Source organism: Erinaceus europaeus, chromosome 9, assembly GCF_950295315.1.
Source record: "Erinaceus europaeus chromosome 9, mEriEur2.1, whole genome shotgun sequence".
NCBI lineage: Eukaryota > Metazoa > Chordata > Mammalia > Eulipotyphla > Erinaceidae > Erinaceus > Erinaceus europaeus.
In genome coordinates this window covers 110,128,896-110,200,984 of record NC_080170.1, presented here as the reverse complement: position 1 = coordinate 110,200,984, position 72,089 = coordinate 110,128,896, and the positions used below count along the sequence as shown (strand labels likewise).

General features: G+C 41.2%; 1 long non-coding RNA gene across 1 annotated transcript; it reads left to right on the top strand.

Moving 5' to 3' along the window:
• The first annotated feature begins 18,362 nt into the window (after positions 1-18,362).
• Positions 18,363-51,074, top strand: LOC132540253 (uncharacterized). The gene is made up of 3 exons (XR_009551459.1): positions 18,363-18,463; positions 46,734-46,859; positions 50,860-51,074. It is a non-coding gene; the product is annotated as an uncharacterized LOC132540253 (long non-coding RNA).
• The last annotated feature ends 21,015 nt before the right edge of the window (positions 51,075-72,089 follow it).

Genomic DNA, 72,089 nt, shown 5'->3' with positions numbered 1-72,089 from the left:
ATGGTATGAACTGTGAACCATATGGCTTTGGATGATCGTGGGTTCTATAATGAGATCACTTTTGTGCTTTTTGGTTACTGCTCTTGTCAAAGTTGCCACACTGCTTGATTGGCCATCCCCCACCCCCACTAAAAACTGGGCTTGTCTCTCTTGTGTGCTCTTCACTATTCCAGTCTTGGCCCCATGGGGGCGCTGCAGAGCAAAGAGAAATCCGCTCCCTCTGGCAGTAGAACCTACCAGCATGGGGGCTGGGAAAGAAGTCACCCTTCTTTCCTTGCACTTCAGTCTCCTTTTATTATCTCCTCAGGAAACCCTTGGAAGGAGAAGCCACTTGGGAAGTTTACAGATAATTAACCCCACCACCAGGGACCTAGTCCAGTAAAAGACACGTTATTTGTGGGGCCAAGTACCCCCCCCCAGCCCCATTGATACTACTGTGGGTTGCAGTGGTTATACCAAATCAAAGTGTGTACATTGAAAGAAATTGAACAACACAAAGGGAAACTGTTCAAAGGCAAGTATTATACTGAAAATAGTCTAAAGAGACTTTGGGGTAAGTCCCTTTCTTCAGAATGTATGTTGAGGAAAAGTGTACCCCCCCCCACCTCTATCTCTTTTCAGTCCCTAGGAAAGTAACTTTATCAAATTCTATACCAACTGAGTTTCTTCCAGAATGTCTTTCCTTTTCACTCTTGATCCCCACCCCTCCCTCCTTAAACAGTTGGCATCACTACATAAGGCGTCCTTCACTCTAGCAGTGCTATCTTAAGAATTAAAGAAAGGATTTGCACGAATATATTCAAAGTCCTCTTAAATCATCCTTAAGAAGCTTTAAAAAGAAACTCTTGTCTGAGGTCTTGTGTATGATTCCTGTAGATGGGATGGGGGTGGGAAGCTAAGGATCAATTTGGGTAGTTAGTTATTGGCTACTGATCATTATACAGACCATGCCAGCCCCTTCACCTGACGGTGTACAGGGCACAGTAATATGCTTCTGATTGCAGCTGCTCAGTAAATATATACTTTCTTGCAAAGTCAAACAGTCTGGTAAAATATACATCTATTTAAGGAAAGAAAGAGATTTTGCATCCAGTTAGTTCCCTTTACAAAATCATTGCCAAAAAGGAACTGGTCCTTAGACGTTTTTTTTTGTTTGTTTGTTTTGTTTTTCAAAGGGGACTCCAAACAGGAAATTGGTTTCACTTCTCAGGAACTCCTGTCCCCTTGTAGGTCTTTAAGCTATCACATCACAGAATTACTGATTTTAGACTCAGCAGGAACTTGCAGACCAATCATTCAACTCCTCTAGCCTTCTTTCTTTAAAGAGAACAGGCTGGCCCAGACCAGTGACCTTAGAAACATGACTCAAAGTGGGGGGATTTAGTCCGATAGTCCTGCATCATTTGGCACATTCGGGGTGATCTGCTTGTAAGTGTTTGGAGATAGGCATCTTACATTCTGGCAGAATTCTGAAACTGGACTATATGAGTTTGACACTAGTTCTAGAAATAAAGTCTTAAGTCGAATATTGAGTTTTGATAGTCCTTTGGGTTTGTGTATGCTTCTCACCTGTTTATGAGCATCTGCCTTTCTGATAAAGGTGAGGTATGTCTTCTAGAATTGTACCAACTTGTTTTCTTTCAAGATGTTCATGTCAATCCATGGTAAAGAAGAGGAGAAAGGGGAGGGGGCCTTGTCATAATTTAGAGAAATTGAGCTGAAAGTTTTGAGACTTTGCAAAAAAGAAAAAAAAAAGATGATTTCCAACCACTACCTTCTGGAAAAGAAGTGTCAACGTTTAGTTTTGATCCATATGCTGCCTGCTTTCAGCCTGTATTATTCCAAGACTTTTTTTTTTTCTTTTGAAACCTTTTCAGCCTAGCTCAGAGTTTTCTCTGCAAACACTGATTTCCCCCCCACACTTTTCTCACTTATTTAAAATGGAAATAAATATCAGGAGCTTAAAATAGAGAAGTAATGTGGAGGGGGGGCAAATTATTTGTTTATTGCGTTCAATCGCTATTTTGTACATCAGGGTTTTCACTTCCTATGACACCTTAGCATGAGGGAAAGCAGCAGCTGGACTATAAGGGAGATGAAGGAAGGACCGCACTTGAGTATTTGTAAACTCAGGGTGCCTCCCTCCACCCTCCCCCTCACCGCCCCCCCCCCCAGCGGGTGCTGTATGTCTTTACTACCTAAGGCTAGAAGTGGAAAAACTTGATTTGCATGTTGTGCCTGCACGTTTTTTTTTTCTTCCTTTCTTTCTTCTCCACACCGCCCTCTGTACACCTGACTGTGCATAAGACTATCTGAAGCTGGTTGGATGGCCCAGAGAGAGCGGAAGAATGTGCCCAGGGAGGGAGTGCTCGGTACTTTTCCATTCACATCTCCACAGTGGCTTTTCTTGTTTATTTCAACCTCCACCCGCAGAAACCTTTCAGCTGCCTGAAATACGAGTCATTAAACTGTTCCCTGAGGTCAGACATCAGATGCTCAGTGCATGTTTCAGACATGTCAGTGTCTCTGTGACGTATGTGTGTATATACATACATAGGAGTAGCTCCACAGTAGAGAAAACAAATAATAATAATAATAATAATACCCCACTATCTGTTGCCAGAAAACCCTTCATTTCTAATTACATTTCTGCCTGGATTTCTGTATAGAATCTAGAGCAGAACCACCTCTCAGGACAAGGTTTCCTCAAATGTGGAAAGGAATAATAACCCCAATGGTTCACATGATATCTCTCTGCTTGGAATCTTATACTTTTGCATCTGATACATGCTGGCATGACTTGAAGGGGTAGAAGTAGAAAGGAGCTGTGTGTCTATGTGTACCTGGGGGCCAGGGGAGGAGTTAAAATGTAAACCTCTCAGTAAAGAAGGCAGTCCCAGAATCTTCACCTCTATCAATTTTTAACCAATTGAAGACCAAAGTCTGGGATTATGTTGAGTGGGTCCAAAAGCCAACTGAAAAATTTTAAAGTTAATAGGAGGAAGTTTCTAAAACTTTGTACCTTTGATAGCATTAATAATCAGAAGCCCCAGTGTCCAAATAACTTTACAGTTGTGTCTCAATCTCTGTTTTCTACAAAAAGAAATGTTACAGGTTCAATCCCCTACACCACCATAAATCAGAGTTGATCAGTGCTCTGGTAAAAATAAAAAAAATAAAATAAAAATAAAATAAAATATATAAAAAAAAACATTAAGGGACAGGCAGTGCTTCTTACCCTGTAGTGGAAAAGCTTTACAAGCAGTGAAGCAATGCTATAGGTGTCTGTCTTTCCCTGTCTCTCTCCCCTTTCCCTCTCAATTCTCTATGCCTATAAGAGAGAAAGACGAAAGAAAAGATAGAAGGAAAGGAAGGAAGGAAAGAAGAAAGAAGGAAAGAAAAGGATCAACAGAAGCAATGGGTTTGTCTTGTAGACATTGAACCTCAGCAATAATCTTAGTGGCAGTAAAAAAAATAATTTTGAAAAGGCTTAACAATGACTCTGATTTGATTGTCTAGATAAAATAATGCCTTTTACAGATGTGGCATCCTCAAGAATTAATAAAGTAGTCTCTCTTTTTAGAAATGGGCTCTCCTTACCACTATTCCCCCACTGTCTTGAACTCTTTATAATATTGATGCCCATGTACAAGGAAAGGTATTGGGATTTTTACATTCTCTCAGTGTAAAATTATTGAGAACTGAGAGAGTTCCTTGGTACTGAGTTTCTGTAATTGGCAGTCAAGGACCAGAACGACTGCCATAGTTTGCCACTCACACACTGAATCACTGACGTAACTGGATCCAGAACATTGTGCACTATTTCTGAATCCACTCTTGGTTTTCTATTTTTTTTTCATGCGTTAGTTAGGATAAGGATGGGCAATTCTGAAAAGGGTCATTCACTACGATCTCATCACCAGAGCGGGTCCCCAAATTGGACTTTAAACATGGATTTCCACTAAGGCTTTGTATCATTCTTAGCAGTACAATGACAGATGGGAAAGAAGATAGCCATTTTCAAGAAGTTTTGTTGTTTTTTATTGTAACACAGGTTGTCTCTGGGACTTGCTGCCTGCATGAGGAATCCAACACTGCTGATGGCCATTTTTTCTTGTTGGATAGGAAAGAGAGAGATGGAGAGAGGAGAGGAAGACAGAGAAGGGGAGAGAAAGAGAGACACCTGCAGAGCTGCTTCACCACTTGTGAAGCGACTCCCCTGTAGGTGGGGAGCCAGGGGCTCGAACCAGGATCCTTATGCCAGTTCTTGCACTTCGCACCTCCTGCACTTAACCTGCTGCACTACCTGCCCAACTCCCACCTTTTTTTTTTTTTTGTAATGGGGGAGTTTCTTAGTGGGTAGAGCATGCACTTTCATTCATGAGACCCCAGGGTTTGATCCCTGGTGTTGCATATACTGGTTCTCTTTATCAAAATAAATGAGTCTTTTGGAAAATTATATATATATATATATATATATATATATATATATATATATATATAATTTTTTTCCAGTGCTAAAAGCCTCCAAAAAAGTGAGGTCTTTCCTGAACTCTGAGAGGCCCTGTTTCCTATTCAACCATAGCCCAGAATTGAATCAGGGAACTTTCACTCATACTTTTAGTTTACTAAATTGAAAACAATTTGACTAGTTTCTGTATGCCACCATCTGGATAAAGAATTCTCAGGTGAACACTAAGAAGGCCCTATATGGTGGTAGATGACTCCCATAACTTGAGCAGTTCATCTAGTCAATAGTTTTGAGGTGATGAATCTCCATGGAAATGAGTCTCCAACCGATCTTCCCATAAGATTATAAAACTTGAGGATCCATCACTGATATTGGGGACCCTCAAGAGGTTCCAAGAGGTTCTGTCATTTCATTGTATAACTGAATACTATGGATGTCATCACAGTTGTAGCACCAAGTATCTAGGGGACTGGTAATCTTAGAACTCTGAGTTGGTTTTCAGTATTGGGACATGACCTCATAGTCTATCCGGCTTTCAGCCTACCAGTTCAAGTGTTGAGAAAGGTTCAGAGAGGAGAAAGACCACCCTAAAAATTAGTGATAGAGTTGATTCCTTCAAGGTTCACCCCAAATTGTTGGTATCTGTTTTGGTAAACAGAAGGCTGCTGTTAGATTAAGGTACATTATTTTAGAAATGCTTCCATTTCTAATCATGTGTCATTTAGCAATGCAGTCTATTTCCAGTGCTGCATATGAGTTTGAAGTATCTTCTTTCCCTTCACCTTTTCATGTTCCTATCAGTCTCTTTGCCAAGTGGTTAAGAGGTCTTTGATGAAATACTTACACTGGCTATGAAGGCTGACACTTAAATGATTCTTGGTGAATTAATGAGAGAATGCGTTTCATTGAGACTGAGTCCTTTCATACTAGTGTCAGCATGACTTTCAGTGATCATTTGGTTACATGCTTTGAAAATTATAAATACAATCATGCCCTTTAACCTAGTAATTATACTTCTAGGAATTTATTATTATCTTCAAGGCACACTTCAACATATAAGAGGAAAATGGATGAATGAGTATATGTGTCGCAGTATTCTACTCAACAGCAACAATTTGAACAACTTACATCAGGAATGAGTTGGGGGAAAATGTATTGATGGAGAACAGTTAAGTAAAGTATAATACATGTAATCTTTATAAATTAGACTAAAGTTTCCTCCATTGTGGTGGGGGCCAGGCTTGAACCTGGATTGAACACCTGGCAAAGTAGGCACAGTACAGAAAGAGAGAGAGAGAGGGAGATATATTATTTTGCTGGCCCTTGTTTAAAAAATATTAACAGAAAATAGACAAGACACAATAAGAGTACACAATTAGCAAAACTACAGTGGTTTTGTTAGGATAGTAGTACAGATACTTTTTTCCTTCTTCTTTGTCTCCCAAATTGTGTAATGTTTATATATTTTAATCGAATGTGTCTTGGCCAACCTGTCTCACAAAAGTACATAGCAAGCCACTTAATAACCTCAGGTGAATTCTTTCAAGTATAAGTAGTCCTCTACTTCACAGTTTCGAATGTTTGACCTGAGGTGGAAGCTGCCCATATTGAGAGCCTGTAGCAAAAGTGAGACCTGCCCACTTGTGAAGAGGAACTTTTACTCTGGGGGACACTTAGCTCTATACCAAGACAACAACACCCTTTCTGAGTACATTGACCATAATGAGACTGTGTAGATCCTATACATCTTTGATCTATCTCCATCCCCTTGGTCTTAGTGTTCTTATCTTGTTTGTTGGTATTTCATAGCATTTGCAAATGTCAAAGAGTTCCCTGGTGACTTAGCTCTATCTCTGTGTGCCTACCCTACAGCTCTCCTGTAAGACAGGTCTTCTCTGGCTCTTTTGGGGGCTAAAAGACATTTGTTTTTAATTATTATAGTCAACTAGTCAGTGTTGATTAAAAAAATAATTTATGCCAATACATTTTTCCCAGGGAGTCACAAAGGTGTTAAGATTTTAGGCAAGAGTATGTATGTCATTATTGGAGCCAATGTTTCTTAGAAAAAAGGCATAGGGATAGACATCAAACAAACAAACAAAACTAGGGGATGACTTTGGAAGAATTATGGTGCCTTTCATTGGGAATCTGGAGACAGAATTTTGGTGGTGAGAATGATATGGAACTATACCCCTATTATCTTATAATCTCGTAAATCACTATTATAAAAAATAGGAAAAAAGAAAAGGGAAAAGGAAAGAAAAGAAACTAGAAAGTGAGGGTAAAGATAATAGTTCCACTAAGTTCTTCTTCCCCTGATGTAATTCGGATGTAATTCAGTTCATTCTGTTCACTCATTCAAACAACACATAGTCATTGACAACCACTGTGATAAATGCTGGGAAAACAAACATGAGACTCTGACCCCAAAGGGCCTTTGTTTCCTCTGTGTTAAAACTTGCTTCAGATAATGCAAATGATAATCCCTGAGCCTGAACTAGACTTGAGATATCCTGATTGTGAGCCCAACAAAATTCGTTGGCTTTTTGGATACTGTGTCTGTCTTACCTCCAATTTCCACCTCAGTACAGGCATTGACACTCCTTGGAAAGGTTTGGCCTTCTAGTTTTTCATCCAGTAGTGATCAGAATAGGAAATAACTCGACACCTCAGTGTGGCATCCAGTTATACCCAGCATCCAACCCAGAAATATACATAAAAATCTAATACATACAGACTCTGTTATTTCCACCATCATTACCACCATGCTGGTACAATCTCTAGGCAAAAACTTTGCTGCTAGGAATGCCCACTCTGTCAATGAGACTAGACTTCTCTCTTAGACTTCACACCAATATCTGCTTAATTACTATTAGTCTCCATCTCAGAGAGCCTGTGTCCTCATTTTTATATTTCCTTGTACCTAACAGGCTTTACCATGAACACAAAGATTACCAAACATTGTGTTATTCCAAAGCACACAGCCGCAAGTCATATCCACAATCTGGATACCAAAACCCAACAGGAACCGGATACCTAACAGATCCTGATGCCTATTCAACCCAGCCCATATTTGCTCCAACCTTCTGGGCATCCCAGGCCTTTGAGTAATAAATTGATAGGTGATTTCTCTAGGTGATAGTCCTCCATTTAGACCAATTCCTATAGCGTTTAAATCACCATGACCCAGCCTGCCTCAAGCCTGCACATACCAGCTAGAAACTGCAACCATTGCCTTTCTGCGAGCATACAGGGTGAAGATGAGTTAGACATAATGGCACATGCATAATATGACCAAGTAAGATTTCAGCAGTTTCATAGTTGGATAAAAGTCCAGGAGTTTTCAATCTCTAAGTATCAGGTTGGCAATAACAGTATTGCTCTTGGCAGGTAGTGACACCCAATGTCAACAAAATGCTCAAAAGAAAATGAAACAGCGGGAAGGGGAGATAGTATAATGGTTATGCAAAAAGACTCTTATGCCTGAGGTCCAAGGTTCAATGCTTAGCATCACCATCAGCCAGAGCTGAGCAGTGTTCTGGTAAAAAAAAAAAAAAGAAGAAAATAATAATAAATTTTTAAAAATAAGCAAAGAAAAATGAACCAGAAAAAGTCTAATAATGATATTAATAAAGGCCATAATTTGAGAAAGCATAGTGAGAAAATCTGATGATAGCAAATCAATAGATCAAGCACACTAGACCCTCGGAACTCTTTCCAGTCTTATCTCTTACCACAGCCTTGTACAACCAACTTGGCAGCATTCTCCAAGGCTCCATGCACTTACCTCTGTGCCATACTTATATCTGAGCTCTGCTTTTCTTTACTGGGGTAGTGGAAGTTCCTCAAGGACAAAAAATACTTCCTTCTTGTCGCTATTTTCTTCCTTAGCTTTGTGTCCAACATATAGTGTTCAGTCAAAAGATGTTAAAGTAGGTAGAACTGAAAGACAATTTGATGTGAAATCTGATGGTCTGGGTTACAGTTAAAGTTCCACAACTGAGTAACTTCTGTGGGTCTCAGTTTCTTGTTCTCTAAATGGTAATTTCTGGTGAGGGACTACATCACAGGAATTTCATGATAATCAAGTACAGTGAAGGGGAAAGTACTTTGAAAATTATAATGCACGGCTCAGCATGGTTATTGAGTGCTGAATGAATGACTGGACAAACTAATGAGTGAACTATCACAGTTAAGTAAAGCCATTTGGTTATTCAAGAGCAGACCCTGCCACTCAGGTTATAACTGGGAACAATGGTTTGATATGCATTAATTTGACTTTAGAAGCATCCTTAAATGTGGTTATTTCACTTCCCAAAAATACATTAACTCTTTAAGTACAGGAAGACATAAATTACTGGTAAGGATTCATACTGATCCAGAGAGAATAGAAAAAAATCATCAGAAAGTCTTTTTGTTCTTGAAATACAGAATTGGAAATGGACCATTTCCCAGTAGCAGGAACTGAAATCCAGTACTAGATCCTCCTTTTTGGTACCTCCTTCCTCTTTCTTCCTCCTCTTTCTACCTTACCCTTTCCCCACCCTTGCCCTGTACCCACTGGAAAGAAAAAAATCTTTTGTTCTGAGTGAACTTCAGCTTTAGGAAAAGGCATAAACAAAGTTCAAATTTATCAGGGCTGTTCTCTAGAATCTACAAAGTAGATTATCTATCTACCCAACTACCTACCTCTCTTGCTGTTGTGTACTGGGTTTCATTGCTCCAGGCTGACATTTTAATTTTTTAATTATATATATATATTAGCTAGAGCATTACTCAACTCTGGCTTATGGTAGTGTGGGAGATTGAATTTGGGACCTGGGAGCCTCAGGCATGACATTTGGTTTGCATAATCATGATGCTGTCTCCCTCATCCCAGGCTGACATTTTTTTAAATTAATTAATTTATTATTGTATAGACACAGAGAGAAATTGAGAGGGGAGGGGGAGATGGAGAAGGAGAGAAACAGAGACACCTGCAGCCCTGCTTCATCACTCGTGAAGATTACCCCCTGCAGGTGGGGACCAGTGACTTGAACCTGGGTCTTTGCACACTGTAGTATGTACACTTTACCAGGTGCACCACTGCCTGGCTCCCTAAGCTGACATTTTTAAATAGAAGCAGAGAAGACAGAAAGACAGACACAGAGAGAAAGTTACCCAGCTAAAACTTACTCCAGTGTAATTGGGGCCTGGCTCAAGCCTGAGTTTTGCATATGGCAAAACAGCTCACTATCAAAGTGAGCTATTTTGCTCACACAATAGCTATACAAACTTTAAGCAAATGATTTGATGGGTAAGTCATTAATACAAGAAATGGGGTTAACTTTCCACCAAAGATCTGAGTGACAGAATGGACAGTGGGCCAACTTCTGCCACTAAGAGAATCTCTGACTCTACCCCTTCTGTCTTGGCAATAAGCAGAGTGGACCCCACAACTGATGAGGGGAAAATGAAAAGTGATTAAGAACAAGTTGGTCTTGATACGGAGGAGCAGAGAAACCATTAGCACGGGTGCTAGAGTGAAAGGATAGCAGGATTTCCTTCTCTTGAGGGAAGGAGGCAACAACTCAGCAGGTGAGGCAACAGACTTTGTTAGAATTTAAAAGACTTATGGAGGATGGGGGTAAATAGCATAATGGTTATGCAAAGAGACTCTCATCCCTGAGGCTCCAAAGTCCCAGGTTCAATTCCCTGTCTAACATAAACTAGAGCTGATCAGTGCTCTGGTAAAGAGAAAAAAAAAAAAAAAAAGGCTATTAGAAATTCTATCTCCTCCTTTCTGTGATCTCTAACAATAATTGCTTAAAGAGAACAAAATACACCCTGGCATCAACAGGAACAAGCACACAACCATAGCCAAAAGCACCATGGGTCTGTTCTAGGTGTGGTGGTTAGGGGAAATAGCAAGAGAGACCTACTAGAACTGGTAGCCTGGATGCCTATATTTGACGTTTTAGTCAGCACCAAGCTCATGATTGACAGTTCATTTATTTTTGGCTACTAGATGTAGAGAGAAAGGATGCTGGATATATATGGCATTAAAAATATGTCCAACGTGGGTGAGTTGAGATGTTGCCCAAGTCGCCTAAGGTAGCCCCCTCCCTCCACCCATATGGTTCTTCTCTTTCCTTCCCACCCCCCTTTTCTCAGAACCTTTCACCCAGCTATACCTGGGGAAGCCCTGTTATTACAGTAAGTGGACTCTTCTCTTGGGAGGGAAAAGCAATGGAACAGAACACCAGGATATTTTCATTTGCAACTCTGAAAACTAGAAATAAATAAATAAATAAGCAAACAAAAGAGCGTTGTTAGAGTGTAGGTGGTAGAAACTGAAAAGGTTGGAGAAACAGGACATGTTTAGCTGTATTTCCTCATTTTTTTCACCTATCTAGTTTGCCTTCCCATCATGAAACAGGCATACACTGATTTTTTTTTCCAAGTCTACCAATATGTCATTCTGAAGGGTATTAATCGCACACCCACTACATGACTGTGAATGCTTGAAGATAAAGAGCCACTTTTCTTCTCCTTGGCATCTTCATCCAGCCCTGCCATCCAAAAGAAGTAACCTACCTATACATTTCTATATGTTTTGAATGGGAGTGGATTCCCCCCCCCCCCCAATAGAAACATTTCATGGACTTTATGTACATCCAGGTGTCTTTGCATCCTTCCAAGTAAATGAATTTAGTGAGCACATTCTATGTTGGGTATGATGCTAAGGTTTGTACTTGGTGTTCATCCTGTAAACCATTTATCCTGTAGAAGATATTATTAGTGATTTTTCAGTATGTTTAGAATTTTTTATGTTGGTGCATTTCTATATCTTGTATCCACTTAGACAAATATTTAATATGTGTTGACCATGTATAAAGAGGTTAAAATAAAGGGGGGCCAGCCAGTCATGCACCCAGTTAAGCGTACATAGTACTAAGCGTAAGGATCCGGATTCGAGCCCCCCTCTCCCCACCTGCAGGGGAATACTTCTTAAGTGATGAAGCAGGTCTGCAAGTGTCTGTCTTTCTCTCCCCCTCTCTATTTCCTCTCCCTTCTCACTTTCTTTTTGCCCTGTCAAATAAAAATAAATTGACCTCCGGGAGTAGTGATCACCACAGTGGAAAAAAAAAAAAAAGTAAAAGAGAAAGACTGTTACTCAGGACGCTGAGACCAGTTCAGGTGAGATGGATCAACAAGCACATAAGCAAAGGGCTATTACTTTGATTGAATTTGGGAATATGATTGCTTCAAGCTAAGATATTTAGAAGGTTTTAAGAGGTGGATATTAAGCATAATGCTATAAGGCAGTAAACAAAATTTAAGTCCTTGAAGATGGGAAAAAGAAAAAAACATCCAAACAGTAAGCATAGCCTTGAAATAATGAACTAACATCCACATGGCACTCAGCATACAGATTTCTAAGTGCCTGAAATTTCTAAACTTATGTAATTCTTCCCAAAGCCTTATAAAATGGGCAGTGTTAGCCTCATTTTACAAACAGGAAGTTAATGCACAGAAAGGTGAAGTAATTTTGGTCCAACAGCAGGGATTTGATCCCTAGTGACTTGAGTTTTTGCTTTGAAGCCACTGTGCTCTACTGCCTTCTGCATAAAGGGTAGAACTTCAAGGGCAAGTTCAAGAGGGAGGGTGGGGAGGAGAAGGAAGACATTTCAGAGAAAAGAGCTGGAAAATGAGGGAGACTAGGGGTCTAATAATGCTTTATTGTGTCTAGAAAGCTGTCAAATTTGCAAAGAACTTTCTCAGCCATTCTTAAACGTGCATCTCTTCATAACCTTGTGAAGTATTTTGTGAGGTGCTGTTCCAGTCAGAAAGATGATGGAATTGTTACCCAGAATGGGGAAGCTACCAGCAGGGCTATGTCAGCTGCAGTGTGAGGTTCAAACTCTGGTCACTTAACTTCAGACAAGTGCTTGACTCTGTGTCATGGTATAATGATTAAACATGTTTCTTACTACTCTGAGCCAGATACCATGCTAGCTTTTTTATATAACTTCTAATTTTATCCTCAGTATAGCCCAGAGAGGAGCTAGCCTTGCATTTTAAAAGAGAAGACAGCACCACTATAAGCCAGAGCTGAGCAGTGTTCTGGTAAAATAATAATAATAATAACAACAATAATAATATAATTTACTTTTAAAAAAGGAAACTGTTCAACTCTGCCTCTCCTTGGCTCCCTCACCCCCCAGACTAAAAGTGATTCTTCATGAGATGTGTTGCTTTTCCATTTTATTCCTTCCTCACTCTGAGCAATGGAAGTGTGAGAGATAGAGCACTATCTTTGTATTAACATGAGCAGTTTCTGAGGGTGGAAAAATACCAATTCATATCTTTGCCAAATTTCTTGTAGTCTCTCCTGCATTTGGCCAACCTCTCCCCAGTGCAGTGAAAGTCAACATTTAGATATGAAACCCAATTTCAGTCTCCAAAAAGTTAATTGTGTGATTAGAAATTAGTTGACATTGGCTTTTATGAATCTATGTGGGGAAGGCTGGGAATAAGCCTGATCAAATACTCAAAACCCATCAGTGATTTGGTGTAATTGCTGAGATCCTTGATGGAGCCCGCCCTGCACTGGCTGGCAGTAACACCTCCAGCTCCATGAATAACTGGCCCTGTAGGCCATAGTTCTAGGCCCCCTGGGGGGCAACAGAAAGCAGTGGCTGGTGAAAGACTGATTCTATCTTGGATTCAGTAACACATATGTCAGATGGCAAAGAAAGACTGTCAAGCAAGAGCTGATAAAAATTCCCAGCCTGCACAGGGCAGCGAGGGCTGGATTCTTAAACATAGGCTTTGTTCGAGTTCAGGAACCAGGTAGGACGGAATCTGTGCTCAGCCTGCTGTCTTCTGGATTTGATGAAGACTTTTAGGAGAGTCATGACCTCAGTCTCGAATGGCAACATTTAAAAGAAGACAAGAAAAAGGAGAGATAAGATGGCTAAAGCTTTTAGTGCCAGAGGAGGGAGAATGGAAGGTGTGAACATTGGGAAGTTTCCACTTGATTTTTAAGTTGACAAGTATAAGGAAGAGTCTCTCTCTCTCTCTCTCTCTCTCTCTTTCTCTCTGTGTCTCTCTCATTACTACTAGAGCTTCACCACCCTAAACCAGCTCTTTCAGATAAGGAACTGAGAGACAGAGGGAGACAGGGAGAAATACTACAGCACTGAAACTTTCTTTAGTGTGGTGAGGGCCAGACTGGAATCCCAGGTGGAGCTTATGACAAAGCAGGCACACTACCCAGGTTGGCTATCTTACCAGCTTTAGGCATGTGTCATCTTCTTCTTCCTCCTCCTCCTCTTTCTCTCCCTCCCCCCTTCCCTTTCCCCTCCCCTTCTCCTTCTCTGTCTTCTTCTTTTAAATATATAGAGAGAAAGGTAGAGAGGCAGAAACTGAAGGAGGCCACAACACTGAAGTGCCATTGGATGTTTGAATCCGAGTCACACACAGGACAGAAGGTACAGTATCCGCAAGAGCTGTTACATCAGCCTGGGAAGTGAGCTCACCTAGGAGAGGGGCCTCTTTGCTATTTACATGACCCAGGTTTAGCCCTGCTCCCACTACATATGGGGGGGGGGGCTTCAGTGCTGTGGTATAACATTCTCTCTTTCCTTCTGTTTCTCTGGGCTGACCTTTTCAGATATTGAAAGGTAGGGACAGAGAGACAGAGGGAATACCTTTCAATATCTGAAAAAGTCAGCTCAGAGTGGTAAAGCCACACCCCCCCACCCCCAACACCACCACCAAAACAAAGGTTCCAAATGAATTAGCCTCCCAGAGATAAAAAGCAGATGAGTGGGATTCAAATTCCTGCTGAGTTAAATCCTGAGCCCATGCTTCTCACCTCACACTATGGCTCAACTCCAAGGTTTCTGCAAAGATCCATCTTTCAGAATTCCCACAGCACCTACACAGACCTACAAGGCAAGGGAAGGAGGTATTTTTTTTATTATTACTTTTTCTTAAAGCCTTTCTGTGAATCACTGTTACCTTCTTTTATGCAGCTCAACCATGCAAACTAAAACAGCAAAGTGTGCCTAGTGGTCCTGGTTTTCTTTGCCCCAGTAGTCTGTGATTGGCAGCTCTGAATCCAAATTTCCAACCAGAGGGAAAACGGTTCTCCTTTGCCTCTGAGTCCAAATGGTTCTCACAAACAAAACTGCTCATTTTAAATTATATACACACACACACACACACACACACACACACACACACACACACACACACACACACACATATATATATATATATATATATATATATATATATATATATATATATATGGTTATCTGAGGCTAGTGCAAAGAGGTAACTTCCCCCCAACCATTTCCGTTCACAAATACTCAGTAGGTAGTCTATGAAACTTCTCATGCATAAATTTAAACACCAACTTTCAATCAGCATTCTGTGCACTACTACAGGTTGGATTTGTTGTTGTTGTTTTGTTTTTTGTTTTCTCATTTCTTCAACTTAGGAGACCGATATCTCCATCCACTTGTACATCTATCAGTCATCCAAATGACCTTACAAACATGATTACCAAGAACCAGACCCATGACCACACTAGCTATGCTCACACATAGAGACAGATACCTGCGTAGCATCAGGGAATGTTGACTCAGCCTCTAGCACATGCCAGGTGGCAAGCCAATTGCTGCAAAAGTGTCTGTTGCCAGTTAAAATCTAACCCGGGATGGCTAATCATCCAAAAAGCTGTGTCATTTCTTAGGCTGCTGCTTAAAAAAAAAAAAATCCTGATACTTAGAAAGACCATTGGGCATCGCCCCCAGCTATTTTATTCTCAAACTCTTACTGAAAAATTAGCTCAAAAGGCTGGTATCTCTCTAAATTATTACCACATGCTGCTGAGAGAAACCATTCAGAGAATAAGCCAGGGGTTTAGCGAAGGGTTTGGATTCAGAGATAACAGACCCACCTCCCATTTCACTTAAAAAAATTTTTTTTATTAGTTCAGAATCTATTATCTGCCAGGGCCCTTGATATTAGAGTTGTATGTTAATGGCTTGCCCAAAATCTGGTGGCTGAGCTATCACTATCACTGCTGAATTATTTGCTTCATGTTTTCTGGAAGATAGCTTAAAGACAGGGCACTGACCCCTGAGAAGAAGCTGGTATCTGAGGACTGACACCAAATACCTGTATGACTATAAACAAACTACTTAGCTTCTCTTAGCCTCAATTTTAGTATTGTAATAGTCAGCTCACAAAAGTAAGGATGAAAGTGAAGCAATCCCCAGAGCCTGGTATACAGGGAGTAAATAATAGCTCATTTAGATATTTGTCACATCCTTAAGGAAAGTACATCTTCCAGGGACTTCCAAGAACCCTCCCGCCATATTTGAAAGCCCACATGAAGGGTTTCTGAACTAGTCACTGGTATGGAAATCCCCTTTCCTTCTTTCCTTGCCACTAAAGTCAATCATCTGCATGTGAGACTAAGTCATTACTTCAGTAGCACACGCGCTCATGCATTCACTAATCCCCGCTCACTTTCAGAATGTGAAACATTTTCCCATTCGTTAGCTCATCTCATCTGCACAACAGCCCCAAGAGAACACAAGTCAGTGCTCTTATCCTCTGACAGATGAACAAGCAGAGGGTTAGAGAGGTTAAGTGGCTACTCCAAGGTCACGCTTCTAGATTCAGGTCTGTGACTCTGACTTCCACCCATGAGCTTTCTATTAAACCAAGCAACTGTGGGGTTTTTGCTACATGCAGAGGGCAGACAATGGTTTTTCTGCAAGAAATAAAACCAGGAAGGGAAAAGCTGATGGAAAGTAAGCAAGTGAGTCAGACCTCTTCGTCCTCACCTTCAGTCTTTGTTGTCTGTCCGTCTCTGCCCTACACTCCTTTCTCAGCTTTTGATCAGTTAGATTCACCTTGTGGTTCAAAGGGACATTCAAACCAAGGCTTTTCCATGAAGTCTTTGGCCAACTACCCCCTCTGTCTCTTCAACTGTGTTCCACTACCTTTTTCTCTACATACTATGTGTGAGGGGAAGGAAACAGTGAAATGTGGGGCCAGGGAAGGCAGCACTGAGCAGACTACATGAAAGACTGCAAAGGGATGGGGCAGAGAACTTCTTGGATATGGGCTGAAGAGCACCAGTCAGCACAGACTGCAAACACTAGGATTCTGAGCTGGAGTATGCCTGGTGTGTTGGAGGAAGAATGAGGAGGCTGATGCAGCTAGAATATAGTGAAAGAGGATGAACAGTAGGAGAGGAGGGGAGAGAGAAGAGGAGAGTACATTGTGTGCATGCTGTAGGGCATTGGAATATGACTATGAAATGACCACAGACATTTCAGAAAACCCAAACTGTTTTTTACTCTGGGCAAGATGGAAGATCGCTGATGTATTTGCCAGGGTCAGCATTTTATCTTTACAGAATCCCTCTGACTAATCTGTTGAGACGGGCAAGGTAGCCATATAGAGACGATTTGGCAGCTATTATAATAAGCCTGGAGAGAAATGTTGGTGGCTTGGATTGGAAAAGGGTGAGATGTGTTTGAACTCTAAGTTTTGTTAAGGCAGAGACAACAGCATTACTGGTAGTTTGGAGGTGGGTTAGGAGAAACAAGAGTCAAGCAGAGCTCCAATTGCTTTGACCTGAGCAACTGTAACAAATCAGATTATTATTTATCAAAAACGGACAGGCTGTAGGTGAATCATAAAGGTCTAGGGGCACATCAAGAATTGTAGCTTTGATGTGTTCAGTGAGGGAAGCCAAATAGACAAAAGACAGATGGTGGAGAAGGTCACTGGATTTCTGAGCCTGGAGTTCCAGAGGGAAATCCAAACTGGAGCTAGAAATTAGGAGTTGAAAAGGCTGAGTTGCTATTAAATCTGTAAACTTAAGTGACACACCCTCCTCCAACAGACACACACATACACACAACACTCATAGGAACAGGAGAGGGTCAGTGACTTAATTTGGGGCCACTCATTAGTCCGGAGTTTGGGAGAGGAGGAGATGACATTAGCTGAGGTGAGAGGGAGTAACAGTCAGGTGATAAGGAGGAAACTCTAGATTATTGTTTCTGAAAAATTCTAACTAAACTTGTTTGCCCTCTCCAACTCACAGCTTGTGTCTCCCTGATGGAGGCTAACGAGGCATCGTTAGTGTGAGAAGCACATCACTTCTCCACTTTCCCAAGTGCTTAGTGCTTCAGCTAAAACCCTACTGGTTGTCTTACAACAGAATCACAAACCATCAAGTATAGGGAGCCAAGAAGTCATCTGGCTCCATAAGTCCCCAGTTGTATTCACTGGAGCAAGGCAAAAGGTTCTGTTCTTTCACCATTGGGAAACCTCTCTGCAAAATAAGCTGTGATCCTTTTCCTAGAAGGGCTTTACTAAAACAATTGCATCCTGGCGGTCAAAGGCCTCACTCTCACTCCTTCTAAGAATTGTTTGTGATTTTCGTTACACCACAGGCATTTCTGAAAACTCCAAGTGCTTGAATCTAGTCAGGAACATCCACAGGGACAGGGGTGGGGCAGCAAAGGAGGAACACGTTGTACTCTGAAAATTTTGGCCTTGTTTCAGAGCGATTGGAGAAGGCAACACTACATCAGCACATTCCTTCCTCTTGAGTCTAACAGGAGGCCCTAAATCCTAGACAGGATCCTAGAGAGCATCCCCTCCAGTCACCTCTTAGAAAGATGAAAAACTAGGAATAATAGCAGGGTCCTAGAATTACATTCAAAGATATTTAACATAAGACTTAAAGCCAGACCTTAACTTGGAAACATTCTACTCAGATTCAGATTTAACTAAAGGCTATTAACATTTTTTACGTGCCTAGAAACATGCCCGGCACTTGTGATGTGTTATCATTCACAATCATCACCACAACCTCTATGGCTGATACTGTTATCTTTCTTTTACAGATGAGAACTCAGATGCTTAGACCGGAAAGTGATGAGTCCAGGGGGGTTGTGGCTGCCCATTGTAAGTGCAGGATGCCCCCCCATCTGTCTGAACAGCGTGTGCTCACTTCAGCACACACACACACACACACACACACAAACACACACCTTCCTCTCAGCAGAGATGGCCTCATAAGTTTATCAACTCTATGGTACAAGCCATTGTCCACCATGTCAGGCCTCTTCAGCTTGATCTGATAGCGTGTAACACAGCTGTGAATCCCTAAGTGTGCACTTGAACCAAACTGCCTGGGTTTGGATCCTGATTCTGCCCCTTGGTAATTACGCCACCTTGGGTCATGTAACTTTCCTGAGCCTCAGTTTGCTCATCAAACATTGAAAACAGTGATGTGCTTGTAGCCAAAGTTGTTGGGACTAAGTAATACTGTGTGTGTAAATCCCTTAGCACAGTGGCTGATGTGCACAGCATCTGTCAACAAAAGTTAAATGTCATAGTCAAGGGCTGTTATTTTAAAAGCCCTGAGCTGTTTAGGGACATGCCATCCAATGCCTCAAAATCCTCTTCTAGGGCACAATCAATACCAAGCACAATCAATACCAAATGCAGATTTGGCACTTCTCTTAGACAGTTCAGCAAAAGTCTCTGTGCCAGTCAGGTTTCAAGTAGGAAAGAGAACCACCACAGGTGATATGTAATGAAGGATTTCTTAAAATTAGATCTTACACCACTAGGAAAAGTCAAAGATACATAGTGACAAAACCCCTTTGAAGGCCCAGTGAAACAGTATTGGTCATTAATAGGCATGAATGTGTATAGAAAAGAACCTACTGGGAAGAAAATCATCAAAGTGTTCATAGTGGATATTTCTGAGTGATGAGATAGTTTTATTTTTGGATACAAGATACAGACAGAAAGAAGAGAGGGAGGAAGAGAGATAAAGGGGGACAAACCACAGAACCAAAGCTTCTTTCAGTACAATGAGGGCTGGACCGAAACCTGGGTCACACATGGAAAAGCTTTGCAAGTGAGCTATTTCACCTTCCCTTTTTTTTTTCTTAATTGATTTCTAATTCTGTACATGAAACAGGTATCTGGGTCAGAAATTGTTGAATTGTTAATGTTTATTTATTTATTTATTTACTTACTTACTTATTCTGCCAGCAGGGTTATTGCTAGGGCTCTGTGCCATCAGCATGAATTCACCACTCCTGGTGGCCATTTTTTCCCTGTTTCTTTCTCTTTCTCATTCATTCATTCATTCATTCATTCATTCATTCATTCATTCTTTTATTGGATAGGACAGAGAAAATTTGAGAAGGAAGGATGGGGGCGGGGAGATAGAAAGAAAAACACCTATAGACCTGCTTCACTGGTCGTGGAGCTTCCCTCCTGGAGGTGAGGAGAAGGTGTTCAATCCCAGATCCTTGAGCATGATAACATGTACTTTCAACTGCGTACACCAACACCTGGCCCCTGTGTATTTCTTCTTTTATCTCATATTTGTTTCTTTAAAGAAAAATCTTAGTATTTTGGAAGCAATTATTATAATACTAGTCACGAGGAAGAGACCAGGTGGGAGAAGTCAGGATGTCCTAGGAGAGGAAGCCGCCAGAGGACAGTCATTTAGTGTAAATCGATAAACGGAGTGTAGATTTTACTAGCTGAATTGTAAGAGATATGAACAGAAGGCATGATCTTATCCAGTTAAGTGCTTAAAGAGAGAAATAGCCAGAGTGGTTCTGCTATGGAACAGGCTCTCCTCACTGGTGTCTGCCTGGACAGGAGTTCAAGTCCACCTCAGGAACTGCCTGGATTTCACATTCCCTGTGAGTCTCTTCCTTCTTTCTAAAGGCCTCCGATTTAAAAGGTTTTCTGTAAGGTGTGTGCACTTTTTTCCAGAGCCTAGAGTCGTTGCTAGAACAAGAGATTTGAGGGTATGATAGATGTTACCAGTGAGACCCCCTAAACACTGCAGTAAAGAGGAGCTGGGCCTTCTGTCCTCTGTCATCCTGACAACATGGTGAGAGATAAAACCATGACAAGAAGCTTGACAATCTTTTGGTTAAGCATGTTCAAACCAAAATTTGATATTCCAGATAGAATCAGAAGATGCCAGGTCCAGAAGCGGCAAAGATTACATGGAGTCCAAACTCCTCACTTAGAACTAGAACGATGATATTGTGCTTATTCAAAAGACTCTAAAGCCTGAGGCTTCAAGGTCTCAGGTCTAATTCCCAGTTCCACCATAAGCCAAAGATGAGCAGTGCTCCGATAAAAAAAAAATTATAAAAATAAATTAAAATCAAACTCCTCACTTGAAAATAGGAACACTGAAATCCACAGTCAGATAAGTTGGTACATAGAACCTGAAGAGAAGCAGAAATGTGCCCCTCCCTGATCTTACTTTTGGCTCTGATCTCAACAAGGTCTCTCCATGGCTCATTTTAATATGCTGATGCAGATAATGGCTGAGAAAGGAGAACAGGTCTCTTATTATTCACCCTACCTAGTAGGAGCTAGAAAATTTTTCCCACAGGTAGACATACTAAGTTGATGAGCTTTCTTCAAGACCCTGGGCAGTCCATAGCAGCAGTTCCAACCTCTGATGAGCCTCAGGTCTCCCCAGCATCACAGAGATAGTCCAGGCAGAGACCAAATAGACCAGACCTGCCTAGCAAAAGCTCTGGCAGTGCCAACCAGATTAATGTATGCTCTGTGTATCATGTCTCTTACTGATAACAGCTATGTGTCTGTCTACAATGGGTTCCTGATTCACAACAGAAATCTCACAACTAGTTTTTCCCCCCAGAAAACCTGCATATAACAGCCACTCAGTTAAGTAACAGGCTAGGCAAACTGAAATGAGTATGGTTTGGACGGGATTTTATTGTTAACTTTAACAGAAATTGTAGGCCAGTAGGTGTTTAAAGAAGTATTTTAAAAAATGATCTTTTCCCTTGATACAGAGATACTGAAAAGAAAAAGAAAAGAAAGAATACAACTTCTTGAGAGTTGTTTTTTATTAGTCCTTGTAGTAACTTCATAGACTCAATTCAAGAGTCTGAAGACTTAATCTAAGAAATCATTGTGTGGGAAAAGGCAGTAAAATATAGGGAAAAAGAAAAACACACACACAAAAAAACAACCTGAATCTAAAATTGAAAAGTGACTTTGTTTGGTAATTCTATTTACCAGGTACATAGTGCTGTGAAAGACATTTATTTTCTGGTCTTGTTTTCTTCATGAAAAGCTGTAATAATATTTACATTTGTCCTTCTAAACCTCGCTGAAGGTCAACAGAGTATTTATAAAGACACTTAGATATTATAATTTTCATTAATTATAGTTTTACTATTGATTCTTTATAGTATTAGATCTCTCCTCAAAATACACTTGCTTTTAGTTATCAAATGTTTGTGCTAATGAATGAACTGATAAAAGAAAATAGAGTAAAAGGAAAAGCCATTCTTTTCCTGGAAATCTCTGTTGTTTAATCTTCTTGGAGCAAAAAAACAGAAAACCAAAATCTTATCCACATTGTAGGGAAGAGAACCCAGGCTTCACTTTGATGTCACCACTTACCCAAATGGCTGGTATCACTTCCCCTCTTTTGTAATCAACAGATTCAAAGTCCTTGTGTTTGGATTTCTTTTCTGACTATGATGTTAAGTGTTTAAACTCCTTGGTGAGCAAGTACCATAACCCAATCAACCAAAAGGATGACAGAGGAAGCAGAATTAAGACAAAAAGAAAGAGATATAATTATAGTGTTTGTAAGGAGGATGGCTATTGAGATTTAAGTTTTCACTTAGAGCCAAGTAGTTTTCTTGAAACAGAAGAGATCACAGCGGCACCAGACAGGAGCAGGCAAGACTAGAAGCATGAGTCCTTCTCTTCAGTCATGATGTTACCATCTGTGGTTCTTAACAGAGAACACTAGAGCAAGTCAGGCCACAACACCCCAACCTGCATTAACAAGCATGAACCTGGCCTTTCAGATACAATCCTCCTAGGGATGGGCCTCTCTCCCCTGTCCTGGGTTCTGCCTGAAGCCAGGGTGAGTCCTGTAAAGATTCCAAACCATTCTTGATCCACATAGACTAAGCTGTCACATCTACCAGTGTTCAATCCAACCAAAGAGGCAACACAGAGTGAAAAGCAAAAATCAGAAATGAGGGGGGTATAGGGTCTTCAAAGGGGTGAAGACAGGGCAAGAAATCCTTGTAGCAGCTTCTTTACTGTGCCATTCTGTAACTCCTGAGTCACTCTCCACACCCCAGTTTAAACCGAGACCCAACCAGATGTGGATGGATGATGTACACATTGTCTCTCCTATGAACATGGGCATTTGACATGGTGTTTTCCTTGCTGCATTTCAGTTTTCTGCACACTTCCTTGCAAGTGGTCAGTCTGCATTTGGATCAAGGAAAGATCAGCCTGGCATAAGATAAAGCCTGCGATCACTAGCCAGTGTGGAATCAGTGCATGAGTGATTAAACTGATCCATTGATTAATACAGGATCAGTTGGGAAATAGCTGGGAAATAGAACATTTGAAGGAAGTGCAACCCTTTAACATCTGAGTTAGAACAGACACTGTGCCAAGTGAAACAGGAGTATATTAATTATAGAGCAACACTTTGGACACTGAACTAGGCATAAACCAAGACAGGATCAGAGATTCTGAGAAGATCCAGGGAGAAGTAGGCAGATAAAAAATTGTCAGGCCTGACAGCGAACACTTTAACAAGGTCATATTGTCCCTTCCTGTTTTCCAAGTCCAGGTTTGAGCATGTCAAACCTTACTAAAATTTCTTTACAGTGCTGCCATGCATGTGTAATAGGAATTCATTAATCCAAAACATCATAGCTCAAAATCTTGAAATATTGGTGTATTTGATACTAAAAAACTCAATCAGCCCATATGTAGATTTGACTTTTTCTCTTCCTAAGCTGGGTTGAAAAGTAAATTTCCTTTTTTATAAATATAAAAAACATCATATACATGCCCAGAGTTATTCTGATGAAAATGGGTAGAATCATCAAATTATGAAAACGTTGAGTTCAGAGGACTTTAGACTTTATTCTATATCTGAATTGCCAACACAATACCCTTAATGAAATGCTCACTGATTTCTTGCTATTCCTCTCCAGGTCTAGAAACTTCTTGCTTCCTGAGGTAGTTAGTCATGTGATTGGTCATATTCAGAAATTAATTAGCTTCTATATTGTATTAATTATAGGAAGGAATTAGTCCCAGCAAGGTAGCACTTCCAAAGAGATTTAGGGCAGTGTAGAGTTGGTAACCTCAGTAGATGTTAACAGGTCCGTGATCACAGACTATACCACAGTTCTTGATCCAGATATAAGCCAAGACAAAGTTAGATGCTGCTCGTCGTGTCCATCTTTTTCCAGCACTGGAAAAAAGACTTACAAATGACATCTTAGATGTTGATGATAAGGCTTGTGTGGAAATCTTTCCTTGGTCACAGGGAAAGCAAGTTGTTCTGATCTACTTTGATTTTAGCTCTTAGCAAATCATGTGAATTCATACTTCCCCAATACAAAATGGATAGTTTCTCTCCCCATCTTAGTCATTTATACAGGGTTTTGTCCCTGTTTTGAACCTATACCTGTCAGAAAGTTACAGATTTATTTCTTATTACAAGTTTAGAACAGAAATATTCCCAGAAAAAGTTTTACCAGACCTCATCTTAAAACAAAAACCCAAGGAAATAATTGATTCAAGAGCTCTTCCCTCTTTTTATTAGTTATTTAATAATCATCAACAAGATTGTGGGATAAGAGGGGTACAGTTCCATACAATTCTCACCACCAGAGTTCTGTATCCCATCCCCTCCTTTGTAAAGTTCCCTATTTTTTATCCTTCTGGGAATATGAACTAAAGATCTCTATGGGGTGCAGAAGGAGGAAAATCTGGCCTCTGTAATTGCTTCTCTGCTGCACATGGGCATTGAAAGAGCCCATTTGAGAGGAAGTCAGAACTATGCCACAAGTCTCCCAACTCCTGGCCAAGTACTCTACTATTTTCTACAAAATGTTGAGTATGTTCAGAGTTTGATGGTCTCTCTATTACAGGAAGAGCTCTTTGAAATTCATATGGCAGTTGCTGATATGGACTAAATTTAAGATATTTCCCTGAAATTCCTAGGCTATTTCAACTTAGAGTCATATCATCAGTCAATGTGGGCAATATCCCTCCAATTATTGGTGTGTTCTTCCTACTTAATGCATCTTATAGAAATCAGGACAAAGTAAGCCTCTAGGGGCTGGGTGGTGGCACACCTGGTTGAGCGACATGTTACAGTGCGAAACTACCCGGGTTCAAGTCCCTGGCCCCCACCTGCAGGGGGAAGGCTTTGCGAGTGGTGCAGCAGGGCTGCAGGTGTCTCTCTGTCTGTCTCCTCCTTCCCTCTCAATTTCTGGCTGTTTCTAACCAATAAATAAATATAATAATAATTTTTTAAAAAGTAAGCCCTTTAAAATCAGAGCATTTTACAGTAAAGCCTAGTTCAGCATCTGGTTACAAATTCCTTGTATACTTTAGATTTTTTTCCTGAATGTATTCCTTTTAAAAACAGGCATTCTGATGTTTTAAATTGAAAAACAATATATAAATTAAGCCAACATTTACTTTAATGTTAAAATATCTCCTTTCTAGTTTAAAAATTAGTAAGGGATCTTGGTTGGTGCAATGCCTGGCAAAGATAATTATAAAATTTTATCAGAGTCATTTTAAGAGACTTTAAAAAATTTGGGGTGAGAGTTCACAAATATGGAACATCATTATCAGAAGAACTCATGGAGTTCTTCTACAGAGGAGAATTAATTATAGGATACTTTAGAGAGGACAGATTTAGAATGATGGGAACATTATCATCTCATGAATGAAACTGTTATAAGATGCAAGATATCTGATTTCTACTTCTATTTCATATGCAAGAGATGTATCTGTCCTTTCTTTCCTTTTTCAAACTCATGGGTTTTTTTTTTTGGGGGGGGGGGCATTTTTTTTCTAGTTTAGATTTGCAAGCAACTGGAATCAATGGCAAGAACACAGTAAGAAGAGAGCTTCATCAAACTCAGACATTGTTCTGAGCCCTTTACACTATTAACTATTTTGTTCTCTTAGCACCTTGGTGAAAGAAGACTTTTTTAATCATTTTGTAGGGTAGGGGGGTTAATAGTTTGCAGTACAGGGGCTGATACATGGGTACAATTTCTCATCTCCCCATGATAGGCGTCTTCAGAATACCCTCATCCCCAACTTGATTCACCCCTACCATCATGCACCAGTACCCCAAAGTCTGCCCCAACTCCACCCTCCACTCTTTCTCCAGAGTCTTTTATTTGTTGCAATATACCAAACACAGCTCCAGTTTTACTTTGTGTCTCTCCTTTCTGTTTTTTCTTAAGTGGAAGACTTTTTTTTTTTTTTTTTACTTCTGTAGCAGAGCTAGAATATGAGGGGACTTCTCTCAGAGTGAAGCAGTGACTTGAAGCAACTGGACTCTGCTACCGCAAGGTTGCTTTCCCTCTCAGGAGCCCTGGCCAGTGAGCAGGCCTCCACATCATAGACGGTAATTGAAATAGCAAGAGTGAAGTCTTACCACACATGTGGTTTAGTGTTTGAACAGGGTCTTCGTGGTTTCTGCCACCTCACTGCCACCATCTTCCTTATGAGACAGAGCTTCCTATTTTGATGGGTGAGTCATCTGGTTATTCTTTATGCTCTTTAGCTGAATTTCCTTTTCAGGAAAAGACCTTTCCATGTTCATCATTACCTTACTTGTTATATTTTAAGGCTCTATTGGTCATCCCCTGAGCTTGAGTTATGTGTCTCTTCTTAGATATGAAAAACGTTACTCAGTCTCCATCTTGCCAAAATGAAAATACTCAAAGACAAGGGCTCATGACTGGCTTACTCTTTATCCCAATAACAACACCTCAACATGTATCAGTCTTTCAATCGATATTTTAAAAAGGAGTGGTGGGGCCTGGTGGTGGTGCACCTGGTTGATCGCACATGTTAATAATAAAAAAAAAAAGAAAGAAAGAAAAAGAAAAAAAAAGAGGTGGTGATGAATAAATGTTGAAAGAATGGAAGACTCCTTATTTAAGGCTAGAGTCAAAAGTCCTCCAACATCTCTTCAGTCTTTAACTCAGCAACATTTCATGAAGTAGCCACTGTCTGAAGGGAAATGGAAAGTTTAGTGATAGGAAGGAAAAAATAGGACTGAAAACTCATACTTTCTTCATTAACTCATTTGTCCATACACTTGGTTAACTGCAGTCATTGAGCACTTTCTGTGCTAAGAACATCCAATAAGTGGAGACATGAATAGATGAATCTATGAATAGTCATAGATTTAGATTTGAAATCCTCGGTTTCCAGTAGACCTCAGTTTTTTGTATCTGCATATATGGACAGCTTTATGAATTTGTTTAGGCCACCATTTGCTCATATGAAAAATGAGATAAATACCGGCATCTACATTCTTAGCTAGCTGTGGGGGCTAAAGGTGATCTGACGTATTTAGTGCTCAGTAAATCTTAGTCATTGCTTTTTATCGTTTGCTTAGTGAGACAAAGAGGAAATAAACATATTCCTTGCTCTCAAGGAACTGACAAAAATGCAGGAAAATATAAATTACTAGACTATGAATTACAAATAAAAATGACAAAAACACTTAGATTAAGTAGAGTAATTTACAACAGGAAAAGTCAGCGTTTTCCTGCTTGGAGGAGGTTGCGTTGAAGTAGTTTTGATTCTATAGACATGTAGGATAAAGACATTCTAGGAAGTGGAACCAGTCCAACAAACTGAGGTTAAAGAACAAGTCTATATTCTGAGTTCCTGAGTCATGAGACAGTTAGTTTGACAGGAGATTGATAGGTATTAAAGAGATAGAGTGAGCTAATCCTAAAGAAGGTTAGAAATATCTTGGAGAGTACCTTGATTGAAAACCAGGCAAGGAGTTTGGGTTTGAGTTTGATTCTATATAAACTGAATGATTACCTGTGTAAATATTAAATAGCGTAGGAGCCAGAACAGAGCCCTGGGGGAGGCCACTTGAGACAAGTCTCCATCTGATTTAATATTTACATCAATGACCTCCCAGAAACTTCTTCAAGGAAGTTCATCTACGCCGATGACATCTGCTGTGCAACTCAGGCATCCAAGTTCGACATCCTCGAAGAAACACTCACGAAAGACATGTCTCTGATATCTGATTACTGTAAAAAATGGCGACTAATCCCTAGCACTGCAAAAACGGTATCATCTGTTTTCCATCTACACCATGCCTCGGCCTCGCGTGAGCTTAATGTGCAGCTTGGCGATATGAGAATCCGGCATGAAGCCCAGCCAGTCTATCTTGGCGTTACTCTCGATCGCACTCTGTCATTTCACAAACATCTCATAAAAACTGCAGCAAAGGTGGGCGCGAGGAATCACATCATTGCAAGACTGGCCAGCTCCTCATGGGGCGCGAGCGCTTCCACACTACGATCATCATCTCTGGCATTATGCTATTCCACTGCAGAATACTGTGCCCCAGGATGGTTCCGTAGCCCCCATGTCCACTTGGTCGATTCCAAATTATATTCCTCCATGAGGATAATTTCTGGAACCATCCATTCCACCCTGGTTCCATGGCTGCCAGTTCTTAGCATCATCGCCCCGCCAGATATTCGTCGGGATGCGGCATCATCTAAGTTCATTTCCTGTGTCTATTCTCGACCGGACCTGCCAATATACACGGATATCTTCGCCCACCCTGTCCAACGCTTGACGTCTCGTCACCCAATCTGGTCCCCTACGCCTACACTGAACTTCTCTGTTCCAGACTCTTGGAAACAGAGTTGGCAGTCAGCTGAGGTCAAGAACAAACACCTCATCACAGACCCCTGCAAGCGTCAACCCGGCTTTGACCTAGCACGTTATGATTGGGCCCTCCTCAATCGCTAATGAACAGGCCATGGCCGGTGCGCCGCTATGTTCCATCGCTGGGGAGCCAGAGACGACCCGAACTGCCCCTGTGGCTACAGACAGACTATGACCCACATAGTCAACGACTGCCACCTCTCCAGATTCAAAGGAGGTCTCGAAACTTTACATCAGGCTCAACCGGACGCTGTTGACTGGCTACGGAAGAAGGGCAAACGCTAGAAGAAGAAGAATTACCTGTGGATTTATATACATCTTTCTCTTTTCTTTGTGCATAGGACTAGTAAGCTGTGTTCCACTCTTCTGGGTATGGAGTTTTTTCTTCACATTGGGGAAGTGCAATCATCTCCCAATGTGCTTAGCTAGTCCATCCTGTCACCTGGGTCACTCAGTAGCCCCATGAAATAGGCCGCACCAGGAGATGAAGAAACACATTGATAAGTAAGATCACCTTCTGTGGGAAAAGCTGATATTGGATGGACTGAGAGGCGATTTTTATGGAGCCTTATTCTAAGACTTTCTGTTTTTGAGGCGGGGGCATATGGAGATACTGCACAGAGAAGTCAAGTTTGCTTTCAGAATGGCATTCAGGAGAAAAGAAATGGTGATGCATAGACCTCCAGATGGGGCTTGCATTTGCTGCTCTTGACCCATTTTGTTTCTGTGTTAGGCAAAATGGAGTCATCTATAGGTATTGTCCAGTTCTCCTGATTTGGCCTAGTGAGTTTCTCTACTCTGTCTGGCCTTATCCCAGGTTTCTTAAAGGGTTTCAAATGAAATTGCTATTGACTGAACTCTTGGGTTATTTATAACGGAAATCTAGCCCTATTCCTCCTTTCCTCCACAGAAGAGTTGGGCTCCAAATCAGAACCTTGGGGAATCAAAGGTCCATTTTGCTTTATTTAGATCTTAATAGATTGACTTTTTTTTTTTTTTTTTTGGCCAAGAGCTCAAAGTTCTACTGAAGATTGAAATATCCAATGACCCAACATCTTGACCAACTTAAGAAACTCACCTACTTTTGCACCAAGTGTTAGTCTCAAATTTCTTGGAGCTAGACATTCTTCTACTCCTTTACTTAAACAGCTGTATAAAAAGGAGATTTATATAAGAATAAGCTTTTGCACATACCCCCGAGGCAATTTATTTAAAACACACACACACACACACACACACACACACACTCACTTACATGCCGATACTTTAAATGTATTTATCTGACACTGATCCAGAAACTTGGATGCCCAGGAGCGGCTCTGTGACTGTGTGTTCTGTATTCTGTAGGCTTGAACACTTCCTGTTGCACATAGTTAAGTGCCTAATAATTTTCTGGTTAATGAATCAGTGAACATTCCTCTATCTGTCTATGTAAGGAAGAGAGATCTGCCAACCATGATCAGTAACAGTGGTTTTCTTCAGTTTACATTTTCTTATGCTCTTCTGCTTGCTTACCATTGCCCCCCATCTCTTCCATTCACACATGCATTCACTAGTTACCTGTCAACATCTTTCCTGTGTTCTTTTATATTGAATACATTGATTGCAAACTACTCAAGACTTCTGAACAGTTTTACTTTGACAAGATTGTTATAAAGTAATATTAGATATTCTATGTACACTCTAAAAACTTTTTTTCACTTAATAGCTGTGTGATCTTAGTCAGGTTAATTAGATACTTTACACTTCAGTTTATTCACCCCAAAATGGAGATAACCATAGTGCCTACCTCTTGACAATTAAATAAGAAAGTGGACTTAGCCTAATCTCTGGCACACAGCAGGTGTTCAACAAATGTTTAAGATGATGACAGCAATTATTTTTTGGTCTAAGTGAAGGATTGGCATGATAATATATATGCATTTCAAACTATAAGTCAACTTGTTCCATATAAAAAGTCAATAATGTAGTTCAATTATTCATGAACTTATTATATATAGACTATCCATTTAATCAAAGTATTTGAGAAAGCATACAATAAAACTGTGTAAACAATAGTATCATTAACATTTGGATCAAGAAAAGCATGAGTCATTTATTGAAACCAAACAGTTATATAGTCCTTTACAGACTGGCTGGTGCTTTTTCAAAATTTAGCCTAATCCTTCACTTTCACAATTCTGCTATAAAGATATTATTTCTTATCCTGTCTTAAGGGAAGTAAGTGACATGTCCTAGTTCTCACTTAATATGTGGCTAGGGAACTCAGAAATATTGAGAAGTCCAATATCACAATGCTCTCCCTGTACCCCCATCCCAGTGGAAGATCTAGGAGTCAGTTACCTTTCAGTATTCACTTAAACCACTGAGTCCCCTTTGAAAGGTCAGATTTGTGCTGAAGAGGCAATAAGGCACTAATGACATCTGACACCAGATCTGATATAAATCCAAGCCCTACTACTATCTAGCTTTATGACCTGTGACAGGTAAAGCAGCTCTTTGAGCTTCAATTGGGTTACCTGTTAGATAGGAAATAAAACACCTCACCAATTGTGTGTGTGTGTGTGTGTGTGTAGAAGAAATGAAATATTCCTTACTATGGGGACACGTGCTATTTGGCTACATACAACTTTGATTTTGACTTTGATGGCCCTGAAGGCTTGAGGGTCTTGATTGACAGAAGGTTTGACCTAGAAAGAAGGCACGTAAACACTACAACAATAAAACAAGGGCAACAAAAGGGAATAAGTAAATATAACAAAAACATAAAAAATATTAAAAAGACATGTAAAGGATGACAGGGGGAGGTCCAAAGTGAGTAAAGCCAAAGGGAAAATTTATGAAAACAAGAGTGTGTGACTGCCCAATGGTTAGAGGGAAAATGGAAGGAGAAAAAGGAAATCTGCATCTAAGACATTTTATTTTATTTTTTAATTTTATTTATTTATTCCCTTTTGTTGCCCTTGTTGTTTTATTGTTGTAGTTATCGTTGTTGGATAGGACAGAGAGAAATGGAGAGAGGGAGTGGAAGACAGAGAGGAGGAGAAAAAGATAGACACCTGCAGACCTGCTTCACCACCTATGAAGCGACTCCCCTGCAGGTGGGGAGCCGGGGTTCGAACCGGGATCCTTATGCCGGTCCTTGTGCTTTGCGCCACCTGCGCTTAACCCGCTGCACTACAGCCCAACTCCCAACATTTTATTTTTAAATCAGTCCTATAACTATTGTCAGATGCTTCACCTTTCTGGGCTTCATTTACTATCTGGAGATAAGTGGATACAGATAACCTGATCTCTAAGGCTCTTTCCACTTGTTTTATTGTTTACTCTCTCATGAATTCCAGGGAACTAAGGTTTGACTGAAGGAAGAAAGCATGGAAAGTTTGAACTCAGAAGTTGTGGATGTATGTTTTTGTTCCTAAATGCTAATTGATTTGAAATACTTAGATATTTATATTAATATGTTGTGTCTGAATAGTCATTCATACCCCTCAGTTATAGTCTAATCTTTGGGAAGTAAAGATTCACCTAGAATCCATCTAGAATCCATATAGAATTATTCACCTAGAATCCATCCACAGGCTATATATTTTTTCCAAACAGAAAAAAATTATCATCTAAGTCAAACAAGGGTTAGGCCCACTAGTCATTATGCTGATTCTTAGCCATATCCAAGATAAGAAAAAAACATATTGGGTCAAATGATATTTGACTTGACTATCACTTTAATGATCATGCTAGGTCCAGCTACCGGTGAAAATGTCTCAGCAGTGACAGTTAAATCAAAGATGCAATAGAAAAAAAGAGAAAGGAGCAAAAGGAAGAAAGAAGGAGGGAATGGTATGAAGGGGGAAAAATGAATACGTGAGGGAAAAAGGAACTAATACTTGGGTGGCAACTCACAAAAATTTACAAAACATCCTGACGAACTCATATTCCATCTTCATTTTCATAATCGCTGTTAATGATTACACTTTTACAGACGAGGTAACTAAAGTCCTGAGAGCAGGAAGGACTTCCAAGTGCCTTGTGAATTTATTTCATTCCAGGTTTTTTTTTTTAAGTCCCCTTTTGTGTTATGTGTCCTGAGATATGTGATGTCTGTGTGTTTGCATGGTCTACCTCATTATTTTATGTGACCCTAAGGACAAAAGTTACTCTCAACATTATTTTACTCAGAAAATCTAGGGTTTAACACCTTGCATACAGTGGATATGCTCAGTAGGTGTGTTACTGGATGAATAAACAAATCTGAAAACATGGCATCTAAAATCAACTGTTTGGGACTGGATTTCTTTTATATGACAGGACATAAGTAAGACCGTTTATCTAGACATGCCCACTCCACTCAGCTTTTTAGGACTCAGCTCCAGGATGCAAGTCATGACATGCAGTCACTTGCTGAGTCCTTTGTATGGAGCCCTAGATACTTCCAGAAATTCTTCATGCATTGAGGTGGTCAAGCAGGAATTGCCCATGACTCACATTTTGCATGAGAAAAGATAGTGTTTTCAAAGGTCAGTGGCTCATTTGGTCTCACACCTTGTGGAGTCCAAGTGGTGAGAATTTGAAATCTTCACTGAGACTCTGGACCTGGTTTCTGGCACTTTTTCTTTGTGTGTATCTGTGACTATTCCCAGCCTCTCAACTTGCTCAGCAGGATCATTGCCTGCCTAAGCCCAAGTCATCTGATAATGTTAACACTCTTAGAATCAAGGTGACATGAAGACCTTCCTATCAAAAGAAAGCTCCTCTCACTAGTATAATTACTCAGGGATAGCATATTACATATCAGCATTGTCTGTAAACTTGCTTATGAAAAAAGGACACTTCTTCACTGCTGGTAGAAGTGCAAAAATGGTCCAACTTTTGTGGAAAGCAATCTGGAGACTTATTGTGACATTAGGAATGGAATTACCCTATGACCCACCAATCCTTCTCCTGGGAATTTACCCAAAGGAGATAGAAACACCTAACTGAAGAGATTTGCATATACCGATGTTCATAGTAGCACAGTTTGTAATCACCAGAAACTGGAAGCAACCCAGATGTCCAACATCAGATAAGTGACTAAAAAAATTGTGGTATCTATACATGATGGAATACTACTCAGCTGTTAAAATGATGAGGTTGTCATCCTTTGCATCCTCTTGGATGAAACTTGAGGACATCATGTTGAGTGAGATAAGTCAAAAAGAAATGAATGAATATCAAATTATCTCACTTACTAGTGGAACTTAATAAAGTAGTGACAGGGAGGAGAACACAAAATGAAATATAGACAGGACATGGTATATTGCATCAAAGCAAAGGACTCTGGGGAGAGAGGGGGAGGGAAGAGAGAAAGAAAACTGTGGGGCCTATTGCCTAACGAACTTGTATGCATATGTCAATGATTGAATTGTAAAGCATTAATCCCCTCAGTAAAAGAGAAAGTGAGAGAGAAGAAGGAGGAGGAGGAGGAGGAGGGGAGGAAGAGGAACAAGAGGGGAATATTTGATCATTTGCACATACACATAGCTTCCTTAGAAATGACACTAGGAGAGTTGATGGGATAAGATGTTAAACCTCCTTAACAACTTACTCTTAGTGGATTGCTCACATTGCTCTTCTATGGTGCCCCCAAATGTGCCCTGCTTGGTGATGATATCAGAGAGATTGTTGATTTTTTTTTTTTGATAGCCTAGGAAAAAAATAATTTTTTTCCTAATTTAAATTTTCCTTCAGAGAGGGTATATGTTATTCAGTAAAATAAAATAGGCAGTATATAGAGTAGCTCACTCACTTTAAATAATCATTTGTAAACATGTATTAGAAGCTGGATACACACTTCTAAGCTCTGAGTTATGAGGGTGAACTAGAACTGACAAAAATGTCTGACTTCAGTGCTTCTGCTCTAAATGAGAAGATATAGAACAGAGGGGCCTGGGGGATTAGTTCACCTGGTAGAATGCATACTTCACTTTGCACAAAGACCCTGGTTCAAGCTCCCAGCCACCACAGGGGAGCACCTACACAGGGGAAACTTCACAAGTGGTGGAATAGTGTTGTGGGGTCTCTCTTTGTCTCAGTGTCTTTTTCTCCTCCTTCATTTCTATCTCTCACCCTCTATTGAAAAAAAAATTCTGCCAGGAGAGGTGGAATCATGCCATTATACTGGTGCAGAGACTTAACAATAACTCAGGTTAAAAAAAAAAAAAAAAGGACAGTGGCACACTCAATTGAGCACACTGACTGCCAAGTGCAAGGACTCATGGTAAAGCCCCCATCTGATGCTTCAGAGGCCACAAAGCAGGTCTGCAGGTGTTTATCTTGCTCTCTCCTTCTCTGTCTACCTTCTCCTCTCAATTTCTCTCTGTCCTCGCAAATAAAATAGGAAGAAAAAAAATTAAAGAAAGAAAAAATGGCTGCCAGGAGCAGTGGATTTGTAATGCCCCAGTAACAACCTTGGTGGTAGTAATAAGAAAGATGAAAGAAAGAAAGAAGGAAAGAAAAAAAGAAAGAAAGGAAGGGAAAAGGGGGAGAAAGAAAGGAATAAATAAATAAAGGAAGGAAGAAAGGAAAAGAAAAAATACTGATAAATAGGACATCAAGATCTGACTAGGAACTATGCCAGTGGCTGTTTAATGTGATGCAGTGAATACATTAGAGGAAGGGAAACAAAGACAGGTGGAGGAGATACTGTTCAGGATAGTGTTGGTATTTAGTGTAGATGAAAGTTGAGCCAAGATCTGCAGGACCATCTGTGGGAAGAATGTTCCCTATGAAAGGGACATGGGCTGAAAAGGTCTTGTGGTGGGAGTATGTTAGGGAGTCAGGGGGAACAGCCTGGAGGCTAGCAAGACTGGAGCAGCGCTCCTGAGGTCTCAGCTTAGGAACAGAAGGCCTGGCCTGCAAGGCAGCAGGAGAGCCTATTGGGACTGGACAGGACTATGGCTGACTCTGAATTAGACAGAACACTTTACAAAGAATTTCAGGGGGTCTCTCTTAAGTGTTAAATGGGCCATCCTGGCTGTTATGTGGTGGTGGTGGAGGGGTCAGAATCTGTGTGGGCAGAGAATGGAGGCATGTGCTGTAAGTAGACAAGAGACAGAATAATAGGATATTTTAAGAAAATAAGTCTAAAATATTGTAGTCTAATCCATAATTATCTACATTTTTGGCCCCAAATCTTTGGGTCTTTTTTTTTTTTTTTTTTTTTTAATATAACTTGCCTTTAAAGGCTTGCACTGTGGGAGAAAGTTTAGGAAAATTTAAATTCACTTATGAAGTTATGTGATGATTCCTCTACTGCCCTAGACAAATGCAGATCAATATATAATCAGCAAGTAAATATTACATATAAATATATAAAAATAAGCATTTTTCTTTCCAAATGTGGAAAACAAGGTAGCACTCTCCTTTATTTTTTTTCTTTATTGGGGGATTAATGTTTTACAATCGACAGTAAATACAATAGTTTGTACATGCATAACATTTCCCAGTTTTCCACACAACAATACAACTCCCACTAGGTCCTCCATAATCATGTTCCAGGACCTGAACCCTTTCTGTTTCCACCCCAGAGTCTTTTACTTTGGTGCAATATACCAACTTCATTCCAAGTTCTGTTTAGTGTTTTCTCCTCTGATCTTGTATTTCAGTTCCTGCCTGTGATTGAGATCATCCCATATTCATCCTTCTGTTTCTGACTTATTTCACTTAGCGCCATTTCTTCAAGGTCCATCCAAGATGTGCTGAAAATGACAAAATCACCATTTTTAATAGCCGAATAGTATTCTATTGTGTGTATATACACCACACCTTTCTCAGCCACTCATCTGTGGTTGGACACCTGCATTGCTTCCAGGTTTTGGCTATTACAAATTGTGCTGCTATGAACGTAGATATACACAAATCTTTTGGGATGGTTGTGTTTGGTTCTTTAGGATATATCCCCAGGAGAAGAATTGCAGGGTCATAGGCTAGGTCCATTTCTAGCCTTCTGAGAGTTCTCCAGATTGCTCTCCACAGGGGTTGGACTAATTTACATTCCCACTAGCAGTGCAGGAGGGTTCCTTTGTCCCCACAACCTCTCCAGCTTTGATGCTATCTTTTCTGATGTATGACATTCTCACAGGTGTGAAGTAGTATCTCATTGTTGAGTTTATTTGCATTTCTCTGACAATGGATGACTTGAAACATTTTTTCATGTTTGTCAGCTTTTTGGATCTCTTCTGCAGTGAATGTTCTCTCTATGTCCTCTTCCCATTTTGGGATGCATTCTACTTTTGTTTTTGTTGTTCTATGATTTGAATAATTAATAGGGTGTGAGCTATCTAATTCAGCCAATTGTTGTAGTTTTAAAAAATGCAAAGAATTTTCTAAGGTTGAAATTCACACACACACATTTTTTTCTTTCCTACCAAGTTTATCACTGGATCGGCATGTCTGTATGTTGAATTCACTCCTCCAGGGAGCCTTTTATTTTCCTCTGATAGAAATAGAGTGAAACAGATAGAGAAAAAGAGGGAGACAGTTGTAGCTCTGCTGCAGTACAAAACTTCCCTACTGCTGGTGGAGACCAGGGACTTAAACCTTAGTCCTTGCACATGGTAATGTGTACATTCTACTGGACTTGCCAGCACCCAAACTAGAAACACATACATTGTTATCTTTTTTTTTTTTTTAACTATTTATTTAACGAGAGAGATACTGGGAGAGAATCAGAGACTAGAGCACTGCTCAGCTCTGGCTTATGGTGGTGCTGTAGACTGAACCTGGAATCTCAGAACTTCAGGAATGAAAGTCTTTTGCATAATCATTATGCTCCTCCCCCACAACCCCCCACCCTACATTGTTATCTTTGCACAGGAAAGGAGCATTGGCTGTTAGGTATGTGCGAGACCCCACTGTGCAGATGACCAAAGCTGAGATTCCACAGGGAGACAAACTGCTTAAGTCACACAAACGTTACAAAGTGTAAGTCAGAGCCTGGGTGTAAATCCAGTAGTTGGCTTCACAAAAGGTTATATATATAATTGCTGATATATTAGAGAGGTTAAGAACATCTGTGGCTTCTCATATGAAGAACTCGAGTCTTGAGCTCGAGAGAAAGTTCACTGGGTAAGATACCTGCTTTGTCATACTTGAGTTAGTTGCAAACCCCAACACCATATGGAAGATGCAGGAGGAAGCTCAGGTCCTGTCCTGTCTCTTCCTCTTTCTGTTTGAATGAAACACAGCCTGGAGCAGGACAAATTGTTTCTGTGTAGTCTTCACAACCCCTTCCCTCCACGCACACATATTCACAAAGAAGGAGGAGGAGAAACTTAGTCTGTTTCTTCAATACCTAAGAAGAGCTGACTCTCCCCCCTCCCCCCCCCCACATGCATATATGCACCCCTTCTCCCCCCATACACACACAGTCCTGACTGCAGAGGGGCTCTGATCTCTCAATTTCATGTTCTCTCCTCACACACACCCCACACCCCCCTGCCCCAGGAGAATTCTAGTTCACTGGGCAACTAAGACAACTCTGCCTAGTTGGCTTTTGTCCTTTGCTCTGTGGAAAGGATAAAGCTGGGCAGGAAGTACCTGAGTGCTCTGAGTTCAGAAAACTCCCAAATGGCAAGGTAGTATTTATTCATGGGGAAAAAGGAGAGAGAGAGAGAGAGAGAGAGAGGCATTTTGAAGCCTTGGAATTTCGGTCTGTGGCTATTTTCATGACTTTCTATTTATTCCCATTTACTTTCAGAGGAAAGAACATAATGTGAATCTGAATGTCTAAGATGCATTCGAATTTTTGTATTGGGTTCATGGTGACACAACTCTGAAGAAGTTTTGGAAACAAGAGCTAGCTAACAGGCACTGGCATGCTAGTTCTAGCTGCAGAACTCAGTAGCTCAGTTACAACAAAGCAATTTCCCTTTAGGCCTTCACAACTTTCCTTCCCTTCACAAGTTTCACCTGTGAATTTGAGCGATGAGGCAACTAGGACTTAGCTTCTAGAGGCCCCAGGAACCCAAGAGCTTATTTCCAAGACAGGGTCATGCACATACCGGGCTTTTCTTCACAAGCTGAGGCCTGTGGACTCCTCTTTACCTGACCAGCTCAGTAGCTTCCTCATATTCTTAACTCCATGGCTCCCAGTCAGTGTATTAAATGTTTACTGAGAGTATCTCTCATACTCACTGCTGTCCTGAGGCATTAGGGAAGCTTCAAAGTCAATAAATAAATAAGATGTTTCCCTGAAGGAAAACTGATTGGAAGAGAAACTTGTGCATTAGTGAGAAGGTCACACTAAAGACTATTTAAAAAATATTTTATTTTATTTATTTATTTATTCCCTTTTGTTGCCCTTGTTGTTTTATTGTTGTAGTTATTATTGTTGTTGTCGTCGTTGTTGGATAGGACAGAGAGAAATGGAGAGAGGGAGGGGAAGACAGAGAGGAGGAGAGAAAGATAGACACCTGCAGACCTGCTTCACCGCCTGTGAAGCAACTCCCCTGCAGGTGGGGAGCCAGGGTTCGAACTGGGATCCTTATGCCAGTCCTTGTGCTTTGCGCCACCTGCGCTTAACCGGCTGCGCTACAGCCTGACTCCCCACTAAAGACTTTTTTTTTGAAGGAGTGAAGTTTTAGTTTCTTTATGTACCTTTTATAATTCAAAATAAGCCCAGGAACACTGTTTAGGAGAGCACTTAGAGGAATGCTTTAGTTAATCCACCCAAATGCTTTGAAATGAACTAAGAGGTTTCATTGTAAATGGGGAGGATCAAGGCACTCAAAACAAGAAAAAAAATATTTTTAAAACATATTTGAAACATTTTTGTCATAGTTTTATAATATTAATTTTTTCCATAACATGCAAAAAATAAATAAAAGCCTTGAGATTTTCAGATGGATCACATTTTCAGAATGACAGAAATCTAAAGTCTGAATGAAAAGTATAGTCACTTTGCCTGAAAGGCTCTGCTGCTTATTTTTCCTTTTCAAAATTTGCACTATCTTCAAAGATTGAATTCAAGTGTTCTTTCATTCACAACAACAGAAATTTTTTCCTTTCTATTTTATTTGATAGGACAGGGGAAAATTGAGAGAGGAGGGTGAGATAGAGAAGTAGAAAGACCTGTAGACCTCTTTGCCACTCCTGAAATGCTCCTTACAGGTGGAGAGCAGAGGGCTCAAATCCGGGTTATTGTGTATGGTAATGTGTACACTCAACCGAGTGCTCCATGGCCAGCCTTCCCAATAATTTCTTTTCTTTAAGTGCTTTAGTTGACTCTTTGCCTTAGAAAATTCATGTTCTCTATCTTGTCTGATGGTAAATCAACTATTTAACATTTTCCTTCCTAAAACAGATTCCCTAGAGCAGAGTTACAAGGCACATTTTTAAGTAGCAGGGTTTTGGATGATATTACAGTCATGGTTTGACTATCATTCTATGATGGATGACTTCATTTACTTACAAGTAGAGAACCAAAATAATAATGCTGAAGCAAGTTAGAATACCATCCATAAGGATACTAGAATGAGTAAACTAGCTCTAAAATAATTGGAAGATAGAGTCCTCCGATCTTGTTCTACTATCTCTAGAGTATCTGCAGATATCTTCATGGTTTAAGACAGATTTTTCAATATATGTTTCCCAAATCACTGAAATTCAGAAAGTACCCAGTAAAAGTATTTTACTTTGTCTTAAGGTATAACTGGACAGTTGGGAGCATGACTTATTCTGATATCCCACTACAAACTTCATCATACCATCCCACCTCTGAGAGCGAGAGAGAGAGAGACAGAGGCAAAGAGAAAGAGTGAGAGAAAAGTAGAAAGAGAGAAAGGGAGGGAGAGAGAAAGAGAGGCAGAAAGAGAGAGAGAGAGAGAGAAAGAGAGAGAGAGAGAGAGAGAGAGAAAGCATGAGAGAGACAGAGATCTAACTGTGTACATTTCCCCCCAGAGCCATGTTGAGTCAGCCATATTGGTAGCTTGAAAGAGCCATGAGAGAATGAAGTCCATAAAACTTGAAAAATAGGACAATTCAGATTTTTTAAATGATTATTTTTATCTTCTAAGTGTTTGAATGCTTAAAAAATTGTTTATTTTTGCAGAACAGAGAGAAATCAAGAGGAGAGTAGGAGCTAGAAAGGAAGAGAGAAATAGACAGCTGCAACATTGCTTCATCCCTTGTGAATCTTCCTTCTTCTGGTTGAGATGACTGATTATCAAACATTTACCTATAATCTGCTTCACTCAGATGTAGGAGAGAATGGAAACACAGTTTCATTTTTTTCTTTTTTTAATAATTTGTTTTCTTCTTTTTTCTTGTATTTATTTATTTTCCCTTCTGCTGCCCCTTTTTTATTGTTGTTGTAGTTATTATTGTTGTTATTGATATCATCATTGTTAGATAGGACAGAGAGAAATGGACAGAGGAGGGAAAGACAGAGGGGGAGAGAAAGATAGACACCTGCAGACCTGCTTTACGACCTGTGAAGCGGCTCCCCTGCAGGTGGGGAGCCGGGGGCACGAACCGGGATCCTTGCACTTCATGCCACATGTGCTTAACCTGCTGCGCTACCCCCCGACTCCCTCATTTCTTTTCTTTGTTTTATTTTATTTTATTTTTCCTGAGCAGTCAGTCACCTATATTCCCAATTCTATATGTAGAACAAGAAGATGTATTTCTCTAGAAGAAGAAACTGTTAAAGGATATTTGCAAATAACAAGAAATCTATAACAGTGTTGTTTGGAAACCAAAAGAAAAAAAAGTCGAGAGTTTAAACACAATCTCTGTGGGTTCAAGGTACAAATCTCTAGGTAGAGGTTCCATGAGCCAAATTCTATTCCATTTTGACTATCCAAATGGACAGCGTCAGTCTCCTTCCCTGTGAGCGCTTGGGCAGGAACTGAGTGTCCACTTTCAGGGGTTCCTAAGAGAAGATTTCATGCTGACTAGGAATTACCCCAACCATCTTCAAGTCTCTGCTTATTTGTCAATCTCAAGGACACTTGCTCTGACCTCTTAGACTCTTAAGGCTTCGAGAACTTCCTCTGTTCCACTCACCAGTTTCCATTATTGGTATAATAATCTGGCTTGTGCTTGACCCCTCAGCTAGCCTGTAAAAGCAGCACCATGCTGCTTTTTTTTGCATGTGTCCAGGCCATGGAGCCTCAGTGGTTGGAACCAGTGGGGACTCCCTTTTTATGTGCTGAGTGGAGGATGACAGAGGATCTGAGTTATCACGTGCATATGTGCCTTGTAAACTGCTGGTGATAATTACTCTTTAAAAATAAAATACTGAGGTATAAAACAGAGCAGAAAAAAGGTACAGGAAGTAGTTGTAAATACTACCAGACATTTAGGGAGAACCGAATTTGATTCTATACTTCCTGGGAATTAAATCCAAAAGAGAACGTATCAGGTTACTGAATTATGGTGCCCTAATGGGACAAAATTTGTGAAGTTCCTTGTAGAAGTCAAGTTTTCCTAATGATGTCTTAAAATAAGACTGCTGTTTCCTCCCAGTTAATGCTTAAGCATGAGCAAATCTCACCTAACATTAGAGAGGAAAAGGAAAGAAAGCTTCTGATCTCTCATTCCTCTACAGTTCATAGCAGTCTTGTTTCTGCCCTGCCCACTCAAATTGCTGGCTTGAAGGGCAATAGTAAATCTCATCCGATTATCTCTGCTCCAGTCTTTCTTTCCTTGAGTTGTGTTTCTTTTACAAACAAAACAAACAAAAAAAATTTCCCACCAGAGTTCTTGCTGAAGCTTAGTATCTACTCAGCTTCTCTACTCCTGGCAGCCATTTCTTCCTTCCTTTTCTCTCTCTCTCTTCCTTCCTTCTTTCCTTCCTTCTTCTATTTTTTTTTAAATAAAGGGTGAAAGAGATGTAAAGTGGGATAGAGATAGCTTCTTTTCTATTGTTTATTTACTTTTATTGAGGAGCAATGGTTTATAGTAAATACAGTCATTAATACACGTAAATGTTCTCACTTTTTTGTGTTTTTTATTATTTATTTATTTATTTATTTGTTTATTTATTTATTTATAATGTCCCTTGGTCTATACTCCCAGAGGGATAAAGAATAGGAAAGCTATCAAGGGAGGTTTTCGGATACGAAGTTCTGGTGGTGGGAATTGTGTGTTGTATCCCTTTTATCCTATGGTTTTTGTCAGTGTTTCCTTTTTATAAATAAAAATTTAAAAAAAAAAGATAGCTTCTATACTAATCAGGAACTCCAATGTGGTAGCCCAAGGCTCAACCATCATGCATCATTATACATGCTAACATGTGTACTCTACTAGGTGAGGTAACTGCCAGCCACTCTGCTTCAAAATTATCTTTGCCACCAGAATTATTTCTGGAGCTTGGTGTCTGCATAGCTTCACTGTCCTAGTGGCCATACTACTTACTTACTTACTTACTTACTTACTTACTTACTTACTTACTTCCTCTTTCTTCCTTCCTTCCTTCCTTCCTTCCTTTCTTTCTTTCTTTCTTTCTTTCTTTCTTTCTCTCTGCTTTCATCTCTCTCTTTCTTTTTTTCTGACATAGGGTAGAGACAGAAAGGGAGGGGAAAGAGAGAGAAGAGGAGAAGTATGAATAGCACTGCTTCACCACTCGTGCCTCAATCTTTATTATTGACACTCCATGATTATTTGAAACTCTTTACTAGATCATGTCCCTTGGCTCTGTGTCACCAAACTGCACTAATTTTCTTTCTATCTTCCTATGTGCTCTTTTAAACATTATCTTTTTTTAGGAACACTTGAGCTCTGTTTCTCTATACTATGTTGACCTTACTTGTCTGTTTTCTTTTTAAATTTCTTTATTGGGGGATTAATGGTTTACAGTAAAATCCAGTAGTTTGTACATGCATAACATTTATCAGTTTTCTACATAACAATTCAATGCCCACGAGATCCTCCTCTGCCATCATGTTCCAGGACCTGAACACCCCCACCCCCACCCCAGGGTCTTTTACTTTGGTGCAACACACCAACTCCAGTCCAAGTTCTGCTTTGTGTTTTCCCTTCCTTAGGTTCTTAACATCAATGTCTTTGACCCTCTCCTTTTCTCACTTTTCCTAGGAAGCATTACTTACATGAGTGACTTTAATCACTCTCTGGGCTCTAATGACCCCTACTTTTAAATCTTCAGATTGGATTACATCTGAGTTTCAGTACCACCTATTTAACTTCCTTGTGTACATGCCCCTTCTGCTCAGCTGGCTCCAAGTTAAATCAGCTTTTCTTCCTTGTAACCATTTATCTCTCATGTGTCTACCATCTCAGTGACATGCCCTACCTTTCATCTACTTATTCAAGACAGAACTTTTTAAAAAATGATTTAATAATGATTGACAAGATTGTGGGATGAGAGGGGGTACAATTCTATATAATTCCCACCACCAGAGTTCCACATTCCATCCTGTCTATTGGAAGGATCCCTATTCTTTATCCCTCTGGGAGTATGGACCAAAGATATTTATGAGATGCAGAATGTGGGAGGTCTGGCTTCTGTAATTGCTTCTCTACTGGACATGGGCATTGACAGGTCAGTCGTAGTTGCAGCCTGTTTCTGTCTTTCCCTAGTGGGCTAGGACTATGGGGAGGTAGGGTTCCAGGATACATTGGTGAGGCTGTCTGCCCAGGGAAGTCAGGTCGGCGTAATGGTAGCATCAGCAACTTGGTGGCAGAATATTGGAGCTGGAGGGTTGACATCCCAGGCCTGGCACAGGGCAGAACTTTTTAACTCCTTCCTTAGGCTAACTTCTATTTCCCCCATCGGCCACCCCCCAAATCCTATCTGGGACTCTGATTCCTAAATGCCCTGCCTACCTGTCTTGGTCATCGCATGTTCTACCAGCCCTCTTATCCCTCTCCCCTTATACTCCATTTGCTGTTCTCATCTAGATATTTGTTCAACAAGTATCAATAGAAGCTTAGAGTCCTTTGGTGATAGTGGCCAGGTAAAAATTCCTCCACCAGTACCCCTAGCCTTCCACCATAGCACCAAGTTGCCCCCACCAGCTATCACCTTCCAATGCTGGACTATTAGTCCTGAGAAATGGCTCACTGAGAGTAAGCATTTACCCAGCTCTGAGTCCCAAAGCCACATGCAAGGTGCTATGCCACCAGAATTCAAGGGCTGTGGCATTTATTCTCTGTCTGTCCCTCTCTGTCTGAAAAATAAATGACCTGACAAGATCTCAATCCCATAAGGGGAAAAAAAGACAAAGATCTGTGTACGTTTCATATCATTCATAATAGACTTTGGTCATTGTTTTTGTGTGTATATAGTTGTAGTCATCTTTAAAAATATAATTATCATTATTATTTTTTGAGACAGAGAGAAATTGGGAAGGGAAGGGGAGACAGAGATAGAGAAAGTTAGAGAGACACCTGCTGCCTTCTTCACCACTCCTGAAGCTTTCCCTATAGGTGGGAATCAGAGGACTTGAGCCTGTACTAAATGTACTGTGAGTGCTTAACTAGGTGTACAACTACCTGATTAAATAATTGTTTTTAGCTTATTTTTTTAAAATAAGTTTTACTTGGGGTGGGGTACCAAACATCTCTCTGTATATGTGATGCTGAGGATTGAACTCAGGGCTTCATGTATGAAATTCTGGTACCCTACCAGCTTCTCAACCTCCAGGGCTGCCTTTTAGCCTATCTTAAAGCAGAAGCAGTCAAACTGTCTCTAAGTCTTTGTGAGAACTATGGTGGTGATCATTGAGGGAGTAAGGGCACAGAATTTTGGTGGTGGATGTTACGTGAAACTATACCCTGTAATCTTACAATCTGATAAATTACTATTAGTCACAAATGAAAAAAAATGGTTTGAAAAAATGAATTGAAACAATCTTTCTGTAGGGAAGTTGTAAGAGCAAAAGAAAAACTTAAGTCACATCAATGGATGTTGCAGCCTTCGAGTAGACAAAGATAACTAAGATATTGTGACTAATTTGTAATATCCAAAGAAGACAAGATGACTTTGTAACACAAGTAAAAAAGTGCTAAGTCCTGCGAGGAAGGGATTAGCAAAGTGCACTGGGGCCTTAGGAGGAAGTGAGATTTGTTTTCAGTCAAAGGGATCTGATGAGGTTAAGGGTGAAAAGGAGTTGGCTTTGACATGGAAAGGTAGGTGTTCAGGATACTGATATGGAATAAAGAGCCTTTGAAACAGAGGACAGTATAGGCACACCTGCAATTTACTAGAAAGCAAGATTAAATGAAGCCATGTCCAGGGACCGGCTGATAAAAGTGCAGCCAAGTCCCTTCAAGAAGGTGCCAAGTCCTTTCTGGTCTGGAATGCATTGATAATTGGGACATTATGCTTAGAGAATGCAAATTGACATTCTGCCGTCATCCCTCTTGGAATAGAAACCCAGATCCTTTAAAGTAATTAGCACCAATTTGGAGCATGTGTGCAAAAATAAATCACAAGTGTCCAAAAACAGATACATTGAGTTCAATGATTACGAAGCAAACGTCCTTATTAGCTCCGCCTACATAAACAAAAATCAGAAGCAATTAGCCTTTAAAAATCGAAGAGACAGGAGAGTTCACAGTTCCCTGGAAAATTATCATTTATACAAATGTCCACAATGATGACTCTCTGCTTGACCTTCCTGACCTCAGTCCTGTCATTTCAATATCTAAAGGACCAGTTTTCTTTCCTGAGGGTGAGGAGGGAGCAGCACTGTTTGAGGCATGTTGTTGAGGTTGAAGTGGAGAGGTGTGTGACTTCAAGCAAACAGTCTGGTCGGGCTCCAGTACCTCTGTCTGACTCTTCATTGTGCTTCAACCCATGCTCTGCCTGGCCAAGAAGAGGCTTTGCTATGGACATCTACAGACTTGCCTTTGTAAATCCAGCCTCACAGACGGGTGTTGGCCATTGCCACCAAGATACCTGCTCACTTGGTGACAGCACCAGTGGTCTACGCTGGAGAAGCACAGCAGTTCTCATGAGCTCACTGGTGCACACTTTGAAGAGAGGAAAGTGTCAGCTCCTCTGGGGCATGATGGGCCTTGGTTGGGGATATGGTTAGAATGGGGAGAACATAGAGCACCCAAGGGGCTTAGGTAGAGATGTGGGGATGTCTGATGTAACGCAAAGAAGTGGCAGCCGGCTCAATGGGACTCAGCCCCATCTTGTGTGAACTTGACCAGGTCACCTATTGGGAGTCTCTTTCCCCATGCTGAGTAGAGACTGAACTGGGTCATTGCCTTGATTTATTCCACACAGGGTTTTGCCCCCTCAAAGTCTTTTATCTGCCCCTATCCTCCCACTTGCTTAGAAAGATATAACGAGTGGTAGTTTGAATGAGGACAGTGTAGGATTTAAATGAGTTTTCTATTTCTCATTTATGAAATATGTGAAAATATGCCTCATATTTCCTTCCTTGAAACTGTCTGGCTTTTGTGAACATAGGGCCATCACAGAAGATACAGAAGAGTCAGAAGAGAGGAGACTGGCAGAGCCCATGGGCTAACTGTTACTCCAAGAAGCAGACATCATATTGAAAGCTGAATGAACCTTGACATAATTAAGGAAGAGGTATTTGCTCCAAGCATCATATTAATGAGAACGATGATTCAACTTCTTTGTTCTAAATCCTCTTTCTGCCATGCCTTTCATATCTGGCTATAGGAAATGTGAGCTGAAATCAGGGTTTAGAGATCAATGAACAGGCATCAACTTTAAATAAAAATATCAGTAAACGCTGGTGAGAGTGGATTAAACCATTGACCAGCTTTCTTTCTTTCTTTCTTTCTTTCTTTCTTTCTTTCTTTCTTTCTTTCTCTTTTTTAGCCTTCATTTTTTAATTTGTTATCTTTTTGTAGTTACCACATTGGCCTGACCACCTTGCACATTCACAAATATTTTTTTTGTTGCTATTGCAGTTAAGAATTCAATTATCTCCTATGCTTCAAATCTTCCTGCCTGCCCATCATTCTAGATTTCACGTCATGTTGCTCATACTTCTCTATAGCAGTCTGTCAAGTGTCTTCGATTTTCACATGCAAAGACCTCTTTCTTCTGTGAAGCAATAAACTCTTTGAGCATTAGGAACACCTCTGTGTTCCATTTCCAAGCCTAGATATGTTTCTTATTTGAAAAAGAAAAAGAAAAAAACTGAATGAAAGACAGAGGCACTCCATCTATAACTGGATTCTGCCTTCAAGGTCCCTCAAATCCATGATATGAAGACCCGTCTAGCTGTAGTTTCCACTTCGTCCTTCATAAGGAGTCAGGAAGTCAGAGTGTCAGCAGATCTGTCTTGATTACTTGAGTCCCTAGCCTTATGTCCTCTAGCACTCATCCATGGCCACTCTGGGTGGTGGGTTCCTTGGGCTGGAGACCCTGCCTTGGTGTCAGAGATGGGAGGAAGAGCAAGAAGCCAAGCCTACACTTCAGGTTGCCAGCCTCAGCGGGAGGGCCTCCTGGAGCCAAACCCCCACTGGCATTGGCATCAGTACCGGTCAGCCTGGCCCCTGGGAGGGGACCCTGGTCAGGGTCAGTCGTCAGGCATGGCAGCCAAAACAATTTTGGATAGAGTCAGACTATTTTGCCCAGAGGTGTGGAGGAGAAAGAAAAAGGAGTGGCAGATAATTTAAAAATAAAACACCTTTTGAATTTTATACCACAGTACAAGCGTGAGTGCAAAGAGCAAGCATCCAATGTTGGGGAATGTTGGGGGGTGGCTCAGTTCCTGGGGGCGGGGAGTAAGAGGATGACTGTGTGCCCTGGATGAGAGGAAGAGTCTGGGGTGACTGCATGGGAGATTGTGAGGAAGGATTCAAAGCAAGGAGATGTGGGGAGGCAGGGGAGACAGAAAGGCAAGGGGGAAGAAAGGAAGGTTCAGATGAGAAAAAGGTAGACACAGACAGGGAGAGAACATCTGAACCAGCATGGGAAGGAAAAAGAAATCTCTGGAGAGATGGGAGGAGTGGGGGAGCAATAAAGGGCACACTCCCAGCACACTGGCAGCCAAACGCTTACCTGGCCTGTTCAGCTCAGGAAACCTTCCTTTGTGAGCCTGGCACGAAGAAGATCTGTACACAGAGGAAAATGTGCCGACTCCTGCCCAGGGCCTGTTGGAGGATAGAAACAGATCAATTAGCCTGGGTGGGGCTCCAGGCCTGGCACTGCCAATTCTCCACGTCCAGCCAGGCCAGGCCAGGCCAAGGACTCTCACATGATCATTAAGCTATTAAAGGGCCATCAGCTTCAGGGCAGAATTAATTAGCCTTTTAGCCTGCATAAAGCCCTCTTCCTGTGTCCACATCACTCTGCTGGCCTGGTCGCCACTCTTCTGCCAGGTCCAGCCTTAGACTCAGTCAGACCTCTCCCTCTGGGCATAGAAAAAGATGGCCATTCAGGCATCTAAACAGGCTCTGAGGACCCTCTGGAGGGCCTGGTACATCTCATTGGCAGAATGAAGACTGTGGGTGGAGCCGGAGCCATCAGGAGCAGAATGTTCCCACAGACCTTGAGCCACTGGCCACCCATTATAGGGAGAAAGCATTCAGCTCCAAAAAGGAGCTCTGAAATCAAAGCTAGACAAAAGGTGGATTCATTAACTCATACAGTCGCAGCATTTGCAACAATTCTGAGCATATACAATGCGGGGTGCACTGTATTAGAAACCGCGGACACAGAGCTAAGCCAACAGGCTTGCAGCCCTCAGGGGAAGGGGATGGTGAACTTGCTTTCTTTCCCCAACCTGACACAAGGATACACAGGCTGTATTCACAGCAGGGAAAGGAATGTGACTAAGTCTATTTCAAGGACAAGCAAGGATTCAAATTTCTGAGCATATCCTTAAAGTTTCAGTATCATCCAGCAGGCAGAGAAAGCAATGAGAGCATAGACCTGGAGAGGGAGAGGAGAAGTCAGAGCATGTAGGTGTGAGGACAGAAGCCCCTGAAGATGGTGGTGACAGGCAGTAGATGACAGGCTTGGAAGGAGATAAGGGTAGAATGGAAGCAGGGTCCATCCTAGAACAGGCAAACACAAATGTGCAGAGATACCCAACATTTTAGGTAGAAACAAACTTGATCTAAGACATCTTTTCTCATGACAATTTTTATTTGTATATGTATTCAAGTAAACTTCATTGAAGTGTTCCTGGGATTGAGTGTAGAGGAAAGGGGATTTTAAAGTAACTCAATTTCAAATTCAATATAAAATTCTTCTTAAGGGACCTACTAGGATGTTTTTACCTGACGCCGTTTCGGTGGTTTTTCTGTCTTTTTCCCGTCTACTGTCTCATCCATCCTTTGCCAGTACCTCAAGGCATAGTAAATTTTCTCTGTTGGGTCCCCTCTAGGGAATGGTAGGTAATCAGAGAACAAAAGAGCCTTCTATTTGCCTAGATCTGTCTTCCTCAGAAGGCAGGTGTTAGCTTGCTTATATTTGAAAAAGTTCTAAATGCACCAAAATATAAAAAATCACCCTTATGCAGTTCTTTTTTAAAAAATTACATAATGAAGTGAAAAGTTTTCTCCTTCAGCCTGTTAACATTTATCAGTCAAGCTATTTTCCTAAGTTAAATCAGATACATCTCTCTCCCTCTGCATTTATATACATGTACACGCACACACATATTTATAGAAAAAGAAATTATGCCTTACATATTGATCAGATTTTTAATTTAAAAATATATTGTGAAAAATGTTCTTACTCTATACCTCATGTGCAGTCTAGTCCACAGACCAGATATATCATAAGTTTTTTTTCAAGTGTCTAGTTTTTGATGGATACTGATGATGATTTGACCTATTTGCTTTTCTTTTTTTTAAATTTTATTTATTTATTCCCTTTTGTTGCCCTTGTTGTTTTATTGCTGTAGTTATTATTGTTGTCGTCATTGTTGGATAGGACAGAGAGAAATGGAGAGAGGAGGGGAAGACAGAGAGGAGGAGAGAAAGATAGACACCTGCAGACCTGCTTCACCACCTGTGAAGCGACTCCCCTGCAGGTGGGGAGCCAGTGTTCAAACCGGGATCATTATGCCGGTCCTTGTGCTTTGTGCCACCTGTGCTTAACCCGCTGCGCTACAGCCCGACTCCCAACCTATTTGCTTTCCCAAGTGATGCTGTTGCAAACATCCTTCACATGAACCCCTAAGTAGTTTCGCCATCATTTCCACAGGAGGGAATCCTAACAGTCCTGTAGTTATGAAGCAGATGGCAGCTCACTGCCCCAAAATGGCAGCTCAAAATTAAATGGCTGAACCAATGAATTGTCACATTTTCAGTCTTACCACAGAGCATACTGTTCATTCAAAAAGGCAATGCAAGTTTGTACTCCAGCAGACAATTGAATGAGGGCACTTCTTCCTCAAGCACTGGGACATCCCTGTCATTTGAAGGGCTAGGGGGTGACATAGAGAGGAGGATTAGCAATTATCTGATTCTAATACATACCCGGGTATTGGCACGGGTGACACCAAGAGTTCAGATCTGTAGTCCCTATGTAATAAGATAAAGCATCTCAAATATGAAATACCATTTAACTGCTCAATAATATTGGATGTTAACTCTCTTTTCAGCCACCAGTTTCCAGATGCCAGCATGATGCCAACCAGACTTCCCTGGACAGATGACCCCACCAATGTGTCCTGGAGCTCCACTTCCCCAGAGCCCCACCCTACTAGGGAAAGAGAGAGGCAAACTGGGAGTATGGATCGACTAGTCAACGCCCATGTTCAGCGGGGAAGCAATTTCAGAAGCCAGACCTTCCACCTTCTGCATTCCACAGTCACCTTGGGTCCATATTCCCAGAGGGATAGAGAATGGAAAAGCTATCAGGGGAGGGGGGATGGGATATAGAGATCTGGTGGTGGGAATTGTATGGAGTTGTACCCCTCCTATCCTACGGTTTTGTTAATGTCTCCTTTTTTAAAATAAATAAATAAACAAACAAATAAATAAAATAATGTTGACTATTGCTGATATTAATGCTCACTACCACAACAGAGACCTGTCAGAAATGTTATTTTACTTTATTTAGATGGACACAGGAAGGTGACCAGGCAAAGAGAGAGACAGAAAGAGAGAGCACATGCAGTACTGAAACTTCCTTCAATTCAGTGGGGTCTGTGCTCAGACTCAGGATGTGTATATGGCAGATCAGTGCACTATCCATATATAACTGTTTTGCCAGCCCCAGAAACTCTTAACAACTGATGCAGCATGAACTGATGGACTAGAAAGGAGAGATAACAGAGCAAGGAGATTCTAGGGGACTTCTAGGCTGTGTGTAATATCCCTTCTCTGTGTTCTCTCACCAGTCTGTATCTGCCTCTTCTCAACTTTAATTTTAATTTGGAGATTCATTGTGCACCTATCCCTGGAGGACAAGTGAGAGGATATGCTCTGATCACCTATTGGCTAAAATGCTGTCACCTTGAAATATCCAAAAGGTATGTAATGTGATAAACTTCCACTCTTGAGTTTCTGTCCTTCTACTGTCTTAGTGCCTACATATTACCAAGGAGAATCTACTATTATGCCATAAACTATTGTCTGATTTTTTTTTCCCCCGATGGGTCTTTTTTCCCCTCAATTATGTTGCAAGATTTTTAAGTAGGAGTTTTATCTTAAACTTCTTTTGTCATCTCCTCCACAATGACAATGGCTGTATTGAGGCCCAAGGATAATCAATATGGACAAGGAACGAAAGCACAATGGGACAGGGTTTGGGGGAGACTTAAGAAAACCAGTCCTTTCGTTTTAAAGTAGCATGCCTCAAATTCTGGTTGATTAAATCACATGTGGATGCTTATCAAAAAGTCATCTTCACCTTTATTAGTGTATATGCTGCTGATACGAGCACAAAAATGCCCTTTTTACCGTTGCGAAGTGCTGAACTCAGAACAAGAGCCCATGCAACACTCTTCAAGAACAAGTTGAATAGGCTCAAGAGGAAAGTCTGGGGAAGTGGGACTGTAGAAGGTAACAGTCACTGGCAGAATTTGGCCCCCAAATCTAGGACTTTTCAATCAATATGCATGACTTTCAGAACTCCTATTTTAATCGGTGAAACGGAAATGAAATTCCAATGTAGCTTTTAGTTAAAAAAACAAATTACAAGTGGTATATGATATTCATGCATACCATTTCCTCTGAAATTCTTTTTAAGAATTGAAGAAAATAACCATATAGCATACTGGAAAGAACACAAATCTAGGCGTCCAGAGATTTAGTTTTATGCCCTAAAATTATCACCTAGTAACTGAATGATCAAAAGAAGTCCATTTTCCTATCTTATTTTATTTCACTCATAAAAAGACTGAAAGAGATGATTCTATGTAAACTTACCTTTAACCCCAATAAAGAAATGAGTCCATAACTCCCTAATTAATGTTGAGGACTCATACTTATATATGCATATTCACCCAACATCTCTGTGCAAATATTTACTGAACTCCTACCACATAGGAATGCTATAGCCATATGAGCTGAGCTCTGGGAGGTATTCAACCTCAACATCTTGGATAAATTCTGATCTTTTCCTTCTCTCTTAATCTCTTCAACTTCAACTAATTCCCTGTGTCTACTCTTTCTGCAAGTCTGCCTCTGTGCTCTCCTCTCCATATTCTAACTCCATCACACTTATTCCAACTTCACAGATTTCACTGGAGTCCTTGCAAAAAAATTTTCAAGTAGTCTCCAAGCACTGATAATGTTCCTCTCTACCCACAATACTTAAGATTCCCAAGGTCTTGTCCAGTCTTACATTTTAGTCAATATGTTTGATGATTTATTGTGTGTCAGCTCTGTGCCTGGAGCCCTGAGGGGTGTTAGGTCTAGAAAAGAAGACAAGAAAAATGAAAAGATGCATACAACATGAAGGGGAACAGTGTTGCTGGAGGGACCCCAAGGTGTTAGGTTTATTCCTTTCCCCTCATAAAGACTTTTCCCTCTGGGGTCAGGCGGTAAAGCAGTGGGTTAAGCGCAAGTGGCCCAAAGCGCAAGGACAGGCGTAAGCCTCCCCACGGGCAGGGGAGCTGCTTCACAAGCGGTGAAGCAGGTCTTCAGGTGTCTTTCTCTCCCAGTCTCTGTATCCCCCTCCTCTCCATTTCTCTCTGTCCTATCAACAAGGACAACATCAATAGCAACAATAATAACTACAACAATAAAACAAGGGCAACAAAAAGGGAATAAGTAAATAAATATTTTAAAAATGACTTTCTCCTCAGGGAGTCAGGGGGTAGCACAGTGGGTTAATCGCACGTGGCACAAAGTGCAAGGTGTAAAGATGCCAGTTCAAGCCTCCAGGTCCCCACCAGCAGGGGAGTCGCTTCACAGGCTGTGAAGCAGGTCTGCAGGTATCTCTCTTTCTCTCCCCCTCTCTGTCTTCCCCTCCTCTCTCCATTTCTCTCTGTCCTATCTAACAATGATGACATCAACAACAACAACAATAATAACTACTACAACAATGGAAAACAACAAGGGCAACAAAAGGGAAAATAAATAAATAAATAAATATAAAAAAATTTTAAAAATACTTTCTCCTCAAATCTTTCCTCTCTCATGCACCTCTGAACACCATTTTTCATGCTTCTTTTATCTGCGCTTGTCTCTTCCCTTGATCAGACTATGAACTCCTTCCTGAATCTGATCAAGCCAAACCAATATTTTGTTGCTAGGCAGTAGTAGTATACCCATTTGAGGGCACATGTTTCAGTGTGCAAGGATCTATGTTCTAGCCTCCATTCCTTGTCTGCAGGGGGGAATACTTCCTGAACAGTAAAGCAGTGCTACAAGCCCCCCTCTCTCTTCATCTCTTTCTCTCTCTCCCTCCTTCTCTTCCACTCTATCTCAACCTTTCCTCTTGACGTCTATCTTTATCCAACAAATAAAATATTTTTTAAAGCACAGTCTTTTAAAAAAAGCTATCATTTCAAGTCATAAACCTTGAATAGCTCCCTTTTTCTCATCTGAGGAAGTCTAAGCTTCCACATTCAAAGCCATTGAGTCTCACTGTCTCTCCAATTAATTCTCATGCTCGATCCACATCCAGTCTTACCTCACTCTAAACCCTTTTCTTCTCATACCAATGTCACCTCTAGAATCTCATCCTTTATGTCTATACCAGTTTGAAAACACCCAATGCTTTCCCATTCACTGTCTTATTCTCTCTTCAGGTTCGAGTTTAAATTATATTCTTTCCAAGAATGATGGTAGAGAATTAGATCCACCCACTCAGAATTAATTTTCACCTGCTCCCAAATACTTCTTGTAGCAAATGTTCTAACACATGTGTCTTCGGCAGAGATTTTGTGAACCTTTCTTCTTGTCTGTTTTCCACATTGTGAGCTCTTGGGGAGAAGTGTCCACGTTGTCTGGGCTTTTGGCACTTAGTTTAACTCTGTCCTGAGCAGTTGACATATGCCAGGGATTGCTCAGGTTTTGTGACATTTCATCCTCACAGCAGACCAGGAAACTTGGCTCAGAGAGAAGCCAAGTAATCTGCCTAAGGCACCAGCAGGTGGGTGATACAATTTAGATTTGAACACAGATGCTGCTTAGGGTTACACTTAGGCTTCCCTATCAGGAGTCACAATACATGCTGAGTGGTTTGGGAAGTGGAGAACAAGTTGCAGATATACTTAACAAGTATTAGCTGATCACCTAGGGATATTTCTGTTGTTGTTGTTCTGAAGGTTTTTGAACAAGTTGACATCTGATCTGACTCTTGAAAACAGAATAGGAATCTGACTTTAAAAAAAAAGAGGGGTAGATAATTCTAACACAAGAATAGCATTTAAGCAGAGTCCCCTGTAGAGTGGATATAGGGTATTTGGGGAGAGAAGATGGTGACTGTCTACTGATTCACTTCCTGAGGCAGGCTGTAAACCATGGGTAAGGAGACCTCTTGATGTCCCTCAGGGATGTGTCTCTGTACCCCGTCTCAGAGTTTAACACAGAGCACAAGTTGCATGAATATTTTGTATGGATCCATCCACTCAGTACTTATAATCTAAGCAATTATTATTATTATTTGCATTCATGGAATTTTCAACTCATTCTTGGACCAGAATGCTGAACTCACTCCCCAGTTGCTTCTGTAAAGTTTTCAGAGCCCAAACCAAAAAACTCTGTGGCCCTGAAAGTGAAACCTTCAGTACCTAGAAAGTTTCACTGACCAACCAACTGGGCTTTACTGACTGAGTAAAACACAAACATTAAACACAACAGCCTGTCTAACCCAGGAAAAATCAAATATGAGAAAAGAAATTCAGTTCCAAGAAATCTGAGTGTTTTCAGTAATGAGCCTCCTGCAAGGAAACCCAAGGGTTTGGTCAGTGTGGGTTTCATTTCCAGTAGAGCGCTCTGCCCTTGGGCTCCATCAGAAGGGACAGCCCTTTCAGCAGCTGTGTTGGGGCCTGGCCTGAGGCATAGGGGCCACTGAAACAGCATTGGTGAAGCTCTTTTCATGTCTGGTTGGTTTGCCTCACACCCAGTCCTCTCTGCTCATATTAGGATGAGCTGAAAGCAGGCCTGTGTCTATGAGCACATTTGGATCACAACATTTGTTGAATCAGTGAGTCAGAAAATGGCTCAAAATTGGGCAACTGAGTGGGGAATTTAGAATGATGATGTGGAAAATGCTTCCAACATGGGGCAGGAAAAACAGCCTGTTCCTTATCCTCCAAAAAATAGCTGGGTGATGTGTGTGTTTGTGTGTGTGTGTGTGTGTGTGTGTGTGTGTGATCTCTTTTCTTTGGGCCTCAGTTTCCCCTTTCAACACTGACATACTTGGGCTGTCTTCATTATGGTGGGAAGGGAGGCGCAATGTATGTAAAATGTGAATGTCCCTATGTGTGTGGGACTCTGAGAACTGACTTTTCTCCCCCTTTAGTCTAGCCCATGGTTTCCCTAAGTGGGCACTGCTACCATTTGGAGCCAGAGAATCCTCAGTTACAGAGGACTGTGTTGCATATCATGGGACGCCTTGCACCATCTGTGACCTCTGCCCAATTATTGCCAGTAGTACCCACTTCCCTATTCCCAGTTGTAACAACTCTTCCCCATGCCCTCCTCCCCGCATCTTCAGATACTGCCAGTTGTTTCTTAGGGGTAAAACTGACCTCATTCGAGGGCTCAAGCCCCTGAGATGCATTCCCAAATGAAACCAACAGCTGCCTTCAAACACTTGCTGAGGATGGGCTTGGGTAGGGGTAGAGACCAGGCACAGAAGCTTTCCCCACTGCAAAGGGCTCTGCAAGTGGGGTACTGTGAGTTCAGGAACATTAAGAAGTATGTGGTGTCATGGTCTAGGAGGTGGTGCAATGGATGGAGAACTGGATTCTCAAGCATGAGGTCCCGAGTTCAATCCCTGGCAGCACAGGTGCCAGAATGATATCTGGTTCTTTCTCTTTCCTCCTGTCTTTCTCCATAATAAATAAAATAAAATATTTAAAAAAAAAGTATGTGGTGTCTGGATCTGGGAAACCAGCAGTTGAGTTTCAGCAGTATCACTGGTTGTATGGTATTTCTGTCTCTGTCTCTGTCTCTGTCTCTCTCTCTCTCTCTCTCTCTCTATATATATATATATATATATATATACACACACACATATATATGTACATATATATCACTATATCTCTATATAGCACATATATGTCATGATATATGTACATATATATCACTATATATAGACATATATAGTGATCCACAAGATTATAACATAATAGAAGTGTAATTCTACTCACTCCCACCACCAAAGCTCTATTGCCCTAACCCTCACCTAAGTTCTCTCAATGACATAGGTACAGTTTGACTCTTTCTTTCTATTTTTTCTTCTTTTTTCAAGCTCATATGTTTCAATTTTTTATATTCCACATATGTGTGAAATCACCTCATAGTTGTCCTTCTCTTCTTTACTTACTTCACTAATCACAATCATTGGCAGGCCCATTCATTAAGTCCCACAGGACACATTATGGTCTATTTTTTAACTGCTGAGTAACACTCCAACGAGTATCCTGTGACTTTTTTTTTAAATTTATAAGTCTCAAATTAGTGCCTTTAAAAAATTATTTATTATTAGATATAGGTTGAAAGAAATCAAGAGGGAAGGGGTGATAGAGAGAGAAAGAAAGAGACACCTGGGGAGTCGGGCTGTAGCGCAGCGGGTTAAGCGCAGGTGGCGCAAAGCACAAGGACCGGCATAAGGATCCCGGTTCGAACCCCGGCTCCTCACCTGCAGGGTAGTCGCTTCACAAGTGGTGAAGCAGGTCTGCAGGTGTCTATCTTTCTCTCCCCCTCTCTGTCTTCCCCTCCTCTCTCCATTTCTCTCTGTCCTATCCAACAACGACGACAACAACAATAATAACTACAACAATTAAAAAAAACAACAATAAGGGCAACAAAAGGGAATAAATAAATAAAATAAAATATTAGAAAAAAAAAGAAAGAGACACCTGAAGCACTGGCTTACCATTCATGAACCTTTTCCACTGCAGGTGGGAACTGAGAGCCTGAGCCTGAGTCCCTGCAGCTTGTATGCTCCACCAGATATGCCACCGCCTGGCCCCTAATTAGAGATTTTTATTTCATTGTTAAAGGCTTCTACGCCCTTCACCCCCCCAACTCTATCTAAGTCTATCTCATTGGTGTTTTTCCCCTGATGACTGAAAGTTTGAATTAGGAAAATGAAAAGGCTCCTGGCTGTGTGATCTCTCCCAGGATGTGTAGCCTCTCTGAGCCTTACAGTCCTCATGAGCTCAAAAGCTGTAATACCTCCCCTCCATGAACTTTTCTGTCACCCTCCCCGCCTCCACGGAACAGCACCGAGAGGTTGTTAGGGGGAACAAAAGCAATGGATGTGAAAGTCACTGTGAGCTCAAAAGCAAGAGTCCAGTATGTGTCACCACCTCAGAGGTTTTTGGTTTTTTTTCTTGTTGTGACAGCACCAAAAAGGAACTTATTAGATGCTTTTTTTTTTTTTTCTATTCAGAAAGATCAGTAATTGTGGCACTGGAGATATTGTCCAGTCAGTAATGAAAACAAATAATGGAGATTATTCTTAGGAAATAATACCCCAGAGCTAGTTCCAAGATGATATTCCGGTGAGACTATAAGTTAACTTTTTTTTTCCAGTGAAAATAAAATACCTCCTCCAAGAAGCTAGAGGGTTGCGTGCTGACCCGGTCTTCAGCAAGGCTATTAACAGGGTGTGGGTCAGGGGTTGTCAAAGTGACACTCAGATTTGGAAACAAAGGGCTCCAGAACCAAGGCAGCCTCATGAGTGTTGACTGGTTCCCCAAAATGGGCGTCAAGTGGTCACAGTTGAGCCAAGTGGGTGATGTTCCAACACCTGGGGTCATGTCAAATCAGCCTGGGTCCAAAGTTTACATTTTCTCAGTGAGGCAAAGGTCACACCCAGAATCACCTACTAGCAAGTAAACTAGGGACAAGGTCAATGGATGAGAGATGGTCCAGGAAGCTGGAGGCATCCAGAAATGATCTAGAACGTTAATCAGTTGTGTCAAACTCAAACAAAACTACCATAATTGTGTGCCCCCAGGAACATACCTAAAATGGACTTTCTTCTTACTTCTACCCAAAGATCCCTAATCTCATCTGCTCTGTTACTACTTTTTGGTTCCTGTTCACTAACTATTTTGTCTCAATTTATGTCCTTCCACCTTCCAGACACCAAGTTCCAGGTATCACCATGATTTCCTCCTGAGAGGAGGAGAAGGAGGGGGACACATGGAGGTAGTACTGTTGTCATGAGTGACTTGGAGGGGAAAAGAGGATTGGATCAGGAAGAAAAAGGGGGTGATTATGTACAAATGTAGACCGATAGTTGTACAGATAATGGCTGGCCCGTGTCTTTAAATCTGGGGGAACTGCAGCAGCTTGCAGTGGGGAGACTGAAGATTCAGAACCCTGGCGGTGGGAATGGAGTGGATTTAGACCCCTATTGACAAGTAATTTTATCAGTCAATATTATATCACTAATAAAATTTAAAAAAGCAATCAATGAGAAACCCCTTGGGGTCCAGGGACAGGCTCAACTGAGAGAAACAAGACCATAACTTCCTCTCAGAAGCACTTTGGTCAGTGGGCCATGCTTTCATAATTTAAAGTACACAGTATGGAGGAATAGCTAAGGTCATTTCCTGCTGAATCCCAATGTGTATTCTGGCTCTACTTCTCGTTAGCTGTGTGGCTCTGGGCACCAGGTGAAAGCTATGTAAATGTTAACTGTACTATCTGATGTGTTGCTGGATGCTCTAGGCAAACCTCTGAGGCCAGTGGTGTAATCACCTGCACACTGCAGTTGCGGAATCTCACGTTTATACAAGTGCACCCCCACACAGCAATTCCCCTACATCCCTTTGTCCTCCTCTTCCCTTCAAATCACTTTCCCTGTCTCTCAGATATCTACACGCCATCTGTCCTAAGAGTCCTTTCAAATACCACTTCTTCGTATTGGAGATAGCTCAACTGGGTAGAGCTGCCACCTGACTGCCTTACTACACTGAGTCCCTGGGTTCAAAACTTGGCACCACATGGTAGCATCACCCGAGGTAAGCTCCATGGGTGATGGAGCAGTAGTGTGCTGTGTCATCTCTACTTCTCTTTCTCTACCATACAAAAATAAAATAAAATAATTGAAAAAGTCTGTGGCAGACAGTGATGAAAGAGGTCATGACATCACACTAAAACAAACAAGTAAAAAATAAAATGTTCCCTCCCTTACCAAAAACTGCCTTAATCACAGTTCCCACAAGCTCTGTAGCATTTTGTTGGAAACTCTATTTCAGAACACCCTACAGACTGTGCTAAAAGCCAGAGTGAGCAAGAAGAGTGAGTGAGTGGTGAGCCACAGGAGAAGAACACAGAAAGTTGAAAGGGAAGGAACTTGCCTCCCTCAAGCATGTATCCTCTGTCTCTCATTTGACAGTCATCACACGTCATGGTGCCTCTGCAAGTTCTTACCACTTGCTGGTTCCAGTCAAAGCCAGCTTCACAGAGGCTTTCTCCCTTTTGAGACTGAGTGTCTGAGGGGGTGGACTGGTGCAGGTTCACCTCCACATCTCCACAGCACAGGCCTCAAGATGCGCACAACCCTGAGCTGAGCCCAGCTTGCTGATAATGGGAGACAGCTTGGATGACAACGGCGGAGATGACATTGATAGCAGAGAAGTGAACTGAACCGAAACCCTGCTGTCATGAAGGGCGAGGTACTCAGGACGTTTCACTATGACTGAGTGAACAACAAGGGAGCCACGAATCAGACCTAGAAACGTAGCCGACTCACTGGCAGACGAGAGGAAACTGGAAACTGGAAAAGGCACAGGGGCAGGAACAATCTTATCAGTCTGAGCCTGGTCTATAGATTAATGTAGATGTGGCCTATGGAAATACTGCTCCCCTGGGCTGGCCTAAAAATGTGATTTTTTTTTTGAATATCTGAAAAAGCTATTATTATTGTTCATTGAGGAAGAGGCAGAAAGTACCCAATAGCCTAAATAAAAGAAGCACTCAACTCATAGTAACAAGATGAGTGCGACTTTCTTTTTCCAGGTAGAGACAAAGAAGGAGGGTGTCAGGGAGGGAGAGAGAGAGAGAAACGACAGTTCTGAAGCTTCCTTCCATGTGCTGGAAGCCAGACACAAACCAGATTCATACGCATGGCAAAGCAGAACATATTCAAGTGAGCTATTCTGCTGGCCCCATGAATGTTGTTATGATAGTTCTCTTGTCCTGCCTGTCTAACTTTATATAACTGAGATCATTCTGTAGATTATGAGACCTTTGTGCTGAGGCCAGGAAGTGGCGCACTTGGTAGAGTGCACACATTACCATGCACTAGGACAGTTTCAAGCCCCAGGTCCCCACCTGCAGTGGGGGAAGCTTCACCAACTGTGGAGCAGTGCTGCGAGTGTCTTTCCTTCTCTCTGCATCACTCTCTGCTTATTTCTGTGTGTATCCTTTATAGGGAAAAATGGCCACTGGAAATGGTGGAGTCGTGTGGGCACAGTACTTCAGATATAAGATGTTAGCCATATATCTATATATTATATTATATTATATTATTATATCATATCATATATTATACTATACTATATTATATTTTAAATCCATACATCTAAAACAAAAATTTCAAAAGACACAAGTGCATGCAGAGAAAAGTCAGTAACTCTTATTCCTATTCCTCACCACCTATTTTCCCCTCACCTCTCTCTTTTGCCCTTGGAGTAGAATCTCATACACTGCACTGTGCATTTGAGTGAGTTAATTGCTCTTGATCCTTCAATCAAGAACCCAAAAGTTCTCTTTAAGCATGAAATGTCCATAGAGTAATGTCTCTAGGTTGATAAAAGACACAACTATATCTCAAACTTTTTAATGCACAGACCATAAGCTGAGTCTTTGATATGTTGACTCTCTTAAAAGCTTAGACCAGGAGAACAGAAGCAACCGGTGGCATAGCTATATACAAATAATATCAAAGGACATAAATTATGGTGATGTTGTGTATGATACAGAAAATCCTAACAAAGGGATTTTTCAAAGTTAACCAGTTAACTGCCAAATAATTTGATTATAGCAATAACTATCTATTATCTTCTTAAACCCTAAGACAGTAGGAACCTTCCACTTCCTCCATGGAGCCTATATTTCCCCAGTCCTGGAGCTTCTAGAGTGGGGTTCATGCATGTTTCTCTCAATTCATACCAAATGATGTCGCATCTGCTGATCCCAATCTAACCAATGCAATGAGTACCACCTCAGCATGCTTCACTTTAGTCTGTGTCCAGAGACATCAGGCATGAAATGTCAACCCTTCAGCCTCATTATTCTGGTGAGACCTTTCCTTTCATAGGATTCCATAATTCTATTCCAGGTGGTTCACTTCCTAACAAAGTCCCAAAACCTAGATATAGACCAAGTCCCATGCAATAGGGCATATGTTCACATGTATCCATAAATTAGGGTAAAATACATACCTGAAAGCAAAAGTGCACAATAGTCAGTATGAAGTTCATAATGAAACAGTGTCTATTTAGACTTAGATACCTTCCTCACCTATTTTCTATTATACTTCCCTCAGTCACTCCCAAGATATCCTTATCAAATCAAGGACTGCAAAAGCTGAATAAAGGCAAGAGACTGACATACTCTAACTATGACTCTTTAGTCACTATTAGGCCACCTCATCAGCGGGGGCCCTAGTCAGGGAGTCCTGAGATTCCCAAACAGACATGATGGGCCTAGATCTTGAATAAATCCCATTCTCCATTTTTACTGGTCATCTATATCAGGAACAGCAAAATAAAGCCCTTTGTGGGTTCCCATAGTACCTTGACCTCAACTTGGATCAACAATGGTGGAGAATGTTCTCCATCCTCTGAAGGGAGGCTGGACAACATACTCTATGCTACACCTGAGGAAGATGGATCCTGATATTGGGGCAGCTTGGAATGTTCCTACTGATGACCACAGAATGTGAGCTCAGATCTACAGGGATGCAAAAATCATATAGTCTCCTAAGCTGAATATCGGCCCCAACCCACATCAAATTGATGGGGTTTACAGTCAACAATATTTATACCCCTTTCTCATATTTTGGAGCCACTCTCTTCCCTGATCCAGCTTTCTGGTCCTTTTCCAGCCATAACATCATCTCCCCAGACAATAACTAGGATCCACCTGCATATCAGATTTCAGGCAAAGGGAAAAAAATAAATAAACAAAGTAGTACAGCCACAGGCTCTTTGGAATAACTAAAATATGCCTACTAGTTATCTACAGAATGGAGACCCCCCCCCCAATTCTTCATCTGCACTACTCCAGCCTTTAGGTTCATGATTAGTCAACAACTTGTTTGGCTTTATATATTAACTCTCTTTTCAGCCACCAGGTTCCAGATGCTAGCGTGATGCCAACCAGACTTCCCTGGACAGACAACCCCACCAATGTGTCCTGGAGCTCGGCTTTCCCAAAGACCCACCCTACTAGGGAAAGAGAGAGGCAGGCTGGGAGTATGGATTGTCCTGTCAATGCCCATGTTCAGCGGGGAAGCAATTTCAGAAGCCAGACCTTCCACCTTCTGCATCCCACAATGACCTTGGGTCCATACTCCCAGAGGGTTTAAAAAATAAGAAAGCTATTGGGAGGGGATGGGATACGGAGTTCTGGTGGTGGGAATAGCGTGCAGTTGTACCCCTCTTATCCTATGGCTTTGTCAGTGTTTCTTTTTTATAAATAAATAAAAAAGAAAAGAAAAAAAAAAGACACAACTATATCACCTCTATCTTAGCTACAGAGACAACATTCAATAGAGTAACTTTCTACAGAGCATTGCCAACAGAAACAGGTATTTGGAAGTCCATGTCTCCAAGAATTTCCTGTGATGTCCTGATACCCCAAGGTTTAAACAGCTCAGCTTTTGATTTTAGCACCTGCAATTGTCTGGGTGAATCTGTCATGACTAAGACCATAATTCCAGGCTGAAGTCACTAAAAGCTGTCTTCTTCTTTTCCCAAGGTCAGACCTAGCAAGAACTTTCTGCCTTTTTCTGCCCCAGGGTACTGGGTTAGAAGGTACTGGAAGAGTGGGTGGGGAAATTCCACATCCAATTAAGAAGTTTTTTTCTTTTTTAAGTTGTTTCTTTTTTTTTTTTAAACATTTTTATTGTTTATTTATTTTTTAAAGATAGACATTTTTTAAAAAATATTTTTATTTTATTTATTCCCTTTTGTTGCCCTTGTTGTTTTACTGTTGTAGTTATTATTGTTGTTGGATAGGACAGAGAGAAATGGAGAGAGGAGGGGAAGACAGAGAGGGGGAGAGAAAGATAGACACCTGCAGACCTGCTTCACCGCCTGTGAAGCAACTCCCCTGCAGGTGGGGAGCCGGGGTTCGAACTGGGATCCTTATGCCGGTCCTTGTGCTTTGCGCCACCTGCGCTTAACCCGCTGCGCTACAGCCCGACTCCCTTTTAAGTTGTTTCTATAAACTTTAGCCCACCCATGTCCAGCAAAGCAACAGTTACTTTCCACCTTCTGTACCCCGTAAAGAACTTTGGTCCATACACCCAGAGGGGTAAATGTTAGGGAAAGATGACCAGGGAGCTCAGAACTCCAACTTCATCAGAACCAGGAGACAGAAATGGAAAAAAAAAGTGTGTGGGGGGGGGTGCAAGACACTCAGAAGTAATAGCTGTGTCTTCTTAAAAAGGAAGAGAAAGCAGGACCACAGGAAAAGTGGGTAAGTGTATATAAATATAGATAGTCATAGAAATAATAGTCAGTCCATATCTGTGATCTTAGGAAAGGTGTGAAATTATACTCTTGTTATCTCATAATTTTGTAAATCAATATTAAATCACTAGCAAACAAATGGGAAAAAAAAATGAGTCCAAAAGTCACTCTATTTATGCAAACCTGGTTCTCTTAAGCTTACCTCCCCACCCATCAAGTACAAAAAGTGGAGGAGGGACCTCAGGTCGGTCCTTGCTGCCCTGTGCTGTGTGTCACCCCAGGAGGTGAGGATGGGGAAGGCCTCTCTCTCATGGCTACAAATCACTCCACTCTGACTAGGCACACTCCCTGCCCTGCTGTGTATCTCCTCCCCTGAGAGGAGTTCAAGATTTCTTTAGGAAGCTGCCACAGTCTGCAACGTTGATCTACCCACAGAACGAATCTCCAACCTTTTCTCCCAATCCCCAGCTGATAAAGTTACAGAAGGCATGTTGGATTCACAACAGCCCCCACGACCCCCCCACTGAACAGCAATTTCAGCTGGCAACAGGAGGTGTTTGATTACATTTGGAAGGAATGCCTGCATCAACTCCAGTTGTCCCTGAATTTGGAACCCATGGGCCTCGTGTGCTACATGTGAAGCCTCTCTGAAGGGAGTCTCTGAACCAGACACGTGCTCTCTCTGGACCACTGTGGCGTCTTCCTTCATTTCAGCCCAAGACATGCAGTTTTTTTTTTGACATGCAGTTCTTATGGTGAAAGGTGGAAGGCATCATGCTACTGACTCATTTAGTAAGTCTCCATATTCCACCATAAACCAGAGCTGAACCATCTTCTGGTAAAAGAAACAAACTACCAAACAAAGATTTAGGGGTGGGAGAGATAGCATAATGGTTATGCAAGAAGGCTCTCATCCCTGAGGCTCCAAGGTCCTAGGTCCAGTCCCCAGCACCACCAAAAATCAGAGCTGAGCAGATCTCTGGTAAAAAGTAAATAATTATTATGTTAAGTGAGATAAATCAGAAAGACAAAGACAGTGATCCCACTCATAAACAGAAGTTGAGAAAGAAGAACAGAAAGGGAAATTCAAACAGAATCTGACTTGAGTTTGGAGTATTGCACCAAAGTAAATGATATGGGAAGATGACCAGAGGGCTCTGAACTCCATCAGGACCCACAGAGAGAAGTAAAAGGAAGGACGTATGGAAGTAGCCATAGGTGTAGGTGTGACTTAGAAAGGAAAAGAAGGCAAGATCATAGAAGAAAAAATGGGGTGGGGGACAAATATATATAATTATAGATGGGTAGTTATAGAAATAACAGTTAACCCATATATGCCAACTTGGGAGAACTACTGCAGCTCCCAGTGGAGGGAATGGGGATACAGAACTCTGGTGGTGCGAATGGTGCAGAATTATACCCTTGATCGCTTACAATTTTGTAAATCAATATTAAGTGACTAATAACATTAAAAAATAAAGTTAAAATAAAATAATAAGCAAACTTATCACCCTGTATTAAAAAATACAAATTAGGGCCTCGGTGGTGGCACACCTGGTTGAACTCACAGGTTACCATGCACAAGGTCTCAGGTGGTAGGTAGCCCCTAGTATCCACCTGCAGGGCAGAAACTTCACAGGTGGTGAAGCAAGTGTCTCTCTCTCTCTCTCTCTTTTTGTGTGTTTCCCACCCCTCTCATTTTCTCTTTCCTATCAAATAAAAGAAAAGTTGGGGGGGGGGGAAGAGAAGAAAAAAATGGCCACTAGGAGCAGTGCCAGTGGTAAGTCTGGTAGCAGGAAAAAACAAAACAAAAACAAGTATTTGCTATGACTTCTAATCTGCCTAAGCTGCTCCTTTGTTTTAGCCTCTGTTTCTCCTCCCTCACAGCACCCACCCCTCACCAGACTTTGCTCTGTCCTCATCAAGTCAAATGAGCTCTTTCTCAGGACCTTGAGCTTATTTGTTTGATGTAGCCCCTTCTGATTTCTCTCCCTTTGTCTCTCCTCTGATGATCCTTTTTCATGTCAGTCTCAGTTCATCTGTCATTTTCTCAGCCAACCAGCTCCCATATCTAAGACAACCTGCTTCATCCACTCCTTTATCACATCCCCTATCACACTTTATTTTATCAACCCTCCCCCTTTAGTTATTCGCTGATATTATCTTAGCAATATGTTTACTTGTTTGGGCATAACCTTTCCCAGACTGGAAACTCTTTCAAAATAAACTTCTCTCTCGATATTTACTCTCTTCTTGTTTTCAGAGTTGGCTAGATGTATGTCAAAAGCTGTTTTTTTCTGTAGCTTTTTAAAAAATTATCTTTACTTATTTATTGGATAGACACAGCCAGAAATCAAGAAGGAAGGGGGTGAAAGAGAGGGAGAGAGACAGGGCTGGGGAGACAATATAATGGTTGTGGAAAAAGACTCTCATGCCTGAGGCATCAAAGGTTCCTAGTTCAGTTCTCAGTACCACCATAAGTCAGACATGAGCAGTGCTCTGGTCTTTCTCTATCTTTCTCTATTTTATTCTCCTTCACTAAAAATAAATAAAATATTTTTTAAATGGGAGGGGGAAGCTGAGTGGTGGTGCGCCTGGTTGAGTGCACACGTTACAATGTGCAAAGACCTGGGTTCAATTCCCTGGTCCCCAGTTGCAGGGACAAAGTTTGGTGAGTGGTGAAGCAGTGTTGCAGGTGTCTGTCTCTCTCCCTTTCTATCACCCCTTTATCTCTCAATTTCTGAATGTCTTTATCTAACAAATAAAGATTAAAAATTAAAAAAAAGAGAGAGGGGGAAAGACAGAGAGAGACAGCTGCAGCACTGCTTCACCATTCGAAAAGCTTTCCCCCTGCAAGTGGGGACTGGGGAATCAAACCCAGGTTCTTGTGCCTTGTAACGTGTGCACACTCAGCCAGGTGCACCACCATCCTGCCTCACAAGCTGTTTATTCTGAATGAAAGCAAAGCCAGGCTCCTGTCTCGAATCTTTGTAGTCAGGTGAGACCCAGTTTGTTCTAACAGAACATGAGTAGGAATATATGGTATTGTTTCCAGGCCTGGCCAGTGGAACTTTCCAAACATGATTCCACATCAAAGTTAGTTCTTTTTTATTACCTTCTTCGAGATGACAATCATCCAGGTAGATGGTGGAGAAATGCATGAAAGGAACCTGGGCTTCTGAAAGAGAGTTGTCACAGCAAAAATACATGCCTATTCAGGACTGTGATGTGAGCAAGAAGTGTGTATTGTGATGAGTCATTGTATTTGTCTAACTAAACTGAGACACTGGGGGTGAGTTAAACCAGAGACAGCATAATGGTTATGCAAAAAGACTTTTGTGCCTGAGGCTCCAAAAGTTCTAGGTTCAATGCTTGTATATTACCACCATAAGCCAGAGCTCAGCAGTGCTCAGGTTTCTCTCTCTGTTTCTCTCATTAAAATAAAATAAATTTAAAAAGTCAACAAGAAAATAATCTAAGACAGTCTCCAGTGCCTGGTCAAGAATAATTCTCAATAGTTATTATTCTTAATAGTTATAGGATGTTTGATGACACTCAAGGATTATTTGTCTAGTGTGGAACTTTTTTTTTTTTCCTTCTTAGAGTTGGGGCCTTGCTCATGTGTGATTTACTCTGTGCCACTTTTTTCACTGAGACAAGCGAACAGGGAGAAGGAGACAGGCATTGCAGCATTGGAGCTTCCTCCAGCGCTATAGCACTTCCCATCTAAGTACCTGCTGACCCACTGCTCCATTGGAGCTCCAACTGCACTCCTCATGTGGTACCAGGGGTCAACCCTGGGCATGTACCCAATTTAGTAAGCTATTTCTCTCTCCAGCTTCAAATTAATTAATCAATGAGTTAATTAGTTAATACCGTCACTCCTTACTTACCAAACTCTCTGAGGAAAAGGAAGTGTGATGTTAAACTCTGTTCTTGATTCCTTCCACTGCAATCTAAACGACAGGAGATAGCCCATGAATGTGTCGTTGACAGTATTGCTAGACAGCAAAGGTAGACAAGGATGGACAGAACATGATCTAGAAACATGATTCCAAGGAGGAATTCTTATTCATTTATTTACTTATTCATTTTACCAGAGCACTACTCAGCTGTGGTTGATGTTAGTGTCTGAGGATTGAACTTGGGACCTTTGGTGCCTCAGACAAGAAAAGCTTTTTGCATAACTATTGGGTTCTCTCCTTCACCCTCCAAAGAGGATTCCTACATCTTGGTAACTTGCAGTGCTCCTGTTTCAGCCCTTCAGAGCTTACAAAGAGCTGGATCTCAATAAGAAAGCTGAAAAGGAAATTACTGTTATGAGACCCATTTTTACAGGTGATGAATCTGAGTTCATATGGGGTTAACTGTCTTGCTCAAGATCTTACTTTTTCAGGCCATGAGACCAGAATTAGTTTACAGTTCAAATTCATTTATAGAATGCCCACAATGAGCCATCCCCTGGTGGAGGCATCCACACCTAATAATATTTCAGAACCCAGAGATCTGAGGAATTTGGGGCTATATTCTAGAAGATAAAAGAAGAAAGAAAGAAAGAAAGAAAGAAAGAAAGAAAGAAAGAAAGAAAGAAAGAAAGGGAGAAAGAAATAAAGGTCCCCCAGAGGTCCAGTGGTGACTCACCTGGCAGTTCGAACTCTTGACCCCTACTTGTAGAGGGAAGCTTCTCTCTCTACCTCTTTTTCCTCTCTCTACCTCTCCATTCTTCACTGTCCGACCCTCTATCAGGAAAAAAAGGGAAAAAGTGGCCGTTGGTGGAGTCACCCTATAGGCACCAAGTCTCAACTATGACCCTAGTAGCAAGATTTAAACATTAGATTAAAAAGAACATTCTGGGTGAGGGAGATAACATAGTTGTTATGAACAAACTTTCTTGCCTGTTGGGTGGTAGCAAATCTGGTTGAGCATAAGGACTCGGGTTCAAGCCCCCAGTCCTCATCCGCAGAGGGAAGCTTCACAAGCTGTGAAACAGTGCTCCAGGTGTCTCTTTCTATCTCCCTTTCCCCTTCCAATTTCTTTCTGTCCTAGTAAATGCATTCACTAATTATTAAAATTACATATAAAAGAGACTTTCATGCTTGAGGCTCCAAAATCCTAGGCTTAGTCGCCCACACCACCATATGCCATAGCTGAGCTGTATTCTGGCCTATGTCTTTCTTTCTTTCTTTCTTTCTTTCTTTCTTTCTTTCTTTCTTTCTTTCTTTCTTTTTTATTAGTGTTTTAATAATGATCAGCAAAATTGTGGGGTAAAAGGGGTACACATCTGCACAATTCCCATTACCAGAGTTCCATGTCCCATTCCCTTCATTGGAAGTTTTCCTATTCTTATCCCTTTGGGAGTATGGACAAAAGATCTTTTTTTTTTTTTTAATTTGTTTATATTTATTTATTTTTCCTTTTGTTGCTCTTTTTTTAATAGTTTTTGCAGTTATTATTATTGTTATTGATATCATTGTTGTTAGATAAGACAGAGATAAATGGAGAGAGGAGGGGAAGACAGACGGGGGAGAGAAAGATAGACACCTGCAGACCTGTTTCACTGCCTCTAAAGTGACTCCCCTGCAGGTGGGGATCCTGGGGTTCGAACTGGGATCCTTATGCTGGTCCTTGCACTTCTCACCACATGCACTTAACACTGCTTGTGGAGCGTATAGAAGAATTCACAGTGGGAGCTGGGAACTGGTTTAATCAATACATGGTTTATTAGGGTGAGACAGGTAAAAGGCAAAATAAGCACTTAGCATCAAGGGTTAAGCATACGCTAGGTCTGTAACGTCTGAATACGGTTATCAAAGTTCAGTCCATAAGATAAACAACTATCAGCTCTGGTAAAGGTTGCTCATGGCTGTAGAGGGGTCTGAAAGTTTACCAGCTAGCAGAGTCACACGTGCTCAGTTCCCAGGAGAAGTAGACACGGCGGATGGATACCTGGGGCACCTCTGCTGAGAGGCATCTGACCAGGTGAAGAAGCTGCAGCCAAAGAGAAAGAGCCCCAGAGTTCCGGCTGCTGTCCTTTTAAGTCTATTCAGCCTACCCACAATGCTTTGCACACCAGCAGTCTGGATTCACCTACAGTCCATCATGCGCCTGCGTAGATCACTGCATACTCTGTCAGCCTTCTGTCGCCAAAGCTGACGTCACCACTGTGTCAGGGCATATAGCGTCACCACACTGTGCTACTGCCTGACTCCTGTAGACCAAAGATCTTTATGGGGTACAGAAGGTAGAAGGTCTGGCTTCTGTAATTGCTTCTCTGATGGACATGGGTGTTGACAGGTTGATGTATATCCCCAGCCTGTTTCTATCTTTCCCTAGTGGGGTAACATTCTAGAGAGGTGGGGGTTCCTGAACACATTGGTGAGGTCACCTGCCCAGGGAAGTCAGGTTGGTGTCATGGTAGCACCGGTAACTTGGTGGCTGAAAAGCATTAAGATATAATGCAGGACAAATTGTTTAATAATCAGGGACCTGAAGGTAAGAATATAGCAGATAAGATTTGGAGTCTTCATTTCATGCTGGAAGAAATAGGAAGCCTATTTTAGGTACATTCTAAAGGGCCCATGACCTCACTAATTTTTGCTTGAGCCCAACAGCTAACATTCAGGTGGGCTAAAAGTATTATCCAGGAAGATGGTGTCAGAGTAGGGAATAGGACCAGAAAACTAAGAACAATGAGTAGTTACCAAGTACGGGAATAGTATACAAATACTATTAACTGTAAACCCATGGATCTGACCTAGGGCTCCGTATCTATTCATATTTAGCACAGAAGCTTGTGTAACCTCTTTATGACTTTTCCTTTGAGCTTGCATTCCATGGTCATATCCAGGAAAATTCTAGGCTGCACTCATTTCAGGACCAGTCTTCCTCGAGTGGCAGAGGTATTCTGACTCAGAGAGTGGAGCAGTCCCTACCCTTCAGAGAGTGGAGCAGTCCCTACCATTGTTGTTACACATAGAGGGCAATGTGCTATAGAGACTCACAAGAAGGTTGATGATGTTGCTCCTGATGGAGATGACCAGCAGTGGTGGAGAAAGTGATCTGTTAGAAGTCTAGGCCCATCATATCTATATAGGGATCCCAGGACTCCCTTACTAGGGCCCCTGATGATGGGATGGCCTGGTAGTGACCGAAAGTGCCATGATTAAAGTGTGCCAGTTTCTTGCCCTTATCCAGCTTTTATAGTCCTTACTTTATCTGACAAGACTGATCTTAGAGTGATTGAGGGAGGTGAAATAGGAAGTAGGTGAAGAGGGTATTGAAGTAGAAAATATTTGATTAAATACTTCATGGTGTCCTTTTTTTTTTTTTTTTAAGTCTTTCTACTAGCTTGCTGCATCTCTCTCAGTCTCCCGAAAATAAAATAAATAAAGCATATTAAAAATAAAAGAGGGTCCCAGGCTCCAGTGAGGACAGGACCTAGAGTACTGCTTGTGTATGTGGCTTGGGTGTTTAGCTGGGACTTTGCCGTGCAGCCTTGTGCCTCTGGGCAAGTCTGTGGGTGACCCACAGATCGTCCTGTAGGCAGC